The 71,316-nt window shown below is 39.1% G+C and overlaps 12 protein-coding genes across 12 annotated transcripts in view; 6 read left to right on the forward strand and 6 right to left on the reverse strand.

Annotated features, from left to right (window-relative positions):
* The first annotated feature begins 1,687 nt into the window (after positions 1-1,687).
* On the forward strand, positions 1,688-2,546 carry LOC109432445 (adult cuticle protein 1-like). The gene is made up of 2 exons (XM_019708778.3): positions 1,688-1,832; positions 1,893-2,546. The coding sequence occupies exons 1-2, from the start codon at positions 1,827-1,829 to the stop codon at positions 2,202-2,204; spliced, it is 318 nt and encodes a 105-aa protein (XP_019564323.2). The 5' UTR covers positions 1,688-1,826; the 3' UTR covers positions 2,205-2,546.
* A 5,750-nt stretch (positions 2,547-8,296) lies between these two features.
* LOC115265527 (adult cuticle protein 1-like) lies at positions 8,297-9,121 on the reverse strand. Its single transcript, XM_029871069.2, has 2 exons — positions 8,975-9,121; positions 8,297-8,906 (listed from the first exon to the last, which is right to left on the reverse strand). The coding sequence occupies exons 1-2, from the start codon at positions 8,978-8,980 to the stop codon at positions 8,412-8,414; spliced, it is 501 nt and encodes a 166-aa protein (XP_029726929.1). The 5' UTR covers positions 8,981-9,121; the 3' UTR covers positions 8,297-8,411.
* Positions 9,122-9,605: 484 nt separating this feature from the next.
* On the forward strand, positions 9,606-10,379 carry LOC109432478 (adult cuticle protein 1-like). The gene is made up of 2 exons (XM_029871067.2): positions 9,606-9,721; positions 9,790-10,379. The coding sequence occupies exons 1-2, from the start codon at positions 9,716-9,718 to the stop codon at positions 10,303-10,305; spliced, it is 522 nt and encodes a 173-aa protein (XP_029726927.1). The 5' UTR covers positions 9,606-9,715; the 3' UTR covers positions 10,306-10,379.
* A 2,977-nt stretch (positions 10,380-13,356) lies between these two features.
* LOC109432480 (adult cuticle protein 1-like) lies at positions 13,357-14,321 on the reverse strand. The gene is made up of 2 exons (XM_019708812.3): positions 14,175-14,321; positions 13,357-13,856 (listed from the first exon to the last, which is right to left on the reverse strand). Exons 1-2 carry the CDS (start codon positions 14,265-14,267, stop codon positions 13,428-13,430), a joined length of 522 nt encoding a protein of 173 aa, XP_019564357.2. The 5' UTR covers positions 14,268-14,321; the 3' UTR covers positions 13,357-13,427.
* Positions 14,322-14,830: 509 nt separating this feature from the next.
* Positions 14,831-15,654, reverse strand: LOC115253427 (adult cuticle protein 1-like). The gene is made up of 2 exons (XM_019708804.3): positions 15,518-15,654; positions 14,831-15,449 (listed from the first exon to the last, which is right to left on the reverse strand). The coding sequence occupies exons 1-2, from the start codon at positions 15,521-15,523 to the stop codon at positions 14,955-14,957; spliced, it is 501 nt and encodes a 166-aa protein (XP_019564349.2). The 5' UTR covers positions 15,524-15,654; the 3' UTR covers positions 14,831-14,954.
* Positions 15,655-16,054: 400 nt separating this feature from the next.
* Positions 16,055-18,548, forward strand: LOC115253746 (adult cuticle protein 1-like). Its single transcript, XM_029871070.2, has 2 exons — positions 16,055-16,209; positions 17,940-18,548. Exons 1-2 carry the CDS (start codon positions 16,204-16,206, stop codon positions 18,432-18,434), a joined length of 501 nt encoding a protein of 166 aa, XP_029726930.1. The 5' UTR covers positions 16,055-16,203; the 3' UTR covers positions 18,435-18,548.
* Positions 18,549-24,214: 5,666 nt separating this feature from the next.
* On the reverse strand, positions 24,215-25,033 carry LOC115265528 (adult cuticle protein 1-like). Its single transcript, XM_029871071.2, has 2 exons — positions 24,876-25,033; positions 24,215-24,807 (listed from the first exon to the last, which is right to left on the reverse strand). Exons 1-2 carry the CDS (start codon positions 24,879-24,881, stop codon positions 24,313-24,315), a joined length of 501 nt encoding a protein of 166 aa, XP_029726931.1. The 5' UTR covers positions 24,882-25,033; the 3' UTR covers positions 24,215-24,312.
* A 141-nt stretch (positions 25,034-25,174) lies between these two features.
* Positions 25,175-26,414, forward strand: LOC115265526 (adult cuticle protein 1-like). Its single transcript, XM_029871068.2, has 2 exons — positions 25,175-25,591; positions 25,661-26,414. The coding sequence occupies exons 1-2, from the start codon at positions 25,586-25,588 to the stop codon at positions 26,174-26,176; spliced, it is 522 nt and encodes a 173-aa protein (XP_029726928.1). The 5' UTR covers positions 25,175-25,585; the 3' UTR covers positions 26,177-26,414.
* A 1,067-nt stretch (positions 26,415-27,481) lies between these two features.
* Positions 27,482-29,039, forward strand: LOC115259294 (uncharacterized). The gene is made up of 2 exons (XM_062849545.1): positions 27,482-27,661; positions 27,719-29,039. The coding sequence occupies exons 1-2, from the start codon at positions 27,656-27,658 to the stop codon at positions 28,541-28,543; spliced, it is 831 nt and encodes a 276-aa protein (XP_062705529.1). The 5' UTR covers positions 27,482-27,655; the 3' UTR covers positions 28,544-29,039.
* A 30,769-nt stretch (positions 29,040-59,808) lies between these two features.
* LOC109432471 (adult cuticle protein 1-like) lies at positions 59,809-60,277 on the reverse strand. The gene is made up of 2 exons (XM_019708800.2): positions 60,272-60,277; positions 59,809-60,210 (listed from the first exon to the last, which is right to left on the reverse strand). The coding sequence occupies exons 1-2, from the start codon at positions 60,275-60,277 to the stop codon at positions 59,809-59,811; spliced, it is 408 nt and encodes a 135-aa protein (XP_019564345.2).
* A 76-nt stretch (positions 60,278-60,353) lies between these two features.
* Positions 60,354-61,424, forward strand: LOC109432469 (adult cuticle protein 1). The gene is made up of 2 exons (XM_019708798.3): positions 60,354-60,766; positions 60,825-61,424. Exons 1-2 carry the CDS (start codon positions 60,761-60,763, stop codon positions 61,230-61,232), a joined length of 414 nt encoding a protein of 137 aa, XP_019564343.2. The 5' UTR covers positions 60,354-60,760; the 3' UTR covers positions 61,233-61,424.
* A 4,945-nt stretch (positions 61,425-66,369) lies between these two features.
* The window catches only part of LOC109428392 (OTU domain-containing protein 3-like), a 5,218-nt gene continuing 271 nt past the window's right edge, over positions 66,370-71,316 (reverse strand). Inside the window, exons 1-2 of the mRNA XM_019704153.2 lie at positions 70,688-71,316; positions 66,370-66,498 (exon numbers count right to left, since the gene is read on the reverse strand). The exon at positions 70,688-71,316 is cut by the window's right edge and continues 271 nt beyond it. Of these exons, the coding sequence (XP_019559698.2) occupies positions 66,370-66,498; positions 70,688-71,316 (758 nt within the window). The remainder of the gene's footprint in view (positions 66,499-70,687) is intronic.

Genomic DNA, 71,316 nt, shown 5'->3' on the forward strand with positions numbered 1-71,316 from the left:
TCAACCTTGGCCTCAACATCTATAGTGGCACTATTGCGGATAGATTTCAATATCTCTAAGGTGTATGCTATCGCAAGCTTCTTTCCTTTGCCTGTAGGAGGTGATTCTCAACCCCACACTACCTGGGCATCCTGTCCAGGTGTCTGTTAAGCAGATTATCCTCCCATTGTTTAGAGAAGAAAACCAGGAAACCTCCTCCTAGAATTTATTACTCTTCACGACTGATTTTATTCGGTCAGCGTTGTCAGTTCTATACAAACCCGCTACAGACCTGCTTTCACTGCTACGAGGGGACCTCGAAGTGTCTTCAAAATTATTTTGTCTTCGTTTGAAACATTTTCGTGTGATATATTCTCAATTTTAAGTGAAAAGAAAATCTGTTCTTTTTATCATAAATCAATACAGGAACTTAAATCATGTTGTCGAATATGAATTTTAGTAGTACATTGAGATTTGTATCATCATAGCTGAATTTGTGAATTCAAAATAGGGTAATAGTGGAATCAGTAATATCACGCTCCCAAAGCCATCCTATTCGAAAACAAGCGATTATTTTTGACATCATGCGTCCTGACTTCCAAAAAAATACAAAAAATAAGAAATAAAGCAAACAGCCCTTCAATCCCTTGTTTTTAGTAGGATGAACATGGGAACCACATGCTTAATAAAGACACTAATACCCTAGTTTTGATTAAAATGTTATAAACAAGTGAAGTTGCTTAGTTTGGTTGTTTTTTTTTTAAGCAGAAGGTTGTTTAACTCTAGTGAATCGAGCTCCCTGGACGAAATATCAGTTGCTGCTATACTAGCAACCACTACAGCTCATGTTAAATTATTGTTTCAATCCCATAATGCAGAAAGGCAGTGGCGTAGCCAGAAATTGTCTCTGGGAGGGGTTTTCAACGGTCAATGATACCTTTTGTTGATTTGACACTTACATTTTGTAAACAGTAAGGAGTAATTGTATTCGTAGTTTGAAATTATCGGCGCAGCCTTAACCCTACCACCCCCCCGTGGCTACACCAGTGCAGAAAGGCATCGATACATGATTTACATGAATGCCCCTACATATGCGGGTGCTTATTTTGTTGTATTTGGGTAAGATTTATGTCGTATTTGTCATCCAGATTATTCATTTCCAGTCAGGCTCTTGAATATGCCGTGCGTCACAACTTCTGTAGAGAAACAACCCCAGAATACAAGTAGGTACACATTTATGTTTTTTTTTTGCGAAAATAGTCAGTTAAAAAATCTCGAACTTTATACGTGACATTGTAGGATACACGATAGGATTTGTGAGGCTATCTCGATGTAATAGTTTATATACACGGCAAATACCTGTTGATTGGCTTGATAAAATGTTTTAGTCAGTAGGTGTAAAATCTATTTTCCGTCATCTGAAGTAACCGATATGCAATTATACAAAATTAATAATGATAATCAATCCGTAGTAAGCGATTCATTTGAGTGCAAGTCTTCGTTGAAACAAATCGAACTACGAGCGGCCTACAAACAACAAATAACACAAACTGCCTCGAGCAAAACAGGTTACGTCCAATCCAAAACCATATCGGCTTGTTGTGCTCCTCTTCATGTGAATCACTATGAACGAATAACCTGCTAGAGGCTCGGTACAAGTTCTCTAAGTAAGAAGTTCACTGCACTCGTTTCAAGTAGAATGGTTTTTCTGTTCATATGAGCCTTACTCAAATCCATATTCGATTTGCTATAAAAGTTTGATGACTAGGACAATTCCAATCACATTTCGTCTTTACTTTACGCTGCAACAGGGTGTGTAACAAAGTGTTCTGAACTAATCCGCAGCCATGAAGGTAACTAGTTCCAAGCCCCACAGGTATGATCCCTACTGATAGTTTGATATCTTCCTGCAGTGCATCGCTACAGCTGTCCTGATGGCAGTAATCTTGGCCGCCGCCCAAGCGCAGTACTACTACCCATATCCGTATTATGCTCCGGCTGCCGTGGCAACGGCCTACGCCCCTCCAGGTTCCACCGTAGTGCAGGCTTACGCTCCACCAAACTACTACGCCCCAGCAGTGTACGTATCGCCCCCGGTCGTAGTTGCCCCAGGGGGAGCACGGTACACAGCCGTCAACCCAGGTGCCGTCCACGATGCCCCACTGCCAGGACACACGGTATCCCAACAATCGCTGAACACGGCTCCGGCTCCAGGAACTGGTTAGGATCCCAGCGAGGCGATAGTGACTGATGGCTCGAGCAGGTGAAATAGCTCAGGGAAAACACCAAAATGTGATATGGATGTAGTTGTTTGCTGTGATTTGTTCTCCGTTTGATACATTTATTTCACTTCTTGGGTTTACATTACATTTATTTCTAATCGTGAGTTGATTGTTCGTTAACTTGGTTGATTAATAAAATTAGTTTCTGTTTCGCTGACACTATTGACAGCAAATTTGCAATCCACACCTTAGAAACTGCTCGAGATGCGTTTGGCGAACCTATATTTTGCTACAAAATTACGAAAACCAATAAATCCATGAAATTTGTGCTGTTGTTAATTGAAAGGTTAGTTTGTTGTTCACAGTCTATGTTTTTGATTCAAGTAAAGTGGTTTGCTGGAGTGTACTGAAGGGTCGGTTCTGGACACGACAGGCCCACTTTATAGGGAAGCTCCGGGCCCCCGAATACTAAATCCAGCACTGGTCAAGATCTACGTTAACCCTTTGGAGCCGGAGGGTTAATATTAACCCTGGCGATGATACCGAGCATAACAAACGTGTTCGAAGCCAGCTAGGTTGCGACATCAGTGACAAAACTATTCGGCTCCAAAGGGTTTACAAATCATAAAAAAAATATCTATGCAATATGCGTTTTTGGAACGGTCCCGGTATCTTGATATCATTTTGATATTCAAGAAGATGACTTTCTGTTTGTCAGAGGTTCTCAATTTGGTAATCATGGCCTACGTGTGCATATACCAATGTTGATGTGCAACCAAAATCTTATCCTTTATCACAGGCGTTCTCAAACTTTTCTGGCTTGCGACCCACTTTGGATTGTAATAGAATTGGGCAACCCACCAATATCCTCACAAAAAAGTCAACTATTCCGATAAGCTTGCTTCACGTAACATTTACTTTTAAATATTTTAAACTTCTTAAATTTCAGCGTTCTTTTCGTTTTTCGAAAACAGTCAAAATAAGGTTAAAATGTCCAAATGCTTCTGTAAACCTTGTTTCTTAGGAAATTGGGATGCGTTGGTACGCTTCTGATAAAAATTGAACCATTCTGACGCTATGTAATACTGCAGAACTCCACAGATTTTTAGGAATTATGCCACACATTTCAGGAATAATGAAAACATAAAATTACCACGAAGCCTTCGAAGACATGATGACAATTGTATGCCTCTGCATAACTTTAGAAATTTACTTAAAATTTTAGGATTTTTTTTTCAAATGACCAAGAGTTCGATGGATTGTTATCGAACTTCAGTAATTTTATGCCTGTTTTGTGATATCCCGATTTGTTTTTGAAATTCTAACTTCTTTGCATTTTAAAACTAGCTTCAAATTAAAACTGCAAGCACCATTCAATTTTGAACTCATCGTTCAAGAACAGAGTGTTTGGAAAATTTTAAACTTTCAGAATGCTAAACCTTCTGATAATAAACCTAATAGTTCCAAAATTGACTTTAGAATGTAGAATAGCTTCAAGAGTTAGGAAAAATAAAGGAGAAACCTCATTTCCACAAATTTATCTTTCGATTCTTAAATAGAGTTTTTATAAATTTCTTTGACATAAGTTAAGGAAATTACGGAAGATATTTATTACAATAACGCCTAAACCTTCGCGACCCACTAAAAATCAACCCGCGACCCACCAGTGGGTCGCGACCCATAGTTTGAGAAACGCTGCTTTATCAGACGTGCACCGTGACTACCCCAATTTGTCTCACTGCCACTAAATGCCACTCAGAACGCAAAATCTGTAAATCAATGTCTCCACTTCCTCACACTTTCAATATTTGGGTAATCCGCATGACCGTTGCAGTTTTCGAAACCACTGGGATTTCATTGGTTCACCAAATTCTCGAATGCATTATGTTTCATATATTGACCAAAAACTATCACACACACCAAACGCTTTGCTGAATTTTCAGCATTTTCTTTTACTGTGATTCATCACAAGTTTGTGCCCTATCAGCGCAAAGTGCTGGATGTTTCAGATAATTGTACTCAAATTCAGCAATTTGTATTGCTGGATGCATTCAGCATGGCAAAAACCAGCAAAATTTGTCAGTTAGCTGTCAAAACTGTTTAGGGTTTAAAAAAAAAAAGACGCTACACCGTCTTCAACCAGAGGTTGCACAGACTGAACGATCACTAACATCCCAGCCAACCACATGTCGTAAATCATTGTGTGGAAAAAATCGTATATATTCATATATTGAATCAGAATTGTATAATAACATGCATATTTGTTGATGATGATTGCGTAAAATCGCATTTCATGCCAAATTAAATTTCAATTGCGATTTTGTTTCATATAGTCGTCTCCGATCATAAAAGGTGCGAGATACTATCGGTAGAATCGCACAGAATCGGATAGAATCGTGAAAAAAAAATTCATTCTTAGCGTCAAGCTGCATGTTCGCTATATGCTATATGATTTCGTTGAATCGTGGAAATCGTCGTTTCACATCCTATATGAATCTGCTAAATCAAGCTTGCTACCTAAAGGTATGATGAAAATCGGTGAAATCGTATACAACTATAACAATGTTGTATATTGATCGTTTGCCTCATACTTGCATCGTTTACGAAGTGAACGAAATCGTAGAAATCGTATATTCATTTTTACAGTCGCATATGATTGTTACTGCACTTTTAATAGTCGTATCTTAATCTCGGAAATCGTTAATGGTTTTGTTTACATATTTGTATGATGGAGAAAAAGAAAACATGGGAATTTGTATGGTCCACTGCACGAATTTATGCTGGCCTGCTTACTCTCACAGAAAATTTGACGTTTGAGCGGTGCCGACACTTCTCAAACGTCAAATTTCGTGTAAGAGTAAGCAGGCCAGTATGAATTCGTGCAGTAATCCATACTTGTTGTTGTTGTTGACACATTCCAACCATGGTAGCAATAAATTCAACCAAATATATAGGTTTTCATACTATTTATATACAGCAGATGACTTCCAATAAGTGATGCATAGATTCCAACAACAACGTCAATTCCGGTCCTCTTGCACAGCACCAATTTTGGTGCCACTCAATGCACAACAACACCGCTCCCACCATAAGTGTCGCACCGTATCATGCTAATTTTTATTCGTTTCATGCCATTCACTTTGAACTTTCTATTTCCAACTTGGCAATATGTCCAATAGAGATAACGCGCAGTTCTCAATCAAAGGACCTAAGTTCGATTCCCACTGAACACCAATTGTTTTTTTTTTCATTTGAAAATCTTGAGTCGTATATTGGTACACTCAATCGTAATAAGATCATTCATAATCGTATATTTAGACGGATAGAATCGGCGAAATCGTAGAAATTTTTCGAGAAATCGTAAATCATGTTGGATGGAATCGAAGTAATCGTATATATGTTTCGATATGGCCTCCACTTTAGTATGTATATGCCTGTTTCGTGCATTGAATACGATTTCTTTGGTGCTATATATGTGTGACTATTTCAGTTGCAATTTGGATATAGCAACCAAATTGCTGGCTGGGATGAGACAACGGACAACACACGAAACACCCAGTGGTCCAGTGGAGAATTTTTCGTTTGACGAAAAGTTTTCACCGACTGGAGCGGGAATCGAACCCACACTCCGAGGCTTACGAAACGGCCAGACGACTGATGACGCCCCTAACCGTACGGCCACGAAGCCCACAACGGAACGGAATATCAAAATCATAACAGGTTGTGTTATTTTGTTACGATGATTTGAGTAACAATAATGGTTGATATAATCCTGTATCGTCAGTACAACATGGAAACAAATTGTCTTCAAACAATAAGATGCCTGAAGATGCATTAATAAAAAAAAGCATAAAAAGAAGGAACTTTGTGTATAAACTAAGTCAGGGCTTTAAGTTTGCGAGAAAAGTTCTTGCTCCTAAACATTTCAGATGGGGCAAGGGCATTTTCAGGAAGTTCACAGAGAGCTCAAAATATGGGATTCCAAGAGTCTTCCCGAGAAAAGGCGGATAACAAAGTGATATCACTTTGATAATAAACTGTGTTATCGGTGTTACCATTTTGTTATTTTTATTATCATCTTTTTTCAATTGATGATAACAAATTTATTTATCGATAATTTTGGTTCATCGCGATAACATAAAAATACTAAATAATAACAAAATATGTTATCTGTTTCCAAACGCATATTTCAAAGCTTTCCCAAAACTGAGAGTCTGATGAAACTCGAATCTAAAAATAGATTCCGCTTTCCACCTACAATGCGATTGCAGTACGATAGCGTAGCCTTTTATAACTCTCACTCTCAATGAGCCCCGTTGGTATATGGGCTTCGGCTGCGATCGACAATCACTCGATCAGGGTTCGAGGCCCGCCTGGGAGCAAAAGTTGAAAACATTGGATGTAAATTATAAGAAACTTTTTTCAATAGGTGACGATGTCGGTAAAGTTGATTTTTACTATTTTGGTCGATAAAATAGCTCTGAATGATAACAAATTGATAACAAAACCAGTTATCCGCCAGCTGTATTTTTTCATGTTGGTAACTAAATTTAATGTTGAACAAAATATTGTATAACACAATTAGTTATCAACTTGAACTCAATGATAACTTAACTTCTTATCATTTTGGTATTCGAGAAGTAAATATGAGTTATCATTTTTGTTATGTTGGCTCTTAATTCAACCTAAATGATAACAAACTCAATTATCAAACGAATGATAACCAGGTAACAAAACTTGTTATCATTTTGTTATCCGCCTTTGCTCGGGTTCAGGGGCGTTTGAGGAGCCTTTTGAGGACGTATTGACACGTTCCTAGAGGATCCTAGAGGATTTCAAGGGGTACCTAAAGGTCTAAGGGGTGTTTCAACGGGTTTCAGAGGCATTCCAGTAATGTTCCAGTAGTAATTGATGTAGTAATCTGAGTGAGCAAATGCACCTCCTGGATCCCATTTGAAACATCCCTGAGATCTATTAGCGTGCCCCCGAAACCCCTTTGCCTCCCTTGAAACACCCCTGAGAACTTATGGTACCCACTGAAACTACCTGAATCGCCCCTGGACGACTCCGAGACACCCTTGAACAGGGATCTAAAATAGTGAGAATGTTGCTGAGCAGACACAAACGCAAAGCAAATCTACTCGTGAACAACTGAGGCCTGAATATATTCGCACTGATACGCACTCGTCTGTGATTCGCGAACCGCTCTGAGCATTTTTAGGTTTGATGAAATAGTAGTTTACGCAACTCGGTGCAGAACTCGATTTTTTCAGCACTCGTCGTAATTATCCAACTCGGCAAGCCTCGTTGGATAAATGTACGACTCGTGCTGAAAAAATCGAGTTCTGCACCGAGTTGCGTACAACGTTTTTTGCAATTTCATAAATTACCACTTTAGGCTAGTTTTTAACAAAACTTTTCCATCAAACTGCACACTGATGTTCATAGCCTTGTTTGAGAAAATTTGATCATAGCGGATTATACTGTATAGTTGTCACAATTTTTCAATACTGCGTCCAGAAAGCATCAAGAAGTTGATCGAAACTGAAAACAGTGCTGTAATGGTTCATTACGCAACGCAAATCAGTGCTGTAATGAACCATTACAGTACTGTTTATTTGGTGTGGGAAATTAGGCCTTTTCCTGTCAGATTTGCGTGAGGTAAAACAGCCTATTACGATGAGAAATTGCAAAAAACACATTTACATGGCTAACAATTCTGCCCAACGTTTCAACAGTTCCAGTTCCAGTGGCCTGCCTCTCTTCGACTGTTCTTTGAGAACATTCCACGTTAATTGATTCAAGAGCTTTTTTGCCTACCATTATTGCATGAATTTGTATATAGTGATGCAAGCACAATAATCACTATGCCCAGAAAGTCGTGAAAATATTGCCGATCGGAACGGGAACCCAACCCGCCGTCTCCGGATTGGCAATCCAAAGCCTTATCACTAGGCTAACTGGAGAACTATACCTTTCATATCGAAAGCATTGAAAATTACTTCATCCAGTTTATTATATGCTACACCAAGTTTCGTTATGTACGATACTTTAGTCAAGACTTGGAAAAAGCAGATCAATAAAAATAACAACAATTTGAGCAGAACAGTAAATTTTATTTGCAAGTTTTCACCATTGCTAATTTCAATTTGTACAAGACTACGTTTCAAAATACCTGGGCCAAATCGTCAAATTTATTTATCAATCACTTCAAACGGTTCCCGCAGCTGGTTCCAGATTGAGCGATTGCTGCGAAACGGTGTGTCCAGCGAGGGGGGCATCATGCACAGCTCCACGGTTGGCAGCCACATACCGGGCTTCCTTCTGGGCAACAACGGCTACGGCTGGCTGGGCAACGACGGTGGCCACTGGGGCGGCCACATGAGTGGCTTCGACGACTTCCGAATCGACAGAGTTGTAGGCCACGACCGAAGGAGCAGCATAGGCCACTGGGGCAACGTAACGTGGGACAACGTTCTGCTGGACGAACGTGGTGTGAGGAGCGGTGTAGGTTACTGGGGCGGCAGCGTAGGTAACTGGAGAAGCGGCGTAGGAGGTCACTGGAACCGTGGAGATATACCGAGGGGCCACGTTCTGCTGGACAACGGTGGTGTGGGCTGCGGAGTAAGCCAATGGAACGGAGTAGGGCACGAGATTTCCTTCAGCAACAACGGCCAGGGCCATCATGACTACAGCTGCGATGCACTGTTTGGAAGATGCAATGAGATTATGTTAGATTAAACATGCTTCAGAAAGCCATTGGAAAACTTTACCTTCATGATTGTTGATTTCCTCTGGGAATCGCTGAAAGGCGAGAAGATTGTTACAGTTTGGAGTACTGATGTGTTTTGATCCTTTTTCAATTCCTGCTGCGTTTTTATAGGAATCAATTGGTTCTGATTGCTATACCAACCAATCAAAAGGTAAAGAATTGCCGAAAAGGTGCAAAGAACTGGTTCCCGAAATAAATTTCGGGTTTATAATTGATCGCAAAGCCACTGCTACGATGCGGTTGAAAGAAGCAAAAAAAGATTGAATAAGAGCGTACCGGGTGGGTTGGGTAGTCAATAGTTATCACTTGCTCTATTTTGTGCGCTCGTATCGCTTAAAGATGAATTGTGCGGGGTGAGAATTGTTGTCATTCGATCTCTTTTTCCATATGTTCAAGTGATGGATATTGTATGTTAGAGTGGCAATAAATTCAAACAGATCAAGTTTGGCAAGCGAAACTTTTTAGCACTATTTTTTCATTTGATTATCGTTATATGGTTACTTTACATCTAAACATAAACGATGAAAGAATTCTTCCATGTATAATAAAGATTAGTAAAATGATGGTGATGCTCAATGTATGGAACTTATTTAGTCTTCCTGATGCTGATATGGTCTTGTTCATAGATATTTTTCAATATAAAAGGGGTGAATTATTTTTCAACCATCAGAACACATCAGTGCTTCAAACTATATTAATCAATTCGTCCTTCAGCGACTTATACCCTCAGAAATCAACAATCATGAAGGTAATATTTTTCAAAGACATTTTTAGTCAAACAAATGCTTAACCCATTTCTTTTCATTTCACAAACAGTGCATCGCAGCTGTAGTCATGATGGCCCTGGCCGTTGTTGCTGAAGGAAATCTGCTGTCCTACTCGGTTCCATTGGCCTACTCCGCACCCCATACCACTGTTGTCCAGCAGAATTTGGCCCCTCGGTATATCTCCACGGTTCCAGTGACCTCCTATGCCGCTGCTCCAGTTACCTATGCTGCTGCTCCAGTCACTTATGCTGCCGCCCCCGTGGCCTACACCGCTCCTCACACCACCGTTGTCCAGCAGAACGTTGTCCCACGTTATGTTGCCCCAGTAGCCTATGCTGCTCCCTCGGTCGTGGCATACAACTCTGTCGACTCGGAAGTCGTTGAAGCCACCCATGTGGCCGCTCCAGTAGCCACCGTAGTTGCCCAGCCAGCCGTGGCCGTCATTGCCCAGAAGGAAGCTCGGTATGTCGCTGCCAACCGTGGAGCTGTGCATGATGCCCCTCTCGCTGGACATACCGTTTCTCAGCAATCCCTCAATCTGGAACCAGCTGCGGGAACCGTTTGAAGTGATTGAAGTACCTGATCCTCGATAAATGTTTGATTTTTTTAAGCTGAATTTGTCCAATAAATTTTATATCACTCAATCTCATCATGATTTTTTAATTATCGTTTACTTTATGTTGTGTTGCTATAACGTGTAGGTATTTTGATAAAAGATCCAAAGTGCACTAAAAAGTTCAAAGACAACTAGTGTAACAGTGATAGAATTATACGGTTTCGTTGACCTTGTGTCAAATAACGATATATACTAACTGAATGTCTAACGGTTGCAAATGGTATGGAAGAGCCTCAGGAGCTGGCGTTCTGATACCAGGTATCCATTGAAATTCCAGCAGGCCACTTTTGAGCTAGATTGAGGAGGTACGTCCTGAGCTTCTGTTTACCAAGGAGGTGCGGCTCAACTGGCATCCAGCGGCTGAGTATGAAATGCTGCTCCACCGGAAGATATATACAAGGTGCAGCCCCACCACGGTGGATAGATCCTATTCTACATCATGCACGATTTCGTGTTGGCTGGGTACGAGGTGAACACGCTCCTCGCCACCGTGGAGTTGGTTTCCTGCTCAGCGCTCACGCCCACGCTGCGATCATAAAGTGGAAACCTATTAATGAGAGGATAATTGTAGCCAGATTCAGAACACGGGTTCGAAAGCTTACCATGATCCAATGTTACGCGCCAACTGATGCTGCCAATTTGCAAGACAAAGAGAACTTCTACAGTCAACTGAATGCTATCGTGTACAAGATTTCAAAAGGTAATATCAAGATCCTCATGGGCGGCTGACCAGTTGAAACGCTTGTTCGAACGCTTTGAAAACCATTTTCAAGTGACGGCCACGCCACCAACACCTCAGCATGATCCGCCAAGAGTTCGACGCGTTTCCCGTATCAACACCGAAGCTCCATCAATGCAGGAGATAGAACCAGCCATCCGTAGCATGAAATCGAACAGGGCCCCAGGGGTCGTTCGCATATCAGCTGAGATGCTCAAAGCTGACGCCGTAGTATCCGCACAACTACTGCATCAATTATTCTGTAACATATGGAAAACCGCGACATTTCCGGCCGACTGGATGCAAGGCGTCTGCGTAAAGGTACCCAAAAAGGCTGACCTGAATGTATGCATAATTGGCGGGGCATCATGTTACTGTGTATCGTTCTCAAAGTCCTCTGCAAAGTGATTCTTAACCGTATACAGGAGAAGATTGATGCAACTCTCCGACGGCAACAAGCAGGATTCCATGCCGGACGATCATGTGTGAACCATATTGTCATGCCCCGTATCATCCTGGAGCAAATCAATGAATCCCAAGAGTCTTTCTACCTGTTGTTCATTGATTATGAAAAAGCTTTCGACCGTCTCGATCACGAAAACATGTGGGAAGCCCTCAGGCGCAAGGGTCTCCCTGAGAAAATCATTGGCCTTATTGAAGCACAGTACAGGGCGTTTTCGTGCAGAGTACTGCACAACGGTGTCTTGTCCGATCCCATCCGGGTCGTTGCTGGAGTGAGGCAAGTATCTATTCTATCTCCACTACTGTTCCTCATCGTAATCGACGAGATCCTGGTAGGTGCCAATGATCATGAATCAAATCGTAGGTTGTTATGCAGCCCATTAGCATGGAACACCGAATTGGCTTCGAACTGTCTGATGACGTTGCTCTCCTAGCTCAACGGAGCGCTCTGATATGCAGAGTAAACTCGATGATCATGCCGTTCGCTCCTCAACGGCAGGTCTCACCATCAACGTCAACAAGACCAAATCGTTGGATGCAAACACGGTCAACCCTTTCAGCTTCACGGTAGCTGGGCAAGCAGTGCAGAATGTTGAAAGCTTCCAATGTGCAAAACGGCGGCCGATGGTTGCACTCAAGGATCGGTATATTCGTCTCACTCCATTCATATTCACTCCTCTTTGCTGAAGCGAATCGAGAAAGATGCAGCAAACGGATTGTCGTGATCAAACACGCAACCCCATCATCAGTGGGAAGCGAAGCGCAAGCTGCTTGACATGGATATTCATTGCCGATCGTCGCAGTTTGGATCGCAAGCGAATGAATGAATGGCGAATGGTGACGAATGCTGGTGAGCGATCGAAGCGGCTATAATCATAACTAGAAGAGAAGTTCTGCATGTCATACATACATTTTTAGTTTATTGTTGTTGAAATGCTAGATTAGCAAAGAAAATAATATTTTTTTTTGAAAATTTCAAAAATTCGTATGCGCATATCACTCACGAATCGCATCACCGCTCGATCGCTTGCGATGCGAATGTGGACAAATGTTTAAATTCCAAGTGTAGCTCCCCACCGTTCGTCGGAGTTTGCTGTCGTCGCTGACAAGCAAACACACAAACTAAAGCGACAACCGTTCGCTGCTGACTGTATTCGAATGTGGAAGAAGATGAAAAGCAGAAATCAGGAACCCTGGTTGCAATCGACATAGGTGCACGGATCAAGAAGGTGAAGGCAGGCTTTGTGGGTTTGAGAGATGTATGGAAAATAATCAGATTAGGTGACGTACGAAAATCCGAATTTTCAACTCGAACGTGGAATCTGTGATGCTGTACGCCAGTGAAACCTGGTGTGTATCAGCGGAGAACTCTCAACGACTGCAGATCTTCATCAATAGATGGCTGCGGTATATAATTCATGCATGGTGGCCTCAGAATTGGATTTCCAACGTGGAGCTCCATCGTCGATGTCATCAAAAGTCAAAAGCGATAGCAATTCGGGAGCAAAAGTGGAGGTGGGTCGGCCCTACTCTACGCAGGGGCGGAAACGAAATCTGCAAACAAGCATTAGATTGGAGCCCGACAGGACATCGCAGCAGAGGCAGACTCAGAGGGCCATGGTGGCGTAGACTCAACTATGAAATCAAACAAGTTGACTGAAATTTGACCTGGCCACAGGTCAAGGCGATGGCTGGCAATCGTCCAGGATGGAGATCTTTCAATTTGGCCCTCTTCACCACCATTGGTGCTCAGGGCTGAAAGTAAAGTAAGTAAGTATGGCTTAATGTGATCCCAAATGATTAAAGAAAATTAGTTCATGTTATGATCAATCATAAATTATTCTTTATTATAAATATTACCATTCTTGAGTGGAACTCTAAGCAATCAATCCTATAATGTTCCCGGAGCCGGAATCAAATTCAACGACTGCTGCGAAACGGTGTGCCCTGGAAGTGGGCCCTCATGAACGGCGCCCCGGTTAGCGGACCTAAATCGCACTTCTGGCTGTCCATCAACTAGCACCGCAGGAACGCTAGCGACCACAGCTGCTGCGGGAGCAGCAACCACGGTGGCAGCGGAGACGACTGGAGCACCAAAGACTGTCGTTGGAGCTGCAACTACGGCTGCAGGAGCGGCCACAACTGTTGGTGGAACGGCAAAGATTGGGGGAGGAGGAACGTAAACCGTCTGCGGAAGAATGGTTTGAACGGTCGGAACTACGGATGCCACAACAGGAACAGCTGCAGCAACGGGTACAGGGGAGTCCCCGTCTTCTGCAGTAACGATCACTACGGCCATCAGGAGGGATGCAATGATACTCTGAAAGTTTTGCGAATTGTTTGATATTACAATGAATCAAAATAGCGAAGCTTTGATATATTGTTCTCCCATCGATGCAGTACTTGTACTACTAAGTAACTGTGTTGATCTTACATCTTAAATCGATGACTCAATTGTTCTTTTACTGAGTTTCGGCTAAAGGTGAGACAATCCAAAGCCAATGAGTAGTCCCACTTTTAACGGGAAATTGACTAAGAAAGCAAAAGACTTTCATTTCGATTTCTGAGTAAGATCAACTCAATGACTGAGCAGAACACTTTCGAGAGTAATAAATCTTGATTTAATCAATCAGCATACCTTCATGACTGTTGAGTTTTTTTTTGCCGATGTGCTTGTTGCTGCTTGGGATGACAACAAAATGTGATCGTTATTACTATTGTCATTCAGCATTTATACAAATCCCAACCAAAATATTCGAACTTAGAGCGATGAACTCCAATTTGGAACTAGTATTGCCGCCCTAGCACACTATCTTGTGTGTGAGCTTCACATAAAGGGAGTAATGGTCAGCTCTCTGCGGGCATCGTTCGTAACTTGTACTGCCTATGGCAGCTTACGAGATTATCAGTGGTGGGTTATAGGCCATACAGTGTTTGATTCTCTCATGCGGCGTTTTATTATTTGAGAATAGCTCGTACCAATGTTAATTTCATTATTTTTTATTTCCACAACAATATGTACACAAATTATGAAACATGAAAACTCATGTGCATGATAGAGTCAAAAATTGGATGTGAAAGTACTATCACTTCTCCCGTATGTTGCCTATTAGCCACTCAAATCCTCTTAAACAAAAAGTAGTTTCCAGTGAAACGTTTCAAAACATTTCAAGAAAATACTGTGAAGACATTTCTGGTACAATAACGGGGACTAATTTTAGCAACAAATACCGAAGAAAGGATATTAACCAGTAATTTCTGGAGAGTTAGAGGATTGCAGTAAAAGCAGTAAAATGAACTTTTGGAATTATTGTTTCATTTAATAATAAATTTATCAACTCTCTTGGATCTACACAGTTTTGCAATGTCTGGCTTACAAACGTCAATGTCGTTTATGTGGTCAGGTACCTCAATCGCTTCAAACGGTTCCCGCAGCTGGTTCCAGATTAAGCGATTGCTGCGAAACGGTATGTCCAGCGAGAGGAGCATCATGCACGGCTCCACGGTTGGCGGCGACATACCGGGCTTCCTTCTGGGCAACGACGGCCACGGCTGGCTGAGCAACGACGGTGGCAACTGGGGCGGCCACATGGGTGGCTTCAACGACTTCCGAATCGACAGAGTTGTAGGCCACAACCGAGGGAGCAGCATAGGCCACTGGAGCAACGTAACGTGGGACAACGCTCGACTGGACGACGGTGGTGTGAGGTGCGGTGTAGGTAACAGGGGCGCCAGCGTAAGCGACTGGAGCAGCGGCATAGGAGGTCACTGGAACCGTGGAGATATACCGAGGGGCCACGTTCTGCTGGACAACCGTGGTGTGGGCTGCAGAGTAAGCCAATGGGCCAGAGTAGGGCACGAGATTTCCTTCAGCAACAACGGCCAGGGCCATCATGACTACAGCTGCGATGCACTGTTTGGAAAATAAAAAGAATTGAGTTAGGAACCTATTTTACTAAAAACGGTTTTGGGAAGTATTACCTTCATGATTGTTGATTTCTGAGGGTTTAAGTCGCTGAAGGACGAGTAAAATGGTTACAATTCGGAGCACTGATGTGTTCTGATGACTGATCATCCAGACTCGTCTTTTATATTAAGGAGCTTGAACGGCAATGCATCAAGCCGGGAACTATATTTTGATCGGACATTTTTAGATTTCGAGCATAGTTGTCGTCGTAAAGAAACATAGTTATTCTATTATCGTATAATCCTCAAAAAATAAAATTGATAAATTTGAGGAATCTGTTGTAACTGGCTAAACTCGTTTTGGCAAGTTAATGCAACTCTGTCGTTCGTAAGCCCATGAGAAAAAAAAATGCCAAATATCAACAACTTCCACTCGGCGTCTATACGTGATACGAAAGCACAAAGTAGAACAGGCGATAACTACTCGTATCCACCCGACACGCTATACTCAATCACTTTTTTTTTGCTCCTATCCCATCACGTCAATGGATTTGTAATCAATTATAACACCGAATTCTTTTTCGAGAACTAGTTCTTTGCATCGTATGGGCATTATGTTTTGCTTTGACTGATTGTTGGCAAACAGAAAATTGATTTCTATAAAAAGGTGGCCAGATCTAAGAAGACATCAAAACACATCAGTACTTCAAACTGAAGCTATCTTTTCGCCTCTCAGCGACTCCATAAGGAAATCAACAATCATGAAGGTAACATTTTCCGATGGCTTTGCAGCAGGGCCGGATTTAAGGGGGGGCCAGGGGGGCCATGGCCCCGGGCCCCCACATTTTAAGGGCCCCCACAAAATCTAACTTCAAATGGGAAGCGAAAAAAAAGTGCTAGAAACATCATGATTTTATTTTTATCACAAGCACTTCTACTCTCAAGATATGTGTATGAAATATTGTGCTTCAAATAAGAAAGAAGCAGATATCTGCCTTCTTATAAAATTTCAAACTTCTTCTGAAAGTTTTTAAGATGTTTATGGTTCGGAATGATCATCTGAATTCTAGATGAAATCTTGAGCTCTATGGAATAGACAGTCGAAAAGTTTCTGCTGAAAATTCGTGTAATTTTCTGTCGAAAATTATTGGTATTGCTGGCTGCACCCCAAATTGGACTGACACAATAGTGTGCACACATCTTCAAAGTGTGATTGCAGCGCAGGGCCACGTCGGATTGAGGACTTCGGTGCACTTATTCCTTGTAAATGGAGGAATAAGTGCACCGAAGACGTCGAGACGATCCGAGCCAAATGTGCACTTCTGTCACACTTTTCAGGCGTACCAAAAAAAAGTGTGATAGTCCAATTTGGGATGTAGTCTGCAATATTGCTTTTAAACATTTCCTACATAGTTCTTTGAATATTTACAAGTATTTCTATCAGAATAAAGACACATTTTCAGAGTTTTAGAGTTTGATTCCGCTTACCAAACTTATAAATTATTCAAATCGATTCCTAGAATTAGTACTAGCAAGAATTTTTGGCGGATTTTTTTTTTTGCAAAGATCTGGTCCGATTTTCTTTAATATGATTAAATTCATGACGAATTTTTCTTCTTGGCTTGAATGTGTAATTTAAGGCGAACTCTTAACAAGTCCATAGGTTCCTTATGAAAATTGCAGTAGATATTTGGGGAGAAATTCTTGAAAGATCCTGAAAAAATTAAAGTTTTCGTCCGCCAAAGATTATTACGAAATTTTACTTATAATTTTATTCAAAATAAAACAGAAATTCCACCAGGAACTCATTTTGGATTTCGGGTGAAATTTCTTCAGCAGCTTTTAGTAGAATTTCCGCTTAAAATACCACTATGGATTTTTTGCCTCTTGAAGTTTCACAAAGAGTTCTTAACAATTATTTTGCGCGTTCCCCAAAAACTCATCTCGAAGTCGCGTTAGAATTGCTTATGCTTAAGTTCCACAAAAAAAGAAACCTGGTAATTGATTAGCAACTCTATAGATTTCATCAATGATTCCGCAAGAAATTCTATTTAGAGCTTATGCAATTACGGCCCTAAAGATAGTGCTATAATTTTTTTTTGAAATTTATCGAAAATGTCTCCTATAAAATCTATTTATAAATTTCTTAAAGGACTTTCTCATGAATCGACTTGATCAATGGAATCTAATGCTATGAACACTCTCGGATAAAGCGATATTTACTTGATAAAATTTGTTTTACTAACGTCTTCAGACTAAATTTTCATATCTGGATCTCTGTTATGCTTAGATTGCCTTTTTTCTAGTTACTCTAATTAAGCTAGATAATTTTCTCCGATAACGAAGAATTTTTCCAATTTTCTGGAATTTTCTACAATGAAAAAAAAATATGTTGGGGGCCCCCACAACACTGTGGCCCCGGGCCCCCACATTTGTAAATCCGGCACTGCTTTGCAGTAATGTTTATTCTAACTTCTGATTCTCATCTTCCAAACAGTGCATCGCAGCTGTAGTCATGATGGCCCTGGCCGTTGTTGCTGAAGGAGGTGTCGTTTCCTACTCGGTTCCATTGGCCTATTCCGCACCTCACACCACCGTTGTCCAGCAGAACGTGGCCCCTCGATACATCTCCACGGTTCCAGTGACTTCCTATGCCGCTGCTCCAGTCACCTACGCTGCCGCCCCCGTGACCTACACCGCTCCTCACACCACGTTCGTCCAGCAGAACGTTGTCCCACGATACGTTGCTCCAGTGGCCTACGCTGCTCCCTCAGTGGTGGCTTACAACTCTGTCGATTCGGAAGTCGTTGAAGCAACCCATGTGGCCGCCCCAGTTGCCACCGTTGTAGCTCAGCCAGCCGTCGCCGTCGTTACCCAGAAGGAAGCCCGGTATGTCGCTGCCAACCGTGGAGCTGTGCATGATGCCCCTCTTGCTGGACACACCGTTTCGCAGCAATCACTCAATCTGGAACCAGCTGCGGGAACCGTTTGAAGTGTTTGAATTTTGGCTTTGAATAACCTGCTTCGTATCCTAGTCTTGTACAAATTGAATAATATGGAAATAACGAAAAACTGTGAATAAAATGTGCTATCTTGTTCAAACGGATATTACTTGATTTTTGACCTTACATTGTTTCAATGTTTCAACTAAATACCACTAAATACTGTTGCACATCACCTTGATACAGCTTACGCAACTGAAATGCGCGAATATTTGATAAGGCTGTACTACACTCAAACCTCCATTTAGGTCGAATCCATTTTGGTAAAATCTATTTAGGGGCTGTCCATAAACCACGTGGTCATGAGGGGGCGGGGGGGGGGGGGGTCGACCAATGAGCATTAAGTATGGACGAAAAAAAAATTTGTATGGACTGATGACCACGCGGGGGGGGGGGGGGGGGGGTTGAGAAGTCCCAAAAAAATGACCACGTGGTTTATGGACAACCCCTTAGGTCCCTCCATTTAGGTAACGTTACCTAAATGAAATCTGATTGTGTTCAGAGCAGTTGGAGTGTTTAAGATTAGCGATAAGGCTGGTTTAACCTTCACGTACCCGAGCCCCGACAACTCATTTTCAAAATGCTGACATTTCGTCAATTTTCATCCGATTTTTTTGAAGTCGCCCTCAATCGATCATAAATTGGTGCAAGTTTATTATACTTTTTTTTCCTCCCCTGATGGGGAAATTAAGCCACTGCGTCCAATATGCCGGGCTTCCTTATTATATTTAAGTGGCCATGTAATATCCGGAACCATTCCGGAGATATTCCGAATTGTATTGTGGTCAGGGGGTGGGAGAGGGGTTCTGATTTGCCAAATGGCTTAAAGTGGTTATTTCATGTGTTATTGTGCGTGAGAGGGCCCCGCGGAACCTGTTCCAGGTGTTCCGGAGCGGCCACAACAGTTGATACATATTACAGTCATTTTTTCTGCCCCATTCTCTCGACACCATAAAGATTGATACGTCGCACGGCATGTTTTGGTTGCAAACCAGAAATGTCCCCGAGGGCACACGCGTGGAACCTGTGCTAGATGTTCCGGGGTGGCCATATTAGTTGATACAGACTTCAGTCTATCGTTTCTGACTCAGTCATTCGAGATCATGAAGATTAATATGTTGCACGGCATGTTTAGGTTGAAAATCAGAAGTGTCCCCAATGAGGCCCCGCGGAACCTGTCACGGGGATCCGGCTGGGCCAACTAATTCAAATCTGGTTATCGCAGTTGTGTTTCACTGTTTGCAACAAAAATTTCGCTGAAAACCGATGATTTAAACACAATAACATACGAAAAATAATCACTTTCAGCCATTTTGGCAACCCCCTGACCCCAGCAAAATCTGGAATATCCCCGGAATGGTTCCAGATATTGCATGGCCACTTGAGTATAATATACTAGCACTAATTTATGATCGATTGAGGGTGACTTCAAAAAATCGGATGAAAATTGACGAAATGCCAGCATTTTGAAAATTAGTTGTCGGGTGTCGGGTACATGAAGGTTAAGAGAATTAAGTTGCAAGTAAAATTAAGGGAAGTTCGGGGCGTGCTCAAGGAGAACAATGAGGGGGGATGGGGTTAGTTTGGGACGGTTTCGTAAGAACTTCCTGGAGCATAAAGTCATCGAATTTACATGCACAACTTGTGTGCCGAAATGATTGAATAAAAGCCATGCTAACACAGCCTCATGCAACTTTGTGCTGACAAGTGGTAAAGCCTGCGCACTTTAGAATCGGTACACTTTCAACCGGCTTCAGATCAAAAACGATTTGACCTAGAAAAAAATGTTGTGAGAAGCAAATGAAGCTTATTTATTGTATTTTTAGGAAAAATATGAAAAATGCAGTTTTCGTTTCTTTAAGATGAAATTTTGATCTCATTGTGAAATCCGTGCCATTTTTTTCTGCACAAACCAATGATCGTTGACACTTGTAAATTTCACAGTTTACGGGCTGGTATTCCCACATGAAATTCAACTATATTCATCAAATATATGCTCAGAACATGTAACAACATTAAACTCTTAACAAATATGATTCACAAGACCATAATAAACTTATAGCCTTATTGTCCATTCCCGCTATATTCAAAGCATAATTTTACCAAAAGTATTTTTTATGCAAAAATACTTTCTGTCATCTGTCTGATTATTTTTTGAATTATTAACAGGTTTCTCGCACAGTATTTGGAAAATAACAGTCATAAGGCAAACGCCTCCTTATAAACCTAAAATTAGATAGTTTTCATGGATGAAACACTGAAAACCATATAGATTATGGAACTATAGATGTAATTCTATGATCACAAATAAAAAACTTTTGGGTAGATTCAGATTTATTTAAAAAGTTCGTTAGATATTTCACACCATTAAAACACATCCAACGAATTTCGTCAGCAATCGTCCTTACGGCTTTCGAGCCACGATTATTCATATTGTTCTGTGTCAAAACATTGGTATACCACATTCTTGTATACCAATTCTATTCGTATAGTATCCTTCCCGTATGCGTATTTGCCGAACTAAAGTTTATGAGAAAGTAACTTTTTTACCTTAAATATCTATGAAAGCCTTCGATTTTCCATAAAACTCTTCAAAAGCTTACCATAGCTATATTGGCAATTTTGAAACACCCATGGAATATTTGACCTCCCTTAACCAACAATCATAATACCTTAAACGATTCTATACTGCGTAATTGATAGGTTTGACAATTTTATATTCCTACATAAATCTTGAATCTGCCAATGATTCGTTTTTGTTCAATTTGTGCAGAAAAAACTCACACTATTCACAAATTCAGATCAGTATTTCTGCTTTTATGATATTATCAACGCATTCCCAAATTCAGATCAATATTCCATCTAAAAAATATAAAAATAGCAAATTTTATATTTTTACTACAAACAGTCTTGTTAGAGATCACATTCATTTGAACCTTTTCGTCGATATTCGGCCTCCTTTGACTCGGACATTCGCCACACAAGCAATCAAACTACTGTACGACACAAAAATGTCAAACGAATGCACTTCACCACGATAGCGTCTTCGAGAGACGGTTCGGCTTTTGTTATTCCTGTCTTCTTCCATAATGAGAGCTGTGTTGGACAAATGTGTGTCGTATTCAATGCAACATGCAAGAATAAACTAATACTAACATTCATAATCGGAATTGGCTGCAAATCTATGCGAAAAGCTTGAATTAGACAAATGTCATCGATAATGATTTGACGCTTTTTTATGTTTATTGAACTTCGTTCCACCGCTCGTGTTGTGTGTAAGAGATAACGGTAGCGCACGAATGCAACAAAGCAAGCTGACACCCGACTGCGGCAACGAAATGAAGGTAGTGAAAAGTGTCGAATGTTTACAAGACTACAAACTACAACAAGACTTTTTTCCAAGTGAAACCGTTTTTGATCTGCAGCCGGTTGAAAGTGTACCGGTTCTAAAGTGCGCAGGCTTTAAATGTTTGTTTAAGAATCTCTAAGATACTGATAGCCTGATAGCACCTCATACCCTTTGAACTCCCCCCCCCCTTCAAAACGCCTACGTAACGCCTGAGTAACGCCTCTGAAATTCGCCAAAAATTATCTGAAACTGTCTGAAATTCCTCCGAAATTCCCCTAATACCCCCTCGAACCTCACGTACCGCACCTGAGACGCTCAGAAACCACCGAAAACGCTTTTGTAACGCCTGAATAACGCCTCTGAAACTCACCAAAAATCCGCTGAAGCTCTCTAAAATGCCTTCGAAATCCCCCTTAAACCACTCGGACCCAATGTAACGCACCTGAGACCCTAAAAAAACAAAACGCCCACGCAACGCCTGAATAACGCCTCTAAAACTCGCTAAAAATCCTCTGAATCCTCGGACCCCATGTAACGCACCTGAGACCCTCAAAAACCCCCGAAAACACCTACGTAACGCCTCTGAAACTCACCAAAAATCATCTGAAGCTGTCTGGAATGGCATCGAAATCCCTCTAATACCTCTTCGGACCACATGTAACGCACCTGAGACCCTTAGAAATCTCCGAAAACGCATTAGTAACGCCCGAGTAACGCCTCTGAAACTCGCCAAAAATGCTCTGAAGTTTTCTGAAATGCTCTCGAAACTTCCTTAAAACCCTATCGAAACCCAATGTAACGCAACTGAGACCCTTCGAAAATCCCCGAAAGGATTTTTTGGAGAAATCTCAAATAAACACCCAGACAAATTTCCAAAAGAATCCGTTTTGAAAATTCCGTACAAAACCAAAAAGAGTTTATAGAGCTATCCCTGGCAGAATATCTAAAGGAACGTCTGGTCTTGAGATACACCTTGAAGAACTTTTAGGAGTGTCTCTACATAATATTCTAAAGGTATTTCTGAAGATATTTCAAGTATTATATCCTTGAGTAATTTCTAAACGGATAACGGGGATTTCTGAAGGTATGCCTAGAAGATATACGAAGGAGTTCTTAAAAAAAAAAACCATTGGGGGATTCCCGTAAAAAAATTAAAATGAGCTCCTTGAGAAATTTCTGTAAGAATCCGCAATAGATCTAGAAACAGGTCGCAGTGACTTATATACCCAACAAGGAATAATAATAAATAAGAATCCGTTGAAGAATTCCATGATATACCTGATAATATAGATATTATACGAATCAAAATAAAATCTACTTTCGCGACTACTTTTACCCGCAGTCAGAGATACGCGCGAGATAGTCGCCTAAGAAAACAGACCTGTTTTCAAATTTTCCATCATAGCGCTCTTTGATAATTCTTGAAAAAAGGTTGCCACATGGCCGGGTGATATGATTGCTGCGACTGCACGTGGAATTTGAACTGCGATTAAATTTTGTCCATCATTGAAGGCCTTGGAAAGTAATCGCCATAATTGTGTTTTTCTTGAAACGCACAATAATTTCTGAAATAAATCTCTGAAAAAACATTTCTTAAAAGATTCTCCGGAAGATTTTGGAAAGGAGTCCCTGAAACAATGTCTGCGTAAATCGCTGAAAGAATACTTGGTAAAACTCCTCGAAGTATTCCTAGAACAGTCTCTTGGGGAAATCCCAAAGAAAATTCTTTGGGAAATTTCTGAAGGAATCCCTAGCGGAATATGTGGAATAGGCTGTCCCAAAAAAAAAAATCAATGTTCGGTGCTCAACCCTTGAATAAAAGATATGCATATATAAAGCATTTTTATTGACAGTTTCAGTTTTCTAAAAAATCATTTAGAGATTCCTCCAGGCCGACATTTAAAAAATGCATCTTTTCATGAAAATATTAAAAAAAAAAATTACTTTTCAACTTCTGATTTTTTTTCAATATTTTTCTCCAAACCTCTAGGCATTCTTAGGGGGAATCAGTTTTTGAAATATTGTATTCATATTGACGGCAAGACCGTTTTTGTGCTGATAAAAGGACTATTTTTGAGAATTTTTCATCAAAATTTGATAAAAAATACATGCACAGCCTGGCCAAAAAGATTAATATGGATCATATATTGTTTCACTCTGAGTAAGAAAAACCCCGGAAGGCAGCATTGGTTCCCCCAACCCTCACCTATTAAGTCAAATAGTCGGTTAGTATGATGTGAAACTGGTAGATAGTTTTAATTAAACCGTGCGTAGCATACTGTCGAGAGAAGAAATTCTGAAAACCTGGGGGAGCCCAGGCTAAGACTGACGAAGAAGAGCTTCAGAATTCATTAAAGCTCAGTAATGTATTGATTGACCTATTTGATCATACCTTTCAGTATGCAACAGAAAAACAAGGTGTCATTTTTTAAGAAATTGTTATTCATCTTCATCAGATCCACTCATCAATTGGAATTCAATCATCAAAATAGTATATCAAGTCAGGTACCTCAATCGCTTTAAACAGTTCCCGCAGCAGGTTCCAGATTGAGCGATTGCTGAGAAACGGTGTGTCCAGCAAGAGGAGCATCATGCACGGCTCCACGGTTGGCAGCAACATACCGAGCTTCCTTCTGGGCAACGACGGCCACGGCTGGTTGAGCAACGACGGTGGCAACTGGGGCGGCCACATGGGTTGCTTCAACGACTTCCGAATCAACAGAGTTGTAGGCCACGACCGAGGGAGCAGCATAGGCCACTGGAGCGACGTAACGTGGGACAACGTTCTGCTGGACGACGGTGGTGTGAGGAGCGGTGTAGGTCACAGGGGCGGCAGCGTAGGTGACTGGAGCAGCGGCATAGGAGGTCACTGGAACCGTGGAGATGTATCGAGGGGCCACGTTCTGCTGGACAACAGTGGTGTGGGGTGCGGAGTAGGCCAATGGAACAGAGTAGGACAGCAGATTTCCTTCAGCAACAACGGCCAGGGCCATCATGACTACAGCTGCGATGCACTGTTTGGGAAATAAAAAGAATTGAGTTAAGAATTTATTTGACTAAAAACAGTTTTGAAAAATGTTACCTTCATGATTGTTGATTTCTGAGGAGATTAGTCGCTGATTGTTACAGTTTGAAGCACTGATGAGTTCTGCTGGCTGAAAGTTAATTTACCCCTTTTATATTGAAAAATATCAAACAATGAGACAATGGTCTAGACCTTTTTCAGAACCAGGAAGACTAAACAAGTTGCATCTATTGAGTACAATCAACAGTTGACTTATTTATTTAACATGGATGGACATGGATTTCATCGTTTATGTATAGATGCATGGTAACCATATAACAATACCCAAATTCAGGAATAGCTTTAAAAGGTTTCATCTTACCAAACTTGATCTGTTCGCATTTATTGCAGCTCTGTCATACAATATCAATCACCTTATGATGTTGTGGCAAAAAGAGATCGAATACCACCAACTCGCAACACAGACTTGCGGGAGCACAAAATAGAGCAAGTGATAACTACTCCCTGCCCACCCGACGCACTCTTATTCGATTTTTTCCTTCCTTCAACCCCATCATGCGATCAATCATAAACCCGAATTTTATTTCGGGAACCAGTTCTTTGAACCTTTTCGGCAATTCTTCACCTTTTGATTGCATGGTAGTAATCAGAACAAACCAATTTATATAAAAACAAGGCAGGAATTGAAAAAGGATCAAAACACATCAGTTCTTCAAACTGTAACAACCTTCTCGCCGTTCAACAATTTCCAAAGGAAATCAACAATCATGAAGGTAACGTCTTTCAAAGGCTTGCTAAGTCGTGTATAACCTAACATAAATCTCATTGCATCTTCCAAATAGTGCATCGCAGCTGTAGTCATGATGGCCCTGGCCGTTGTTGCTGAAGGAAATCTCGTGCCCTACTCGGTCCCATTGGCTTACTCCGCTGCCCACACCACGGTTGTCCAGCAGAACGTGGCCCCTCGATACATTTCCACGGTTCCAGTGACTTCCTATGCCGCTGCTCCAGTCACCTACGCTGCTGCTCCAGTCACCTATGCGGCCGCCCCTGTGACCTACACCGCTCCTCACACCACTGTCGTCCAGTCGAACGTTGTCCCACGTTATGTAGCCCCAGTGGCCTACGCTGCTCCCTCGGTTGTGGCCTACAACTCTGTCGATTCGGAAGTCGTTGAAGCCACCCATGTGGCCGCTCCAGTAGCCACCGTTGTGGCCCAGCCAGCCGTCGCCGTCGTTGCCCAGAAGGAAGCCCGGTATGTCGCTGCCAACCGTGGAGCTGTGCATGATGCCCCCCTCGCTGGACACACCGTTTCGCAGCAATCCCTCAATCTGGAACCAGCTGCGGGAACCGTTTGAAGTGATTAAATCTTGGCTTTGAGTAACTTGCTTCGTATCCTAGTCTTGTACAAATTGAGTGTAAACGTGGTGAAATACTTGTGAATAAATTGTGCTATCTTGTTCCAAAGGATGTTTGTAGATTATTGAGTTAGAACACTCAGTGAATGGTTTCAACATGAAGGAACAGGTCGAAATTCAATCCGATTGTAAAAGTACCAACAAGAACTAAACTGCTATTTCAAGCTTGCAAAATCAACGCCTCCAATTGTCAAATTATTCAATGAAGGTACTCATTTTCATCAATTCCCCATCAAAGTAAATCAGACATTATCTCCCATCGAAATGCCACAACTTGCCTACCCAATAAATCAAATAAAATGTCTTAATCATCGGTGCCACACCGAGTGGAATCTTCATCAGATAACACGTTCATCTGGACAATGAATCGAGCGCATCTTCTAGTTTCGAGCAATCATCGTTGCACCCGGAGGGGATCCGACTTTTGACGGAGTGATGTTGTAGCAACCACAATTGAATGGAATTGAAATGATCTTCATTTTGAAGATCACAGTCGTTCCACCCACTTTCAATACGCATCGAATGCGCTTTTGGGATGGATCATACCAATCAAGCTGCTATAAGCAGTTCGTTTTGGTATTCAAATTGCACCTTCAAGGTAATGTCAGAAAACAGGGGGAACAGGTGGTTTTGAAGTATTAGAAGAGTTTCTAATCTAAAGAGAGGAGCTCGGCCAAATAAACTTAGGTAACGTATGGTACACGATGTAAAGTTACGAGATTCATCATCATCATCATCATCAAAACATGAATATGAGGTAGGCTCTTGCAGATTCTTGATTCGATCACACAGCGATCGCGCTGTATACGATGAGCGAAGTTTTTTTTTGGTGGTGTTGTAATTTTTACAGCAGCGCGCGTCCTGAAGAGTTCATTAAAAGGTGCAAAGCACAAACTGCCCTCCGTTCTGTGTCCTGATTGTAGGTCCTCGGACTGTTCGCGTACTCATGGCAACAGCTACCGCGTCAGTTGGCGGTGTGGCTGTAATTATAATTGATCTAAGCACTAAGTGACACCGTTGTAACTACCAATCACCGTACAGTGGGGTCCAGTTTCGGTCTTGGATTGCCATAAGTGATCAAGCATGATTCATTCAGAGGGCGCTGCTGCAGTTGAGAACTTTCCTGGTACCTATCAGGTGCAAACTTGATGTCTTACTCATGTGGAGAACGACTTTTTCACGGCGAAGAAATATTATTTAAATCACACCTATGGCACGGGTTGACTTCATTTCTTTACCAACTGGGAACGCCTTTGTCGCTTGGAACCGGGACCGGACGTTGGGTTGTTGATTGCGCAGAACCTGATCTCGATCGGGGGTGCTTGTTTTTTCTATGGGTTCCATATATAAACTCTGGTCGGTGGAACTGGGGCTGTCAATGAGTGATTGTCGGTGAGAAAGTGAAAATATCGTGTCGCCATGAAGGTATTGTGTCTGGTTAATTCGGAAGTGATACGAATCTTTAAGAAATTTTATTTGTAGATCATCTCGGCGATCCTTGTGTTGGTCATAGGATCCTCGCAAGCCTTATATCATCCTTTGTATCATGGCGGCTATAATCCGTTCGCGGCCTTAGCAGCTCTTGGACTGTACAATCCTTACATGTTCCCGACGCCACATGTTCCATATTCTGGAACTTATTCGTATCATGACGGACATAAGCCCACGGTAGTGCAGGCCAACAACGATGGATTCAAGTTTCCAAAGGCAGCCAAAATCGTTCATCCTGTATCATATGCAATCCATGACATACCCAAACCAACTGTTGTTCAAGCCAACGTCGTTCCAAGCGTTGTCCATACTGTGACCTCCGGAGCTTATCACGATGGAAGCAAACCAATTGTGGTTCAAGAAAACCATGGGGTATACTCTCATCCATACGCCCCGAAGATCCCGTACCACGGAACTTACTCATATCACGATGGAGATAAACCAACAGTTGTGCAAGCTAACAACGCTGCTTATGCCTACCCATATGCTGCCAAGAGTTTGTACTCCGGAACTTACGCTTTTCACGACGGCTACAAGCCCACAGTGGTGCAAGTGAATAACGATGGATACAAGCACCGCCCAGTTGTCCCTGTAGTCCACTCGCCCAACCCATGGGCAGTCCCCGGAGTTGCAGCTTATCATTACGGTTATCCCGGGCATCCATACCACTACAGCATTCCTCAGAAGACCGTGGTGCAGGCCAATCTTGGAGGACCGGATCCTTGGAGTTATGGAGCGTTCTACGGGACGGGAATCTACGGACATAAGTTTCACAATTACGGTCCTGCAGCTGTACCGGTGCTGAGAATAGAATAAATGGTTTCGAAAGAATGAGAAACCATCCAACTATATGCCAACCAGTTCATTGTGTAGGGTAAATTACTTGTGCCAAATAATCAACCAAATCATGGAACATCATTAGGACCTGTCCATAAACAACGTAGACTCTAAAGGGGGAGGGAGGGGTCTGGCGAAAGTCTACGGTCCATACAAATTAAAAAAAAATGTTTGGACCAATGTTTACGGTGGGGGAGGGAGGGATCTAAGATGACCAAAAATGAGTCTACGTAGTTTATGGACAGCGCCTTAGTACGTAAGCAACTGCATCCGAATCTCCAAAGCACAAGAACTGTAAAAAATTAATGTAATATTACCATTACATATATAGTGTTAACGATGCTAAAACTGTATTAATGTGATAGTCATCTGGCCACAATCATCAGTTCCAATTTAGAGGGACGTTATGGTGGTCTTTGCGTTTTCATCAATATCTAATGTTCCCAGGTTGCAGGATTAAAGTTTTACTTCTTAACTATGAGTTTTATAAGTAACAACTTTTGCATGTCAAAATGTCAAGATATCAGTTCAGGTCCAATGATAGTGACATGTAGTGCGCATCAGTAGAAGGGCGGTACAAGGGGTTTGAAGGACGTTTTAGGGTATTTCAGAAACATGTTCAGAAAGTTTTATGGGGTTTCAGGAACACTTTGAGGACCTTCCTAGAGGTTTAAGGGGCGTTTGATAACATTTCAGGGGCGTTTCAAGGGGTTTTCAGATGCGTTTCAGGAGGTTTCTGGAGCATATTAAAAGCATCCAAAGGGGGTTTGAAGGTTTTTCAAATTGACTATGATGATTTCAAGGGCGTTTTAATAGGATTTCGGAGATTTAAGTGGCATTTCGATGCATTTTAGGTCAGGCTCGTATCAGGGGGTTTCAAGAATAAATCAAAGAATATTTCTGGAGCAAATCAAAAGATATGAGATGGGGTCTCTGAAAATCATCTGAAACTTCCTGAAATGTCTTCATGACCCCCCTAAAACCCTTCGGATCCCATGTGATGCACCTGAGATGCTCCGAAACTCTCGAAAACTCGTCCGTAAGACTTCCTGACATTCCTCCTCCTTAAAACCCACTCGGACCCCATGTAACGCACGTTAGACCCACGGAAACATCCGAAAACGTACCTGTGACGCTTCCGAAACCCGTCGAAAATCCTCCTCAAATGATTTCCGCTATTAGTTACATATCCAACAATTATCAATGAACCCCTTGGACTACTCAGAATAGCAGAACTTCAGGTCTTCTAAACTCATAACAGTAGTCGAATCCATTTTACAAAGTAACGTTGCATAGTTAACTGTGGCGCGGTGACTACAGACTTGAAGACTAAGGGCTGATTTTTTCACCCTGACTTAAGGCGAAACTGGATGAATTTCCTTATTTTTTGGTTTTTGATTTTTTATTAAATAACGAAGCAATATTTTCAAAATCGGTAGATTTTTTTTTCCTGGTGGAAAATGTTTTTGTAGATACTATTTCTCGTCGTATATATACTCTAAGATATTTCCGTCGCCATAAGCCGAAGTGTTCCTGAATCCTTAAAATACTCAAGAATGGAACAAATATCATTTTCTTCTTTTGTCACAGTGCTCGTTCGTCAATGAGGGGGTGGAGCTGATAAATAATAAATGTATTTGATGAAAAAAAATCTCAAACAATTAAGCAAAACCGCTTAATTCATCGGGTTTGGTAAGAAATTTTCTGGAGGACTCTTCACCTTAAAATTTAAAAATTTATTGGTTTATTTATTTGTGCCCTTCCTCAAAATGTTGAATTCCGACCCAAAATTTCCAAGGGGGCCCCTCTTGACTTATGAGAAAATCTAAATTTGTGTCAGCCTTGATGAGAAAAGCAAGAACCTTATCAAAGCCATAATCGAATTTGGAAACTTTTTGATGGCTCATATTCCTATGTTATGTGTTATGTTAAACGTATAAGCAGAACTGAATAATATTAAACCTCTCAGTTGACTGCTTGACCACCTTCACTAGCACTGGATGCCGAACATTATCAAGACATTTCAGCATTTTTTTCTGCACACTTTAGCCATTACTTTATTATCATTGGTTATACTGCCGTTCTACGCATGATTATCCCATGTTATGTGGGATTCCCATATAACATGGGACAATTGGGCGTGGAACGGCAGTATAAGATTCATGTAAAATTTGACAAAAAAAAGTGCAAGCAAGTAAAATTCCCCATAATAAAACCCATTCAAATTTCAACCGTGTTACAGAGCGCGATGGCTCTGATGTGCGCAGTAATTTAAGTCGCAAAAGGGGATTTGTTTTTTAATCTTAACCACTTAACCTATTTTACAGCTCTTTTGTCCACTAAGCACTACGTGAGCGATTCCAATTGCCGGCTGCACTTACACTTGTGCAGCGCTTAAATGTATTCTATTATGTTTTTATTCCACTATATCGAACTGGTTTGCCTTTGTGCTGCTTTCCATTTTCTACCCTGTCCTTGGATGAGCACGAGGATGAAATGATGTATGGCTGTTGTTTCTTTTCCAGTCCGATTGGGCGTCGTCCATTATGGGTTGCCGTTCACCGATATCCAATTATCCGGGTCCGTTTGAGCTATGAGAGCTCAGAAGAGGGTCAAGTACCAGCCGCTCTCGGGGGGAAGAGCAACTGACGAAGTGCCGGGGCTGGGATCCAACCCATGACCATCAGCTTATGAAGCGAACGTGTAGCCACTGCGCCACGGGCCCCGGCAATCAAAAGGTGATTGAGGCTATTAAATTAAAATTTTCCCATACAACGTTGATCCATCCTACTGTATAATTACGCCTCAGGTAAATGGTGGGATTTGACAAGATTGCTTAAATTTTTATCAAGATTTTGTTCGTTTACGCATATGTATCGCTTGCATCGATTTTGTTTTGTTGTAATTTCAGCGGCTGCATCTAATCCTGATTCTGCAACACTGCCGGTAATCTTAGGTGTGGTCAGAGCTTGGGTCAAAGAATATTTTACTGCTACTCGTTTATCTGGTTATCGAACTTCCGGCGGGACACCTGGAACCGGTTCCAGAACACAACCGGTTCAGATATGGACTGAAACTATCTTACTGCTTACCGTTCATCTGGTTATCGAAAAAGCCGCTCTTTGATGTGTCGCATGAAAAGGTTTGGTTCACTTTTTTAGTTGGCCACTTCCGGCGGGAAACCTGAAACCGGTTCCGGTACACAACCGGTTCAGATATGGTCTGAAGCTGTTTTCCTGCTTATCGTTCATCTTGATACCGAAGATGTGTCGCATGCAAGGGTTTGGTTCGCTTTTTTAGTTAGCCACTTCCGGCGGGATACCTGGAATCGGTTCTAAAACGCTACTGGTTCAAATATAGTCTAACACTACTTCCCTGCTTACCGTTCATCAGGTTATCGCAAAAGCCACAGTTCGATGTGTCGCATGCCTGGGTTTGTTTATTTTTTTAATTGGCTACTGCCAGCGGGATACCTGGAACCGGTTCCGGGACACAACCGGCTTAGATATGGGCTGACTATTTCACTGCTTACCGTTCATTTGGTTATCGAAAAAGCCGCTCTTTCATGTGCCGCATGCATGGGTTTGGTTCACTTTTTTAGTTGGTCACTTCCGGCGGGACACTTGGAACCGGTAATGAAACACTACCGGTTCTAATATAATCTGAAAATACTTTCCTGCTTACCGTTCATCAGGTTATCGCAAAAGCCGCAATTCGATATGTCGCATGCCTGGGTTTGGTTTGGTTTTTTTTTTAAATTGGCTACTTCCAGCGGGACACCTGGAACCGGTTCCGGAACACAACCGGTTCTGATATGGTTTGAAACTATTCTCCTGCTTACCGTTCATCAGGTTTTCGGAAAAGCCGCTGTTTGATGTGTCGCATGCATGGGTTTGGATCACATTTTTAGTTGGCCACTTCCGGCGGGACACTGGGAACCGGTTCTGGCATACTACCGGTTCAAATATTATCTGAAACTACTTTCCTGCTCACCATTCAACTGGTTATCGAAAATGCCGCTATTTGATGAGTCGCATGCATGGGTTATGTTCACTTTTATATTTGGCCACTTCCGGCGGGACACCCGGAACCGGTTCCGAAACACTACCGGTTCAGATATAATCTGAGACTATTTTTCTACTTCCCGTTCATCAGATAATCGAAAATGCAGTGGTTTGATGGGTCGCATGCATGGGTTTGTTGCATTTGCATATCTGGCCCCTTCCTGGGGTACCGGTCCGGAACACCTAAATGGCCATAACTCTGGAACGGCTGGACCGATCTGAACCATATTCAATAGGAAACAATGGGAAAATATACCGCGTCGAATGAACCATCGGTCGTTGAAATCGGTTCATATTTACTATCTAAAAAAGAGGTGACCTTTTTGTACACATACACAGACACACATACATACACACACACATACATACACACAGACATCATCTCAACTCGTCGAGCTGAGTCGATTGGTATATAACACTTGACCCCTCCGGAGGCTCTATGAAGTTTTCGTTTTTGGAGTGAACATATAGCCTTTCGGTACACCTTGGTGTACGAGAAAGGCAAAAATGGTTTCTTCAAAAAAAGAAAATATTTCCACCACGAAAAAAATCAAAAGATACCTTGATTCATACTCTACATGTGAACGAAAATCGATTTTGAAAATATTGCATCATTATTTAATAAAAAATCAAGAACCGAAAAAAAATGAGGAAAAGCTTCCAGTGTCGACTTAAGCAGTGTGGTTTAATACACAGATAAAAATAATGAGATTTACACGTCATGTAAACATCAATTTAGTCATTTAAACTTAGTGTTATGATGGTTTACATGATATATCATGTAAATTTATATTATATGTCATGTAAACACTCAGAGTCATGCTGAATTACATGACATATAATGGAAGTTTACATGATATTGTGTGACTTTTACATGATATGTCATGTATACTTCTGTGATATCCCACGCTCCAATCATGTGCATCATATGTCACAGAATTTTACACCCTTTTTTCGATCTGTGCAGGTTTAACTATTTGGATGGATAAGCCTGGCTTACTGGTTAAGCCGAGGTGTAGAAATCGGTTCTTTTAGATATTATTTAATACTTTTGGGATATAAAAGGTCATCTTACCTGTCCTGAAGTTTATCATTGACATCTACAGCTGCACTGTGATTGTGGGATGTTCCAGATCAACCAAACTACAACGAGAAGCAGAACGTCTGATCTATAGTATACGTATAGTATAGTATACGAGTATACACTCGTAACAGTATCAGAAGGGTGTATCACAATACACAGCTAGTCGCGTTCGGTATTTTTTACCGAAATCTCAACTGTTGAGCGTTCGGTAATGGTTTTTTTACCGAAACTGTAAAAAAATTCCAAATTGCAATAAAAATGTCTAATAATTAGACCCGACGTAAACAAATTTGACATATACATTTCTATTCCATCTTACTGAATTTTACGTTGAACAATTTCTTGCATGGAATGTTGAACGCAAGCTGTAAATTTGCAAACGGATGCAAGAATGTGTGCGATATGACGGGGTCTTTTTGTTACAGGTGATATAATGTGACATTTTTTTTTCACTGTGTATCTTTTATGTGTGAAACTCCAACGAAGTATTGTCGTCGCGGTTGAAACCCGAAGTTTCCCCACACCCGACAGTCGAATTTTCTCAAAATCCATACGTGAAGCCTAACGTTGGACGTAGTGCGCTGGACAGCGGACCCGGCCCTCTATCCAACGCACTGTGCCCGACGTACCTCCGACACACGGTTTAGGAGAAAAATCGATTTTCGCGCGTCAAAAATTCCGATTTTCAACTGCACGAACAATATGGTACAAGTTACTTATTTCCCCAATTTTTTTTCCAGTTCACTAAAACCTCTTTTTATGCACGATATTTTTATGAATTTTTAATTTATGCACCTTTTTTATGCCCTGCATAAAAAGAGGGAAAGCTACTCAGAACCAATATTGTGCATAAGAATATTTAATAATGACGGGAACTATTGTAATGGTGACCAAGGGGTGTTTACAGAGGAGAGCAAAGGAAGGTTACAGGTTCTTTTTTGGGTATTTCCGAAGATCTCATGTGTGTTACATGGCGTGCGAGTGGGTCTTAACGCTTTTTACGGCCTCATCAGCATCGGCAGCCATGTTGGATATGAGCCTCAAAATTTGAAAGTGATAATTCTCTGCCACCAAAGCGAATATTCGTATGAAAAAGTATCATCCTATATGCTCACTCACAGTGATTGCGATGATACTTTTTCTGCTGCGTTGCTGCAGAATTGACAGTTTTTGTCACTTCAAAAATGCGAGGCACACAATTATTGAAAAGCAAAAATTCAATATTTCGTTTGAAAACTTAGTGATGCAGTGAGACGCCTTAAGGGGGTTTCGGAGTCTTTTCAGGAAGTCTAAGAGCATTTAAGGCTAGTTTCAGAGGCGTTACGGAGGCGTTTTTAGGGGTTTTGGTTTGGAAGAATTTTTTAAGGCATTTCAGAATATTTCAGACCATATTCGGCGAGATTCAGAGACGTTACGAAGGAGTTTTCATGGTGTTCGGAGCTTTTCAGGTGCGTTATATGGGTTCCGAGGGGGTTTAAGGGGGATTTTGGAGGCATTTCAAGACGTTTCAGAGCATTTTCGGTGGGATGCGGAGGCGTTACTTAAGCTTTACGAGGAGTTTTCGTGGGGCTCGGAGCCTCTCAAGTGCGTTACTGGGGTCCAAGGGGGTTGAGGGGGATTTTGATGGCATTTCAGGACGTTTCAGAGCATTTTCTGCGAAATTAGGAGGCTCCTGAGATCCCTTGAATTGTCCCTAAAGCCCCTACGAATGCCCTTGAAACCCATTTAATACGATTTAAATACTCCAGAATTCCCCGTAATTTCATGAAAACACCAAAAAATCTTGACAGAACACCCTTAATAGGCTCCTCAAATCCCCAGAAACAACTCCTTAAAACGCCTCTGAAGCCCCTTGGAACCGCCTTTTTGGGCTCTCTGGGAACTTTCTGGAAACCCCCGTAGCCCCACCTCAACTGCCCAGGAGCAAGACCTGTTCCCGCGAAATAGATTCTCTAATTATAGCCCAAACTTAATTTATGCATAAATTTTCCTCTTTTTATGCCTTTTTTAATTTATGCACATTTTTAATTTATGCAGCCCCAGCCATGTGCATAAAAAGTGGTTCCAGTGTATAACAAACATAACGCTTGAGATTTTGGTAAAATATTACCGAAGTCGGTGATTTTTGTTTAAGTGTGTAGATCAAAAAATTTGTTGCAGTTATGGATATACCCGACACGGAATGTGTATAAGAATAATCAGAAAAGTGGCTCCAGAGGCATCAGAACAACGTAACAGTGGTCATATCTGCTATACTGATTAACGTTTCATATTAAACAAAATTCCTTTCGAGATATTTAGACAGCCAAACTGGGAGTTTAGTCGTTGAAATCTACAGCCGTTACAACACTAATTTTCGCGATGATCTATAACATCACATATCCAACTCACATATCGAAAAAAAAATGTGTGAAATTCTGTGACATACGATGTACATAATTGGAGCGTGGAACTACCAACACTGAATGAGGTTAAAAAAGTCCTTAAGGTGAATATGTAACGAAGCCATACTTTGAATTTTCAAAAGCACAAATCTGAAGAACCGATGGTTGGTTTGCGCTGAAAAGTTGATCAATTGGTCATAACCAGCGGGTCACCAATCGATAAATTTTTCAGCGCAATCCGTCTTTTGGTTCCTCAGATTTGTGCTCTTGAAAATTTGAGGTGTGGCTTCGTTATATATTCACCTTAAGGAGCTGAAAAACAGCAAGGCTGCTGGGAAGGACGAGATCCCAGTCGAACTTCTTAAGCACGGAAGCGAGCAGCTACATCAATTAATCCACCAGATTATTATAAAGATTTGGGAGGATGAAGAATAGCCCACCAGCTGGTTGGCCAATCTACAAGAAAGGGCATAGAGTGAAGTGTACCAGTTACAGAGGGATTACCCTTTTAAATTCGGCGTATAAGATACTGTCGCGTGTCCTGTGCAACAGACTGCAACCTCTTGAGGAGTCCTTCGTCGGCGAATACCAGGCTGGTTTTCGTGAGGGTTTACCCTGTGGATGACCCTAGATAAATTTCGGGAATATTACTTGCAGACTTACCACCATCTGTTCATTGATTTTAAAGCAGTGTACGATTCAGTGAAAAGGTATGAGCTTTAGCAGATAATGTCAGAACATGGTTTTCCGACGAAACTAATTAGGCTGATACGCGCAACGGTGGATGGATCAAAATCAAGTATTCGGATCGCGGACGAAGTGTCTACGTCGTTTGTGACTTTGGATGGATTGAAGCAGCGGGATGCTCTTTCGAATTTATTGTTCAACATTGAACTCGAAGGAGCAATTAGGAAATCAGGCGCGCAGAAGAATGGCTCTATCATCACACGGTCGCACATGCTCCTCGGTTTTTGCGGACGACATTGATCTCATCGGCATCGATCGTAGGGCAGTGGAGGAAGCTTATGCTCCTCTGAAGAGAGAGAGACAGCGAGGATAGGCTTGACGAATAACTCTACCAAGACGAGGTACATGATAGCAGGTAGAGACAGAAGCAGGCCTAGTGGTGTTAGTGCTGTGATTGATGGAGATTTGTTTGAAGTTGTTGAAGAATTTGTTTATCTTGGAACACTTGTGACATGTGACAATGACGTTTCCCGTGAAGTGAAAAGGCGTATTGCAGCTGCGAATAGGGCCTTTTTTACGGATTGCGTAGCCAGCTTAGGTCCCATAACTTGTAAACGCAAACAAAAATCGCTCTGTATAAGACGCTGATTCTTCCGGTTGCCCTCTACGGTCACGAAGCGTGGACGTTAAAGGAAATAGACCGAATAGCTTTTGGAGTTTTCGAACGCAAAGTGCTGCGGACTATTCTCGGTGGGAAACAAGAAAATGGAGTGTGGCGCAGACGCATGCATCACGAGTTGTACCAAGTGTACGAAGATGCGAATATTGTGAAACGTATAAAGTACGGCAGACTTCAGTGCGAATGTCGGAAGAAAGAGTAGCGAAAACAATATTCAGTTGGGAACACGGTAAAGGTAAGCGACTACGTTGGCGGCCGCGAACTCGCTGGCTACACGCGGTTGAAGAAGATCTACGATCCCTACACGTTCGGGGAAACTGGAGGAACATCGCCCAAGACCGACGAAGATGGTACTCTATTATACGCTCGGCGTTGGAGTTAAGTTACTTTGTAGCCAACAAGGTATCAAGGTAGTAAATTGGAGCGTGGGATATCACAGAAGTTTACGTGGTGTATCATGTAAAAATCATGGAATTCCTTGCAAACTTCCATTATATGTCATGTAGTTCAGCATGACTCTGAATGTTTACATGACATTTCACACAAATTTTCATAATATATCATGTACCCCATCATAACAGTAAGTTTATATGACTAAAATGAAGTTTATATGACGTGTAAATATCATTATTTTTATCTGAGTATTGTTTTAAATTGAAGTTGCATGAATTATGTCAAACTTCTTTTGGGTTATTCCAATCAAATAAACTATTCCGAATAGCAGAACTTCCCCACATAGATAGAAATTCTGAAAACTACGCGTGACGTAAATATTCGAACGTTTAAATTTCCATTTCATTTCATTCAATTTTGCATAAAACAATTTCTTGCACGTAAAGTTGTAAGCAAGCTCCATACTGTAGATCACCTGTAATTTTAAATTTCGATGGAGAATTGTGTTGAAAGCGATGGAGGTAATTTTGTTGCATCGAACTCGATGTAACAATTTTTAACTGTGCAGTAAACACACGATCGCATATGATGTTGCATAGGATGCAAATGTGGAGGTGATATACGCACACTTTACACTCGATTAAATGGAAAAATGTACGCATATGGCCTCCACTTTAGCATTCTATTCAACATCATATAGGACTTTGTGTTAGCTGGGTCAGTAGTAATACACCACTTTAAAGAGTAACGCTGCATAATTAGTAATCTCCTATAATTATACACACAGATAAAAATAATGAGATTTACACGTCATGTAAACTTCAGTTAAGTCATGTCAACTTAGTGTTATGATGGTTTACATGATATAACATGTAAATTTATGTTCATGTAAACACACAGAGTCATGCTGAATTATATGACATTTACATGATATGTCATCTAAACTTCACAGTTCATAATTGTTACATCGAGTTCGCTGTAACAAAATGACCTCCATCGCTTTCAACACAATTCTCCATCGGATTGAAAATTACAGGTTGTCTGCAGTATGAAGGTTGCTTACAACTTTGCGTACAAGACATTCTTCTATGTAAAATCGAATGGAAAGAAATGGAAACTTAAGTGTTCTAATATTTACGTCACGTGTAGTTTTCATATTTTCTTTCTGTGTTCTGTGATATCCCACGCTCCAATTATGTGCATCATATGTCACAGAATTTTACACCCTTTTTTCGATCTGTGTACATTTAAAACGTTCAGGGTAATCTAATCTAACTATAATATATGGCCCCGTTGGAATTGTAAGGACCACTCTAACATTCTTTTGGGATATTTCAGACCAACTATTCAGAAAAACTCCAAACTGTCCAGAAGTTTGGTCCTTACACTTGACTATCACGCCGAGGACCTGGGATCGAATCCCACTCCCGACAAACTCGCAAACTGTGAGTTCTTCCTTCGGAAGGGAAGTAAAGCGTGGGTCCCGAGATGAACTAGCCTAGGGCTAAAAATCTCGTTAATACAGATAAAAAAAAAGTTTGGTCCTTGATATCTACAGCTCATACAGTAGTTTCGCGCTATAAACTGTAACGTAACATATTGAAATATAATCAATTTTTTTCTTGAAATTTACCAAACTTTACCAAAGTTCTTTTGAGTTAGTCCAGACCACTTAAACTTCTCCGAAAATCAGTTCGTCTGATTTACACATGTGGTGGTATCTTTTACTTTCGAATTCTACAAAACCAACCATGCTCACTTAATCTTTTTATAGAATAAGAGGCGTTGTATAGTATGGGCTATTCTGTGTCATGCATCCCTCTTGTGGAATCACTTGGATTAGGATTGCACCCAGATTAGCAAGCATACATATAAGTAAATACAAAAAAAACACAGACCACGCGCAAACAACCGCGGAAATTCTTGCTAACCCTAGATTCTACGGTGAGTATCACCCACAGTATAAGCCATTAGAATTAGATCACTTTGCCGGTCCCCACTGTAGGGATTGAGAGGGATACAGAGAAAGCGAGAAACAGGGCATATAGCTTTAGCAGCGGTGATGCGCCATCTGAAAAACAAAGCAAACGATCATGATGAAATGAAACGTCAGTCTTGTAAAGTATTTTGCACGAGTAAGTTGGATTACTCGTCGGGTGCATCCCTGGTGATAAGATCCGACCGATTGAACTGGATCGGAATTGCCATGGTGTCCTTCCGGACACGACAATGGCACAGCCGGTAGGTAAGCTCCCAAAGAAAGGTTTTAGTAAGAGTATTTTTTGTGTTGTCGATGTGCAGAAGCAGCTGGGGCAGATAAACCAGTGTGGATTTCGGTTTTGTTTACTGGAAGAGCAAGCGAAGTGCGGCCGTTGCGGGGTTGTTTTTTTATGGAACAAGGAGCAGTCCCATTGCCGGGGCCCGTGGCGTAGTTGGTCACACGTTCGCTTCATATGCGGATGGTCATGGGTTTGATTCCCAGCCCCGGCACTTGCAATTTTTCGTCAGTTGCTTTTCCCCAGAGAGCAACTGACACTGACCCTCTTCAGAGCCCCATGGCTCAAACGAACCCGGATACCTGGACATCGGCGAACTGCTACTCATAATGGACCCCCAATCGGACTAGAAAGGAACAACGGCCATCCATCATCATCCTTGTGCTCATCATTCTACTAGGTACAGTGCCGGATTTACAAATGTGGGGGCCCGGGGCCACAGTGTTGTGGGGGCCCCCAACATATTTTTTTTTCATTGTAGAAAATTCCAGAAAATTGGAAAAATTCTTCGTTATCGGAGAAAATTATCTAGCTTAATTAGAGTAACTAGAAAAAAGGCAATCTAAGCATAACAGAGATCCAGATATGAAAATTTAGTCTGAAGACGTTAGTAAAACAAATTTTATCAAGTAAATATCGCTTTATCCGAGAGTGTTCATAGCATTAGATTCCATTGATCAAGTCGATTCATGAGAAAGTCCTTTAAGAAATTTATAAATAGATTTTATAGGAGACATTTTCGATAAATTTCAAAAAAAAATTATAGCACTATCTTTAGGGCCGTAATTGCATAAGCTCTAAATAGAATTTCTTGCGGAATCATTGATGAAATCTATAGAGTTGCTAATCAATTACCAGGTTTCTTTTTTTGTGGAACTTAAGCATAAGCAATTCTAACGCGACTTCGAGATGAGTTTTTGGGGAACGCGCAAAATAATTGTTAAGAACTCTTTGTGAAACTTCAAGAGGCAAAAAATCCATAGTGGTATTTTAAGCGGAAATTCTACTAAAAGCTGCTGAAGAAATTTCACCCGAAATCCAAAATGAGTTCCTGGTGGAATTTCTGTTTTATTTTGAATAAAATTATAAGTAAAATTTCGTAATAATCTTTGGCGGACGAAAACTTTAATTTTTTCAGGATCTTTCAAGAATTTCTCCCCAAATATCTACTGCAATTTTCATAAGGAACCTATGGACTTGTTAAGAGTTCGCCTTAAATTACACATTCAAGCCAAGAAGAAAAATTCGTCATGAATTTAATCATATTAAAGAAAATCGGACCAGATCTTTGCAAAAAAAAAAATCCGCCAAAAATTCTTGCTAGTACTAATTCTAGGAATCGATTTGAATAATTTATAAGTTTGGTAAGCGGAATCAAACTCTAAAACTCTGAAAATGTGTCTTTATTCTGATAGAAATACTTGTAAATATTCAAAGAACTATGTAGGAAATGTTTAAAAGCAATATTGCAGACTACATCCCAAATTGGACTATCACACTTTTTTTTGGTACGCCTGAAAAGTGTGACAGAAGTGCACATTTGGCTCGGATCGTCTCGACGTCTTCGGTGCACTTATTCCTCCATTTACAAGGAATAAGTGCACCGAAGTCCTCAATCCGACGTGGCCCTGCGCTGCAATCACACTTTGAAGATGTGTGCACACTATTGTGTCAGTCCAATTTGGGGTGCAGCCAGCAATACCAATAATTTTCGACAGAAAATTACACGAATTTTCAGCAGAAACTTTTCGACTGTCTATTCCATAGAGCTCAAGATTTCATCTAGAATTCAGATGATCATTCCGAACCATAAACATCTTAAAAACTTTCAGAAGAAGTTTGAAATTTTATAAGAAGGCAGATATCTGCTTCTTTCTTATTTGAAGCACAATATTTCATACACATATCTTGAGAGTAGAAGTGCTTGTGATAAAAATAAAATCATGATGTTTCTAGCACTTTTTTTTCGCTTCCCATTTGAAGTTAGATTTTGTGGGGGCCCTTAAAATGTGGGGGCCCGGGGCCATGGCCCCCCTGGCCCCCCCTTAAATCCGGCCCTGACTAGGTATAAAGTAGAAAAAGTGAAAGCAGCAGAAAGGCAACCAGTTCGATAAAGTAGAATAGAATCTAGGCGCTGTACAAAAATGTAAGTGCAGCTGTCAATTGAAATTGCTCACGTAATGCCCCAGTGGACAATAGAGCTGTACATTAGGTTAAGTGATTAAGAATAAAAAAAAAAAGAGGTTTTAGAATATTATTAAATACCCAGTCTCGTTGGCTTTTGGACCTTGGATGTGCAAAAATTAAAGAGTCGTGTTTTGATGTTATTTGCAGCTGCGTTGAGCTACTTCATATGCAGGGGCGGATTGTATACATTGATTCAGTTGCAGGTTGAGAAAATGTGAGTTTTTTAAGTTTTTTTTGTTTCTCTGCTGAGATGAGTGCAATTTTTGCTTCCCGCTCGGAAATTTCAACTAGATATCTAACAGATATCTGCTGGACAAAATAAAATATCTAGTAGCCATATGGGCATCTAATACAAGTCTCTTAAATTTTAATTTAGATATGGTGAATGTGCGGATATCAGAAGTGAAATTACATATATTATTCTGGCCCTGTAATTCTTTTGAGAAGTCAATACTAATTTCATTGGATTAGGCCCATTTATCAGCGATATGATTGAAAGGGTTGATGAAAGGAAAAGTGCAAAAAGGGTCAACAGTAAACTGCAATGAGAACAGGTAAAGTAGAAAGTGTTTACATGGCAAAGTAAGGCACAATGAAAAGCGAATTCCCCCGAGAGGGTAAGCTAGGCAAATTCCCCCGAGAGGGTAAGCCGAAACAAAAAGCGAATTCCCCCGAGAGGATGATGATGATGAAGGATGATGATGATGATGATGATGATGATGATGATGGTGATGAAGGATGAAGGATGATGATGATGAAGGATGATGATGATGATGATGATGAAGGATGATGATGATGATGATGATGATGAAGGATGATGATGATGATGATGATGATGATGATGATGATGAAGGATGATGATGATGATGATGAAGGATGATGATGATGATGAAGGATGATGATGATGATGATGATGATGATGATGATGATGATGAAGGATGATGATGATGATGATGAAGGATGATGATGATGAAGATGATGATGATGATGAAGGATGATGATGGTGATAATGATGATGATGATGATGATGATGATGAAGGATGATGATGATGATGATGAAGGATGGTGATGATGATGATGATGACGATGATGATGATGGTGATGATGATGATGAACGATGATGATGATGATGATGATGATGATGATGATGATGATGATGAAGGATGATGATGATGATGATGAAGGATGATGATGATGATGATGATGATGATGATGATGAATGATGATGATGATGATGATGATGATGAAGGATGATGATGATGATGATGATGAAGGATGATGATGATGATGATGATGGTGATGATGATGATGAACGATGATGATGATGATGATGATGATGATGATGATGATGATGATGATGATGATGATGGTGATGATGATGATGAACGATGATGATGATGATGATGATAATGATGATGATGATGATGATGATGAAGGATGATGATGATGATGATGAAGGATGATGATGATGATGATGATGTTGATGATGATGATGATGATGAAGGATGATGATGATGATGATGATGAAGGATGATGATGATGATGATGATGATGGTGATGATGATGATGAACGATGATGATGATGATGATGATGATGAAGGATGATGATGATGATGATGATGAAGGATGATAATGAAGGATGATGATGATGAAGATGATGATGATGATGAAGGATGATGATGATGATGAAGGATGATGATGATGATGATGATGATGAAGGATGATGAAGGATGATGATGATGATGATGATGATGATGATGATAATGATGATGATGAAGGATGATGATGATGATGATGGTGATGATGATTATGATGATGATGATGATGATGATGATGATGATGATGATGATGATGAAGGATGATGATGATGATGATGATGATGATGATGATGATGATGATGATGAAGGATAATTATTAAGGATGATGATGATAAAGAATGAGGATGATAAGAAAGGTTGATGATGAAGGATGATGAAGGATGACGATGAAGGATGATGATGGAGGATAATGATGAAGCATGATGATGATGGTTGTTAATGATGAATGATGATGAAGGATGAAGATGGTAGATGGAGCATAATAATGACGGAAGATGATAAAGGTTGATGATGAAGGATGACGATGATGATGATGATGATGAAGGATGATTACGAGGGACGATGATGAAAAATAACGATGAAGGATTATGTTGAAGCATGATAATGAAGAGTAATGCTGATGAAAGAGGGTATTGAAAGATTATGAAGTGTGATGGTGAAGGTTGGTGATGAAAAATAATGATGAAGGAAGATGATGAAGGATTATGATAAAGGATGATGATGAAAGACTATAATGAATGTTGATAAAGGATTTTAATGAAGGGTGTTAATGAAGGGTTTAAGATTGAATTCAAATCACAAATAGAAAATTTGCATAATGCATGTCAATGTGGTAAAGACCGAAAAAAATATTAAGATGAAATATAGGTGATGCTTCTTGGTTGCAAGGGAAAAGGATTATGATAGTAATGATCGATTATTATGTTTTTTAACGAATACAATTGTTAACTAAGCTACAGTTAAGGTAATGCAAATCGGGTGAATATTTAGATAGAAGTTAAAATAAAAGAGAAGTTTAAATTAAATAATAATTTGAATTTTAAAAACAATGACAGAGTAGAACACGAGGAGAATGTAGGGATTGAGAGGGATACAGAGAAAGCGAGAAACAGGGCATATAGCTTTAGCAGCGGTGATGCGCCATCTGAAAAACAAAGCAAACGATCATGATGAAATGAAACGTCAGTCTTGTAAAGTATTTTGCACGAGTAAGTTGGATTACTCGTCGGGTGCATCCCTGGTGATAAGATCCGACCGATTGAACTGGATCGGAATTGCCATGGTGTCCTTCCGGACACGACACCCACCTGCACTATCAATTTAGAACTAGCAGTGTGCATTAGAAACACACAGTCTGATCGGGCGTGCGCACAACTATCATGCACACCGTCACACGACTGACAACCAAGCCAAAGGTACTCAGCCAGCCACGCGAAAGTGAAAACAGAACCGGTAACGAACGATACTCGCACCACGAACAACAATATAGAACTCATTAATTATTCAGTCCGTAAAGGGTGGGGATAGGGCGGTTCACAGGTATGGGGAAGGAGGTCAATTTTTATTCCAGAGTTGGTGTTGCACGAACAGACCCAATCAAATGCAAGCAGATACGCGTCATTTTGCGGCCACTAGAGCAAAATGCACCGTTTATCCAGAACGATATTGGAACTAAGATCAATATTAAGGGAAGAATTAATCATGCGCGTTTTGGTCACACGATGCAGAGTTAGCACTAAGTTTACTTTCCTTAAGGCCCATATAGCCGCAGCGATAATCGCGCTGGTATTTAGCATGAGGATGCTAATGGTGGGGAGTTGAATTCCCGGTCGGTCCAGGAACTTTTCGTCACGGAAATTTCTTTGCCTTCCTTGGGCGCATAGAGTACATTTATCTCGTTTCCGCCACACGATTTAATATATACATGCAAAATGCTCATTGGCAGAGAAGACTCTCAATTAATACCATAGTTATTAACTGAGATGCCCAAAGAAATCAAGTAAATAATTGGAAGATGCCTGACCTAGTTCATTTTACCCAGCTCTTCACCTTCAATAGAAAAGAACATCTATTGTAGTATGATCCGCATTGATCCTAAGGGAGGCTGACATCGAATCACGCCTTCACAAAATGTAGAACATTGAATCCAATATTCCCCCTATTGTGGTGATCCCATTTAGTGGGGATTATCCGGAGCATGGCCATATGGAAGCCGGCTACGACTCACCTTGACAATTACCAAGGCTTAAACATCCGATCGATCGTTTTGCAGAGTGACAACGCAGCGGGTGTTTGTTATATGCAAATTGATAGGTACCTATCTACCTACCAACCGATCAACGAACGAACGAACGAACGTGGACGGACATTGTCGCGGTGAATGTCATTCTGCAGCTACGTACTTTACCTACGCCTAATATGTACGCGGTTTGCTCGGTAGGTGAGTGAGTTGGTTCCTTGTGCAGTGCAGCGGTGAATTGTAATTATAATATGGAATAATGAATAAAATTTGTCCTTCCGTGGCTGGTTGACGCGCGGACGAGGGGTTAAATAACATATCGTTAGGTTATTTAAACAATCGAGGAAAACTGATGACTGATTTGCTAGGTGTAAGTACAAGTGCAAGAAGTTGATTGGTTTGAACTGGGTAATTGGCGTACAAATCAGTATGATTTGGAGGTATGAGCTTTAACAAGTGTTCGAAGGAGGTTACTGAGCGTTCACAGTACGCCTATAATCCAGGAAATCAAGGGTTGGCAAACTTCCACTCAAGAGTGTCGTACATAATATCTTAAGTCGTAAATATATATATTTGAATATATAAACCATAGTTGAAAATAGATGTTGTCTCAAGCATCAACTGATTTCTGTAGCTAACAGAAGGTTGCAAATAAGGAGTCATTTCAGGAGTTATCTACCGTTCTTTGAAGTTATGGCATGACTTCAATCAGGTCATCAAATTTGCCGTGTAAAACCTAATTGTCCTATGTTAATTTCTCAAATTTCCCATAAAGTATGGGAAAACTATGTTCATTGACACATGATACATTATTAATTCGGGCAGCTTACAGAAGTGAAACGCAAGTAAAAATGTGTGTTTTTGTTAGTTTTCAGCTCACTGAATTCAAGGACTGACTTCAACCAGGCCATCCCGGGTACCCAGTTATCTGGCAGAATAACTAAAGTATACTGTTTGATGTGAAATTGTTTTCTGATGATTTAGGAGTATCGGCTGTATTCTGTACAATCAAAGTATCAAGAACCTAAGTGTTTACGCAAAAAAAAAATAGCCAGTGTTGCTAAAACCAAAGTTATGAAGGTAAACTTGTACCACAACGTCAAAACCACATACAGGGGGTGGCCAAAGTGTTTGGAATAGGCAACTTTTTTATCTCTCACAAAAAAGTTCAAAATGCTGTAACTTTCCATAGAGTGCATCAAAAATTCTCAAATTTTGATAAACGTTAAAAATTTCATTTAATTCGGTTCACTGGTTTCCGAGATATGACAGTTCAAAAATTAATTGTCTAAAAAATAGTGTTTTACCAGAACGATTCTAACTTCGCGAAAGATTAACCAATCGAGCTCAAGTTTGTACTAATCATACACATAAAATAGGTGAACAAACAGTCAAAAATTGAGAATTTTTTATGCACTCTATGAAAACTTACAGCATGTTCAACATTTTTGTGAGAGAAAAAAAAAGTAACCTATCCCAAACATTTTGGCCATCCCCTGTAGAATAAAAATGAATTATGAGATTTTAAGGGTTCCTCAAGTCATTTTCTTAAGGATTTCGTAACAAACTTATTGAATAATTCATCAAAAGTTACAAAATTGCCCACATTCAAAATTTTCTACCTTTAGCTAGTAGAGTTAGATGGCACAGGGCTTTAGTTTAAGAGAATTATTCACAAATTTCGACAAATGCCTCTTCCGATTTTTGTGTGGAATCTGATTTTTCATTAAAATCTTTTAGATATCAATTCTGTTAGAATATTTTAAAGATTTTCGTCACGTTTACTCTGCAAGAATACATTCAGTTTTCATCCCAAAAATTTTTGGTTTAATCATCATTCCCAGCAGAAATGTGATTAAATATTATAAAAAGAATTTTCTGAATACGGAAGCTTATACATTTTTAGAAGCATGAAAAGCAACTGCTGAATCAAGTATAAATTTGCTTGAAAATTTTGATGAAAATTCATGAATTACTTCGAAAGGCAAATCAATATGAAGATGTAATGCATAAAAAATCTTCCATGGCAACTCGTAGAAAAAAAAATTGGAAAAGTTTCTGGGAAAAATATCTGTAAGTGTTTCTTGAAAAAAAAAAAAATGCCGGTATAAATCATTGAACAAATTGCAATTTCAACTAATGGTAGAGGTTGGTTATTGATTTTTTTAGAGCGTCATCTGTTTCATTACTATATTTCCAATCATATACTCGAGATATTTGTAGGTACAGTGATTGCTTCAAGAACACCTTCAGATGATTTCCAATCGGCATTGATTATAAATTTATTCGTTAGAGATTTTTTTTCGGCTCAATGCCGAGCTTGCCTTTTTAGATATGAATCCACGAACTCCTTCAATAACTGGTTTATTGATTCACTCAAAGATTTTCCTATGAATTTCTTCTAGGGACTTTTGTCAGAATTTTTTGCGTTATTTTATTGAAATACTTTTCAACTCAAATTATTTTCAGAAGCTTCACGACAACTATTTTTTAGTTTTTACTGGAAAGTTTCTATTTACAAACCGTTTAACATATTTCTCTAGAACTGTTATCTACTTTTTTTACGCAGGTAAATTGTCTAGAATTACTTTCGAAACTTCCTCCTGAAATAACTCTACAGATTTTAAATAATAATAAAAATCGCTCAAAAAAGTTTGTCTGTAATTTTTGTTAGAATTTTAAAATATTTTTAGTTTTTTATCTTTATAAATCCCTTCAATTCGCATTGATCTGGTATCAACAGAACAAGAAGAGCATTCTCCAGCAAATTCTTTTGGATTTTTTGAAGTTACTTGAAAAGGCTGATGAAATATCGTGCTGACATTATTTCAGTAAATTTCTACTGTTTTTTAGGAATTCCTCACGTATTTCTATCTCGAGAGAATTTCTTTATTTTGTTCTTTTCAAGGAGTTTTTCAAGGAACTACTGGCAGGAGTTCAAGGGCATTTTCTGAAATCGAATCTCCGAAATAATTGCAGGAAGAAGTTCTTGGGTATTCCTAAAAAATCTTCAAATTCATGGAGACAATGCTGGTAAGGCTTTTCCTGAAAAATTCATGGGGCAGCTACAAAAAAAAAAAGAAAAAATCAAGCCTAACTTTACCAAACATCGTATCCAACAAAATCCGCGAACAGAGAAAATCGCTGTTCCCATAGCAACTCATACATTGAGCATTGCAGAAACGTGAAAAATCCGGGTATTTTTTTTTTACAAATCATCCCCAAAGGTGGTAAGTGATACAAGTAGTCCTTAAAGAAACTCAGCGCCTCATGTGAAAATCTATTTTTTGTTTACATATGTTACATACGGTGTTTGGTAAAGTTAGGCTTGAATCGGGAAGATTTCAGAATAAGTTTAGATTTTTGGGGGTGTCGAATAAAAGATGAGGCATTTTTGAGTAAAATTCTTGAAAATAATTGATAGAGGAAGAACTGAAGTACCCAAATAACAATTCAGGATCATTGATAAGCATGACACTTTAACAGAAATTCTACAAAAAACATCGGCAGTTGAACAAGAGTATGTGTCAAATAAAGTGGCGAATAAGTTTTTTATATAGTAAAAATAGCGCTTTTGATATTTCCAGTATGCCTTTCGATACTGGCTGTGGAAGAACATGAATAGAATAGTAAAAAAAGCGCTTTTGTTTAACATATTACTTTAAAATGAACAACTAATCTACCAAAAGTTTAAAGAAAGTTGTTTAAATTCTTCCATCAGTTGCCTAACAGTGTTTTGATAATCATAGAAGCTAGGGGCTGTTCATAAACAACGTGGACCGAATTTTGGCCTTTTCAGATCCTTCCTCCCCCCTTATAGACTTTTGTCCATACAAAAAAAAATGTATGGAGCGTAGGCTTTGGCCAAACCCCCCCCTTCCCCTAAAAAGTCTATGTGGTTCAAGAGCGCCCCTGTTGTCAGCAATTTAGATGCCATTACTCCATTTTAATAACAATTAACAACACCCTACACATTTTATTCAGCTGCAATAAATAATCGAACAAAATATCCGAATGAACTTTCTTTAAATTTATAAACTTTAATCGAACAATGTTGATAAACAGTGTAAAAGTTCCTCCAGCGGTTCGTCATGCTGGGGCCGATGAGTAATCTTCTCACTGGATTCTTCATTGATCTCGTGCACTAATCTAACCAGCTTCAATATTGCGAATCTTTTCTGAAATCCTCATACTGGCCAACAACTTGTGCGCCGACAGCCCATGCGCCGGGTTGTGCGCCATACAAAACGTAAACAAGTGTCAACATGGTTCGCGCCAAGAGCTCTATCTCTCTTAGGGTTCGGATCCATTTTTTGTCTAAAACATTGAACTTTCTTATGTCTGGAAATATTGTAAGGCATTGTCCAGTTAGAATCCGGACGCAGATAATCACATATATCTTAGAGGTGGAAGAACAAACTGAAAAGGTTAAGCCCTCAAAACAAAGATAATTTACTGTAGTTTCATGGAAAAATATCATTGAAATTATTTTATTTAATTTTTAAAACATTTTCTCATTTTTTCCGTGATAACTTCCTTAAAAATCTGCACAATGGTAGTAAATTTTAACATCAACCCCTTCGGTGTATTTGTTTAACAATCGGGTCATCTCTGTAGTGTCCTGAGACCCTCTACCAGTCTGATTAGGATTCCAAAGAAACTTTGCCAAATATTTCTCTTCTTGCGAAATTAAGGGCTATTCAGTGAATTCCAAAGATGCGAAATTTGAGTGTTTTTTTTGTTACTAAACACTATCCAACAGTGATGACAGGCTTTTCCCTCTTTCAAAATCAATAGTTAAAAAAATAAACATAATAATAATGATAATAAACAGTGATGACACCACTGCACATCTCAGGCTGTCGTGATAGCTCACCAATGTAGCTCAAACCTCTACAGATCCCTTGTGTGCATTTTTGAAAAGCAGCACGCGATTCTTGAAATTGTCATCTTTGTACACATTTGGTATCAAAATCGTGATGTGAGAAAACGATGTCCAGAGTTCGAACTTCCTGGCAAATCTTGAAATTCCAAGCAGATTTATCCATGAACATAAACTTCAACCTTCCTTGGACACTTCCTCATGGCATGGTTAACAACATCTGAGCACATCACACATAATGGTTTTGGAGATATTAACATTTTTCGCGACTGTCGTACCTGACCACCCTAAATTTTTAGCGTGTTTGTGCAAGATTTTTTTCCTTCGCATGTCTTCAATCTGAAATAATTTTTCACTCGTAGCAAGAAAATTGATGAAATTTTCACCAGAGGACTTGTTTATGATCAGACTGCAGTGAAAAAAATATGATTATGATCATTTAGAGCGTCACAATAAATTATCCTTTGCGTCCGGATTCTAACTGGACAATGCTTTACAACAAAGATATTATTAATGGTAACAACGCTTTTACTTCATTAAACCACTGATTAATAGTTATTTGACTAGTGAAAAACTTGGCGCATAGGCAATCGGCGCGTAAATTGTGTGTGATTTGAGTTAATCGTCGCAAAGTGCCGAACACACATTATACCCTGGCGCGCAACCTAGAGGTCGAAGAGAAACTTGTCAAAATGCTAAAAAATCTCGAGAAGCTCAATACTAACCGAGCACTTGATCTACCTATTTGTTGGCTATTGTTTACGTGAAAATATCGCATGCGCATAATTTAATCTCCCAACACAAAATGAGAACGGCACAAACCGTTTCTATGTTTGTTTTTAAATTTGCATTGATTTTTGGCTTAGGCCCTTCTCAAAAGTGAAGCTAGAATTAAAATGGTCAAGCAAGTTGTCTGTTTGGGTCATAATAAATGCTTATGCAATTGAAACACAACTAGTTCGAATTGTAAATCTTTTCGAGGAGTCACTAATTTCAACTGACAACACTATTGGTTTAACTGAGGGATTGCTCAGCTATTCATAAGCTCCAGTATAGCTGATGTTTACCAAGCTATTGAAAAGTTGAAGAAAACGATGCAATTACTATTGTTTAATCATTGATCAGCTTCATTGCTGACAGAGATGGATAATTGAATATTTAAGCGATGTTTAGGCAACGCATGTGCAGGACCGTTATCGACTAAGGTTAAATATTTATATACTGTCCAAAATCTGTTTTATACCCTGATTGGAACAGATCAGATGCAGATGACTGAAAATCGGCAGATCCTGAGTACGAATCTTGCCTATGTAGTGAGTTAGTTAACAAGTATTTCATATGAAAAATATCAATTAAATTCGTAGCAATAGGTATAAAGGGAAAATTAAGTTTGAATGCATATGAAAAAATAAACAAAGTTCATTGAATTTTCTTATTTACTGATATAATTTTGTTGAAAAAACGTTTGAGAAACTTGTTTATACTTGTTTACCTGTTCAAACAAATCTATTTTTAGAAATGAAATCCGTATGCGGTGTATGAAACATCAGGAAGCACATTGTTCTACATCTTTTGAATGATTAATGGTGTAATAATTGTCGTGGATAGCTTGTTATTACGATCATGGACTTCTACTCTTTAACCCTCGAGCGAACCCGCTGTTGTATTTTGAACAACACGTTGAGAAAAATCTCGATTTTTGTCCTCAGCCTTAGCGTGATGCTGGCGGTGGTGGCCAACTGCCTGGCCTGGCCTACGAATTTAATTCAAGAATTTCCACATTACTTTTTCAAAAGATTTTCTCCAGAAATTAGTCTACTTTTTCCTGGAATTTTCTTATTAGAGAAATATACGTAGAAAACTCGTCAGATATAACTTCCAAAATCCCCTATATGATTTTTTTTATATATTTCCTCCAGGAATGTTCCTCAGGAATAGTTTTCTACAAAATTTCCATTAAACAATTTTATCACCTAATCACAAAAACCGTCTGTGGGTTTCACGCAAGAAATACTACATTAATTACGCCCCAAAATTCCTTCGGATATCATTTTTCATTGTTTATTTTTACAATTTCCACTATTAATTTAACAAGGAATCATCTCAAATTGTTATTTGTTCTCGTATTAAAACAAAATTAAGTTCATTATCTCCACAAGTTTCCAAGCATTTTTTTCTGAAATACACTCTCAGATTTCAAGCCATAATTTAAGATCGGACACCAATAGTTTTCTTTTGGAATTCATTTTAATGCTCTGCTAAAAATTTCGATGAGTAACAATTCCAAAATTTACCTTAGATATCTTAAAAAACTACTTTTAACCCTAAAAGGGATACCTTCATAGCCTCAGTTTCGTCACCTCGCTGAGTGTGTTCCATCAAAGACGAGCTCTGAAAGGCGCCTGGGGTCCAATGGACCCCAGGTATCCCTTTTAGGGTTAAAGCAGCTCCCTCCAGAAACTGGAGGATATTTTTACCAGAAAATTATTTTCCTAGTAAAGTTTCCATCAGATACAGTGGTAGACATTCGTTTAGCCGATTCATATTTTTTCTATTTTTTTCGTAACTGTAATAATTTTATGTTCGTTTTTTTTTTAATTTTTGAAGGATCTTCTAGAGGTAATTTGCATTAGTCAATGAGACGAAACAAAATATTATTTATTTTATAGCCGTAAAATACAAGAAAAATAGAAAATTTGCCTAGACATTCGTTTAGCCGATTTGTACATTTGTACATTTGTAGAATTCCAACACAATAACTTTGCATGGTAACCTGCATTATGGATGGACTTGTAAATCATGAATTTGATAGTTTTCAGAAGTGTTGCATAATAATTATACATGTATCTCATATAAGTAAATTATAATATTGAAAATGTTTCCAAATTGAGATTTCTTGTAGTTATTTTCATCGGAAGTGTTTTAAAAGATTCCAATAAAATTATTACGACGAGTTCAGGTTGAAAAATCTACAAAAAAAACAAAGTTATTAACAGAAAAAAATTGCCGGAAACCATAAAAAAATCACGTGTTTAAGTATTGTTTTGATGAAATATGATGTTTCTTGCATAAATCACAGAGTTTACCACTATTACGTCTTCTTACAGCTCCCAATATCTGCTAGACTGTATTCTGGCTGAAATAACATATATTGATCGCCTCACGTTTTGAGAAATGGCACCCAAAGTATTCAAATTTCTAGCATGAACTACTTTTTTCATAATTTAGACGTTCTTTCCAAATAAATCATGTTAAAAATGTATGTGAATGAAATAGCCAATGTTTTGACCATGTCATGCATTTTTGTATGAGCATCGGCTTTAAAATAAATAGGGTTCAACAATTCCGACTCTTCTTGCAGTTCTTTCGCTTGGCAGTCTTCCAATTCATTTAGTAATGCTAGTATTATACAGTTATTCTTCAGAGGCATTAGGATACGTCTTTATCACTGCACAGAACTATATATTTTAGGTAATATCAATCAAATAAAGTATATAGATTTTCGGCTGGGTGAGCATCAAACCCAGCCGAAAATCTATATACTTTATTTTCTCACGACATTTTATGCAATAATTTAAACATTTCCAACAATAATTCTGTGCCGTGTTTTAAAGACAACTAATTTAGCTAACATTAGAGTGTGTACAGAAAGCATTTTCCAGAATAAAAATGAACAAGTTTATCATCGTTTCTCCTTATCGGGACAAATTTTTGTAATATTTCTTTGAATTTCACAAATAAATAAACTTTTAGGGTCAATTATCTTGCTAACACGTCATAAACTGAATGCCTTGGGGTATATACACGAAATACAGTCACGAAATAACAAAAATTATATTGAAAACCTATTTTTCATTCACCTCGGCTAAACGAATATCTAGACAAAAAATAACATTTGAAGGGTTTTTTACCCTCCTTTTTGTTTCAGTGTACATCCCAAGTAACATTTTTAGTTTTCTCATTGCTTACAAGCTGTTGTTACAATCAAACAGTTAAAACTCATTTTAAAGCTTAGAAATCCTAACAGCTCTAATAAACCCGCAATAAAACCCATTAAAACCCAAAAGGGCCCACCCTACAGGAGGTTGTTAAAACCAACTCTTAAAACGTTATGTATGCTTCTTGGTTTTGTGGCATATTCTTGTAGTATACTATACAGCTTAGATAAGATTTGCGATGTAGGTCGCAAGAAGAACAACATGCCGTTTTGGAGTTCGTACAACATCCTAAAAGAACGATTAAAACCAAAGAATCAAACTGAATCTGAAAATAAAATCATCACATAAATTGGCAGTAAATTGCAAATGATTAATAATGCAAGAACGAAAATTATATCAATCATCCATGGCCATAATGTTTATTTGCAAATTTTCACGAGGAAAGCCCTGTTACTGTGGCAAAAAATCTATGCCAAAAAAAGTTTACCGTGAAATGCAATGAACTGCTTCTAAAAAGGCGGTGTGCCACGTCATTTTGAGGTTTTTGGCATATAAATAATAATCATTTTATTTCCTCGTGCAAAACCATGAATTCGATTTACAGTCCAAACATCAACATGGCGTACACACTTGGCAAGCCGAAATTGATCATCGTAATGAAAAATATGGATGCCGTCAAGTTAAATCCTCCTGGTTTTGTTTAAGATGGTTTAAGATCAGTTAGTATAAAAGGAACATGCTCTAGAGTTGTTGTTCTTTATGAATACTATGCAATGACTAGCAAACACCTACTTATTCTTAACGCATAATTATGTGCACTACACAAACACTGTTAAGTTTTAGGGAAGTGTGGGCTCGGACTGATTGCTCTTAAGAACACTTCGCTTGACCGACATCCGTCAAAAATGTAAATAAACCAAAAACATTGATATTGTCGTGCATTTTTTGGTGGTGTCCCATGTTTTTGAGGCTGTTCGAGTGCTTGGTGAGTGAGTATATTGTATTATTTGATAAGCCGACTGCGGCTGGGCGCGATAGAGTAATTATTTATGCACAATTGTAGTGCCAGACCCAGAACAAACGATGCAATACCCACCCATCAGTTGCTTCGGAAACCCCGATTGCAATCGAACTCTAGTGAAGGAAGCTGGTTTGATCACCTAGCCAGAAAAATTATGCCTACCAGAGGTTTTCCTATCACGTAAGTTTCAATCATAATGACCCCAAATTGTGCTTAATCGATTATCTTTTCATTTGTGTAGCGTATAAAATTTATTGTGCAGGAGAAGAAGTTTTAAGATGAAGTTTTAATACGTACTTAACAGTTCGTTTACAATGACATTATTGCTTATCAAAAAAGCAAGCAAATAGGTTTTATTCCTAGGACTTCTAGATATCTTCAAGCTATTTTAAAGTTGCTTTTGTTGTTAAAGCTGTTAACTACATGAACGGCTTCATTAAATCTAAAAGGGCTTACCAAATCCATGACAAAACCTTAATAAATAATGTCTAAGAGCAAAAGGCATAGAAATTGTTACTTGGGATGTAAGTTTGATGTATCACTTTTTCATAAAACAGTACTAGATATACTATCACTGCCATAAAAAAAATTATCATAAAATCTTTTGTATGAGTTTCCTGACACATTTTTTGAACATTGTTGGGCCTCGGCTATACGAATGTCCAGCACTGTATTTATTAAGAAGGGCTTAAGCAAAGCTCATTGAAATTTTTCAATGATCAGCTTCGGCAATATATCAGACAATTCAAGGAACTATGACACATTCCACGCACTTCTACATCGCGGTTTTTTTCAAAATTCGTCATTTTTTACGATGGTGTCCCGTTACGCTGTATTTCTGGATTTCTTTCGAAGTATAAAGGTCCGATTCTCAATTAGAAAGCATAAAATGAATCTTCTATTCAAATCTGATCGTTTGATATGCTGGTTAGCATGTATTTAGAAAAAGCAAAAGTTTGATTCTCGCGCAAAACATAATGCGTGGAATGTGTCCTATATGGAGCATGTACGCACTGTATAAAAATAGTTATTTATGTGACGAGTTGCCAAAAGTTGATTTTTTCAGCACGAGTCGTACATTTATCCAACGAGGCTTGCCGAGTTGGATAAATACGAAGAGTGCTGAAAAAATCGAGTTTTGCAATGAGTTCCATACAAAATTTTATGCAATGATTTTTTCATAATGCAACTCATTTGAGTTGCATAATGTTCATAATGCAACTCAAATGAGTTGCATTATGAACATTATGCAACTATTTTTCATTATGCAACTCATTTCAGTTGCCTTATGAATCGGTACGAAAAAGTTAGCCATTATGATACTGAAATGAGTCGTATAAAATAAAAATTATGACACTGAACTGCATAAAGTGTTTTTCATTTTATTTGAAAAATAAAGTTTAAAAATCAATTATCTCGAAAGATGTATTTTCGATTTTTTTTTGATAACATAACAAGCTCACACTTCTGATGACTTCGCTCATCAACTGGACAGACCGTTTCCAATTGTTTTTTATTTTTATTTTCATTGATTTTTTGGCTTGGGCCCTTCTCAAAAGTGAGGCTAGAATAAAAATGGCCAAGCAAGTTGTTTGTTTAGGTCAAGATAAATCACGGTGTGCCTAAAACCGAAATTAACAAATAAAAATGTCCACCCAAATTGCACCCGGCATTGGAACATATACTATTCTAGTATTTCCTCTGAAAATTTGAAAATGTTACAAAGAGGGAAACTAAAGTTTTTGTGATTTGAAGATTTTGGGTCATTTCTATGGGATTTTCTTATAGGAGTAAACATGCGCGCGCGGTGTGCCTGAAACCGCTATTAACACATAATAATTCACATGCGCCATTCCAAAGATTCGATATTCAAATAACTTCTCTCTGAAAATTGGATAACATTTCATTGAACAATCGCAGTGGTTAGAAAATATAAGATATATGATAAAGTATATTGGAAAAGTAGTAACTTCATAGAATATTATTTCAATTTCACATGTTAATCATTCTTCAAGGGTCTCCAGTTAGCCTAGTGGTTAAGGCTTTGGATCGCCAATTCGGAGACGGCGGGTTCGATTACCGTTCCGGTTGGGCAAATTTTCTCGACTCCCTGGGCATAGTGTATCATTGTACTTGCCTCACAATATACTAATTCATGCAATGGCAGGTAAAGAAAGCCCTTCAATTAATAACTGTGGAAGTGTTCAAAGAACACTAAGTTGGAGAGAGGCAGGCCATGTTCCAGTGGAAACGTAGAGCCATACAGAAGAAGAAGAAGAAGAAGAAGGTGTTAATCATTCCTCGCAATAAATAAATATTTTGTAACTCATCTAAAACATTGATTATATATCCCATTTTTGCGATACTATTACAAAACTAAATAAGGTACACCGGGGCAAGTTGAAACGGGTGGGGCAAGATGAAACGCAAAGTTTTGAAATAGTTTTCAATACAATTTGCAATTTTTTTTTCGACAAAAGATTGTTTGAATTCTCAGGTTTGATTCATAAACTATGTATGTGCTATGGTGTTTTAGCTGTTAGCGATCATTGGAATACACCATGTTAATCCTCTGTTTCATCTTGCCCCACCCGTTTCAACTTGCCCCGGTGTACCTTAGGTGTTTTCAACATGTCTATAGACAAAGCGATAGTATGTATATCCCCAATGAAATTGGAATCAAAGATTAAAATTGTTGTTACTGATGATCATTCAAGTGAAATATTTCCAAATTAACGGAAAAAACGTTGGTAGCATGACGCATAAAAGCTTGAAAGAAAAATGATAAGCATTTAGGTTTACTTAAAGAGCTTCAATATCTACCCTAGAAACCCTGAAACCCTTATGCATATATCAATTGAACACCCAAGTTCTCAATTCAAACTTTGGTCATAAACTGTGAAATCCCGTTCCAATATGTTTCGAAAATTCTTTCACTATGGCACTTCTAGGGTTCCAAAACGCTGTTCTTTTTTTTTCTCTTCCCATAATACGAACTTTTTTAAAATTTTGTCGATCAGTGTTATTATTTGTTTTTGTTATGAAAGCACCGATTGACAATATTCCCATATATGAGCTACAGTCAGGATTCGTTATACACGGTTGGTGGTACTTTACGCCCACCGCGATTTTTCGGCTGCCTTATATCCAGTTGAGCTCATTTCTTAGGGAGTAGTTGCGGCATCTTCCAAAAATTAACGGAATTGGTTGAAAGACAACAGAGAAATTGCGGTGGGCGTAAAGTGGGTGGTACCGTGTATAACGAAGCCTGACTGTAATTTTATGAAAATAGCTTCAAACAGTCAAAACTTTGGTTTCCCTCGATAAAACATTTTCAAATTTTCGGAGGTGATGCTATAAGATATACTATCGAATGCCAGGTGTCAGTTTGGTGTACATTTATATTTGTTAATAGCGGTTTCAGGTACACCGTGCGTGCATTTTTACTCATATACGAAAATCCTATAGAAATAGATAGAAATGGCTCAAAATCTTTAAATCACAAAAACTTTAGTTTCCCTCGATGAAATATTTTCAAATTTTCAGAATAGCATATCTTCCAAATGCCGGGTGCCATTTTGGTGGACATTTTTATTTGTTAATAACGGTTTTTGGCACACCGTGAAATGCTGATGCAAAATTTGAGATAAACAAATAAAAAATATGCAAGCAAAAATCGATCATCGAATTTAAAAAGGAAATACTTATGTAATAAATGTAATAGATCACTTGTTGAAGTAAAACTACAATTGAAGCTAATGATTTGCGTCAATTTGTATTTCAAGTTGCTTGCTCGAAAAATCTAAAGGTCCTTACCAAAGCCCCGAAGCTGGAGCCAAATTCAGAGACTTCTGGTTGACAATATGTCCAGGAAGTGGAGCCTTGTGCACCGCTCCAGGATTGACGGCTACGTACGTAGCAGTGTGGTGATTAGGCAACACCGGAGCAGCATGAGCGTGGCGGTGATGATCCCAATGTCCTAGGGCTGGTGGAGCATGGTGCACATGCGAGTGATAAGTAGCAGCTGGCCAATAATCGTGATGGGCCCAAGCTTGATGATCATCGTTCGATTGGATGATGGTTGAACCGTGATGGGCAGCATAAACTCCATAGGGAGAGGCGACATAACCATGTCCATGGTGGGCGTAGATTTGGGTGGCGTAGGATGCTTCAGCGGCAACAGCAAGAGCCATCAAAATTACAGTTGCGATACACTGAAAATAAGAAAATTCTATGAATAAAATTGAATACCAAGCAAATGAAACTTGGAACTACCTTCATTCTAAAATTTTAAAATTGTTTCTCGATGGTTTAAACAGATTGAATGCTGGGAGCGCTGTGATTTGCTAAACCCACCCGCAAGATTGTTTTATAACCACTCATGTCAATTTCACGCATCGACATTTTAAATTTGAAGTCATACATAATTCTTCAACGGGACGCACTGTTTAATGAGATAAATGACCGCAAAAGTAGACAACAATAAATTTTGCGCACACCTTCACCGTGCTTCACGCATCGAAGAGAATTCTTAATTCATCATTTTTTGAGCAACCGAAAAAGACTATCGCATCGCTGTGTAGATTGAAAATAATTAACTATCGCGAATTGGATCTTATCTTTTTTGGGTTAATTCGCACGTTTCCGCGTCTACTATCGTTCAACGTTTTCGTATATAACGATCAATTTTTGCCAAATCAGTTCATACAGAGTTCAGTTCTTCACTTGTTCACTTATCTCTAGCTCATCGAAGAGTATCACAAAATGAAGGTAGGTTATTGTGAAATTTTCTGGAGCTACAATATTTCATAACACATTTATCTTACAGTGCGTTGCAGCAGTAGTCATCATGGTCATTTCCGCTGTCGCGGATGCTTCTTACGTCCCATCGATTTACGCCCATCATGGACATGGTTATGCTGGAACTCCCGTAGTGTCCTACGCCAATTATCATGATCTATCCTACATCCAGCCAAATCATCATCACGCCTGGGCTCATCACGGCTATGCGCCCGTCTCTGTTCACAGCTCGTATGTCCACCATGCCCCAGCTTCCGTCGCAGTCTACGATAGCCACTGGGATCATCGCCATGTTCACGCTGCTCCAGTTGTTCCTCACCACGGTGGTGCTACGTACGTCGCTGCCAATCCCGGAGCTGTGCACAAGGCCCCTCTCCCAGGACATGTCGTTAACCAAAAATCCCTGAACTTGGCTCCAGCTGCCGGCACTTGGTGATCATTGGAAATGACGGCTTCCACTTAGAACATAATGTGATAAATTCTTCCAACCGCTTGTAAAGTTCCAAAAGTGATCAATATATAAATTTTAAATTGCATTAACCGTGTTAAATCCACATCTCTGAAGATAATTGACCTCAATGAAGAACATTTCATATATGATATGAATTACAATAAATCAAATGGATGCCAAGGGGCTGTTGATTAACCGCGAGGTAATTTTTCGGGATATTCCAACCCCCCCCCCCCTGCGTAATGATTTTTTTTAAATTTGTGTGGTAAGTCCCGGGGTTTATGGACGGCTTCTAACTCTATTGGAACAAGTGAGTGGGTCACAAGATGAACCAGCCCAAGTTACAATGAATGCTGAACAGTGACAGTATGAGCTGAACAGTAGCTGGTCTGTGGCTAAATACAATGACTGCTGAATATTGGTCTGAAGTATGGCTTGTTCAACTTCTTTAATCAGCAATACATATAAGGCTGAATATCAAGTTGAATAGAATAGATGTAGATGTTTAGGAGCTGAATAAAGGATTCGACCTTTTGTGCTCAGCTTTTGTTCAAATGAAAGCTGATTTACAGATGTTTTACTGTTGCAGAAACGTTTGTACAGCATCAAATTGTTACCTGGGAGGTTAGGTACCAGGAGGTAATGTAAACCAGTGTCAAACTGATCAACCGAGGATTGCATTGTAATTCCATACAAGGAACTTTTTAGGGGCTGACCATAAACTACGTGTTCTGAATACTCTAGAAAAAATCTCTTGAAATCTCTTTACCAGTTGCTGGTGTAAGTTGCTATATGACCATATGGAGAAACCCTAACTAGTAAGTATGTGAATCGTTCGACAATGTCGTTCAGCTTCTGCGGCGACCGGCCACTGCTTATCTACAGGATGCGGCAGGAAAAAATGCGAAAACTTCAAGGCACTATTACACACTAAATATGGGATACATATGAATATTTTTTCATTGCAGTGTATCAGTCAATGTCTATATTCTAGCACTTAAAAATAAAAATGAACATATTTGATGTTTAACATGTGATAATGTAAGCCTATTAAGCGGGTATCAATAAACGGCGCGCCCAATGGTCATTAAGCAAAATGCATATAGCAGTATAAAAATTAGCTTAAATTCGATGAACAACCAGACCACACTGATCCAGAGCCATGTAGTTTCACATACTAGATGAAATAAGTACATATATTTGATGATATTGTAGAGAAAATTAAAAATTTTGTTTTATCAGTTACGAAATTTAGCGACCTGTGAACTTTTCTGCGGTTTGACAATTCTGATTGTCTTCAGCTTCAGGCGCCGCCCTCTAAAGGTTAGTGACCAAAATCTGAAAATTTTTAATTAACTTTTCAGAAAACTAGCCAATTAGAGACCATGGAACGTTGAAAAATTGATTGGTTAACGTCAAATGGACGAAAACGAGGTTTTAAGTTGAAAAACACTTTCGCATTTTTTCCTGCCGCATACTGTATTCCAATGAAACAACAATCCATCCGTGGGATGGAGTGGAGGAGGTACTTAGATTTCCATCAGTAAGTGGACTTTAATGACTGGATGGTTTTGCAAATTGACTTAATCGTGCGTTGCCGTTAATGTGCTATTCTAATTGAAATTTATATCCCACGCTCCTCTTGTTGTCGACTTAGATCCAACCAGCCACCGGGATCTGGAGCAAACTACTATCACCATGCGGCGATATGTAGTAGTTTGCTCCAGATCCCGGTTTAAATATGTTTTTGTGCGTGCTTGGGAACATGATTGGCGACAAGCCTTGTTACAAAATGGGTTATGAAATGGGAGCGTCGCAGCCGGTGCAGTGTGGTGCTTAGAACCGACGTTGGTAATTGTTCCTAGCAGGTGAGCTGCTTGAGCGTTTCAGTCCAAGTCCAGTCAGTTCACTTACAGTTGTGTGGGGCGGTATTTGGAAAGGGTCTGTGGAAGTTAATTACCGAAGGAGTGCCACCCACAGGTACATTTATCTCACCTGTCAATAAGTAATTAAGAGCCATTGAAAGGGGCTTTTCACTTTCGCCAGGTGATCACAGGGCAGGTGATTGCAGCTCCAGGCTCATAATTGACTGGATAAAGATGGCTGCCCTAATACAAAGTTGTTAACGAGCCTTCTTTCTATCCATATCATTTCTAGTTCCTAATTGCTTTGCCTTGCTTTTTGTCTGTCTTCACATCTATATGTATGTATTTTGCTCTCCATGACTTGTCAGTTTTCTACAAAATATTGTTTCATTACAATCTTCTTTAACTAGTAAACATTTTTGTCATTTTACCTTTGTCCTTTCATCTGATCCATCATTTTTTCATTCCTGTTTACTCTGTCTTTTCAAGCAATATGCATATTCTTTCTTCTTTATCATATCGGTCATCTTTTTTTTATATTTCACTTCTCTGCCTTCTCAATGTCTCTAGATTTGAGTATTTACTTCGACTTTCCATTTTCTTTGCATTTCCAGTCTTCTTTGCATTTTCTTCTTTCTCGGTCTTCCAATCTATTATTGTTTTCTCTATCTTCTTCGTGTATCTTTGGTTTTCTGTCTATTCTATTTTCTAGTCTTTTCTGTCTACTGACTTTTGCATTCTATGTTTTCTCGATATTTCTGTATTTTTTTCCATCTGTGTGATTTTATCTGTCTCTCTATTATTTTTATCTTCTCTGTCTGTTCAGTATCTTCTGCTTTCCTATTTTTTCACTTTCCACGTTTGCTATTTTTCCTTTTTCTTTAATTTCCTTTTTCGCAATTTGCTGTCTTTTATTTGTTTGTTTATTTTTTTTCTTTCTAGCTTATCTGTTTTATCCTTCTCAGGCCTATTAAATATCAGTGTCAGTGCCTGTTTTTCAGTCGAACATGAATGACTGCGGGTGTCGTTTTCAGTTCCTCGATGTGCGAACTGACAGAGTCCGACAGCACCATTCGTGAGCGACCAACCAAGTTCAATTCCCAATCATCCACACTACTCATGCTGTCAGGCAATTCGTCTCAAGCTATGGCTTGTGAGAGTGAGTGCCCTATACGCTACCACGGGTGAAAACACTCTACTACAGAAAATTGAATGGAAATTTAGCCCTGTCAGCTCTCGATTTCAGCACGCTGCGTGCGAGTGTGAGTTCCTATTTCATTTCGCTCCCGTGTTGCTTATCGGAAAGCAACATTGACAGGAAAACCAAAACGGAGAAAATGAAAAAAAGCTAAATATCGCTATTAGAAGGGCCTGTCGAAAAATTGCAGCACTGATCTGTCTTATCCCTGCATCTTTTCTGACTTTTCTGTTTCGATTGCTTTACCTATTTTAATATCTTTCTTTAGATTTTTGTCTTTTTGCCTCCTTACTTTTCAATGAGTTTTTCATTTAAATTTTTGCATGTTAATATGTAATTATATTACTTTATTTTCTCTGAGTTTTATGTTTCTCTACCAGAAACGGTCTTCTCAGCAATATTTGTTCATTTTCCTGTTATTTATTTTATCTGTATTTGCTACTTGAACTGTCATCTCTTATTTTCTGTCTCTTTATCTTTTTTGTCTCCTATATATTCTACATGTTTTATTTATTGCCTTCTCTGCATGTTATGCATTTTCTGCATTGATCATTTTTTCGTTTTTTTATCCATATCTCACGCCCGGCTTAGTCGTGGCGAACTCACCAAGGGCGAGAAGCCACGTTAGTAAAGACAAAAAAATGCACAACTGATTTTTTGATCTTTAATGTTTACTCTAGAAGATCCGATAGAAAATGCTCTTTTTTTCTCTGCATTCCTTGTCTTCCCTTGTTTTGTACTCCAAATTTGCTAAATCTCAGCTGTCATCTCTATTTTATTTGTCTCCTCAGTGTTTCTGTTTTCTATGTCTTCCTTTCTAGTATTATCTGCTCATTATTTCCTGCTTTTCCGTCCTCTTTGTCTTCTCTACTTTTCTATCTTAATTATGTGATCAGTATTGAAAGTTTTCTTCATCTTCTGTTTTCTTTTTGTCCTCTTGATCTTCACTTCTTCTATCGTGTATGTAGTTTATATGTCCACAATTTTCTCACGCATTCGATACCTATTCTTTCTTCGTTAATATTTAGCAGTCTTTTCGTTTTGCCTTTCTCGTACACCAAGGTGTACCGAAAGGCTATATGTTCACTCCAAAAACGAAAATTTGATAGAGCCTCCGGAGGGGTCAAGTCTTATATACCAATCGACTCAGCTCGACGAATTGAGGTGATGTCTGTGTGTGTGTATGTGTGTGTGTGTGTATGTGTGTGTGTGTATGTGTGTGTACAAAAAAACTCACATCACTTTTTGGCAGTAAACCTCAACCGATTTTAATGACCGACGGTTCATTCGACGCGGAATCTGGTCCCATTGTTTCCTATTGAAAATGGCTCACATCGGTCCAGCCGTTCCGGAGTTATGGCCATTTAGGTGTTCCGGACCGGTACCCCAGGAAGGGGCCAGATATGAAAACGCTACAAACCCATCCATGCGGCACATCAAACTACGGCATTTTCGATAACTTGATGAATGGTACGCAGAAAAATAGTCTCACACCATATCTGAACCGGTAGTGTCCCGGAACCGGTTCCGGGTGTCCCGTCGGAAGTGTGTGTGTGTGTGTGTGTGGTCCTTCTAACCCCCACTGTCCGGCAGTGGTATTATGGAAATTAGCTTTTTGCAACGCTTTTGTTTATGCTGATTGCAATTAGCTTAAGTCCGGGAGCTAGAGGGTGATAGCTCTATTGCAGATCCAGTGACCCATTTCAGAATGGCTGGAGAGACACGTCCATTCAGAAGTCACTTTCATATACAATAAGCCCCGCATGTCTGTATTACCGTTATCAAATGGATAATGATATTACATACACACTTCCGGGTTTGAAGTTGTTTTCTTCAAACCTAGCGCGTATTTAATTTATTGGAGGTAATATAATAAGTGAAGTGAATAATTGTTTCGATCTCACCATTTTCGATGTTCTGCTCCTTGTATTATCCATTCCATCATTATCCTTGTTTGCATTTGTTTTCTCCAGCAATGATTGGTTCTCCAATTTGTCCTCGTTCCTGATTCTCGGGATATTTAGCAGTTCCTATGCTCATATATTGACCTTTCGCTTAGTCATTGTCCTCTATTGGCTCCTGTTCGCATTACTTCGAATTGTAATCTTGCTTCGTTGTTCCCGCTTCCTTCTATCAGCTTATTGTTCTTTGTTGATTCTTTTTCTTTTTCCTTTAATTGATTCCCCACCTATTGATTGTAATAAAGATATAAATAAGTAAATAAAATAAATATCAAGTTATTTTTTTATTTTGAGGCGAGACAATAAAAGAAGGAATTTCTCTTTAGATTGGTTCCAGTATTTTTCCCGCTTTTGTTTTTATTTATTTTTATTAATTAATTGTACAATCTTGGTTATATGTAGTTTTGTTATATAGAAAGGCTGCATCCTTTGTTTCCAGTACGTGTCCAGAGCTGTCAGTATAGGCTTGGATAGGTTTGACTACTGGCTGGGTAATAATCGCCACCGTATTACGGATCATCCATATGCGTATGACTTCGAATGCATCAGATGAAGAGACGTAATTTACTTGTCAGGCCCTACGGCTTATCGTGTGTTGGTCATATTACATATGAGCAACTTTAGTATCGTATGAAAGATCTATAAAGAAAAGGAATAAATAAGTATAACAGTAGTAATAATGTCCGTCCAAATTTCTTTCTTGTGGACATATAGGAACTATCTCGATGGGGTACCTATTTTGGGCACCATCCCGCTACAACACAGTCAATTCCAACCCAATCGACTCGATCCCCCGTACGCAGTAAGATACGTATAATAACTAGACGTGTACAAAAATACGAGTCAACTGATCTGAAACCGATTGAGCTACAGCGGAAAACTATCCAAAACACCAGCCCAAGTTGTTCGCCACCCTACTACATAAACCCTGTATAACATTTTTACTATTGCTATACACAGCACAACATAATAGTAATTATAATTACAATAATTTTACTCTTCATCTACGCCTGACTCTGATTCTTCTTCACTACCTATTGTTTTATATATCTCTTCTGCTTGCTTTTTCAGTTCATTTTTATCTTTCGCTATTCTATTCCAATCTTCGTCTGTTATATTAGGTAACTTATTCTTATCTTCTCTTATTGCTGTCTTCCATGTTTTGGCTGGTCTTCCTATTTTTCTCTTTCTGCATTTTATTTTTTCTGCTATTTTCAGCGGATGTCCTTCTAATCTTCTCTGTATGTGTCCCCAATAATTTATTCTCATGACTCTTATTTTTTTAACTGCTGTCTTTCCATCGAGTAACTTTGAAGCTGTTATCCTTCCTTTTGGTTTTTCTCTACAATACTTAACCATTTCTCTTAATATCTGCATTTCATATCTAGTAATTGACTTCCTATTGCTTTTAACTAAGGTGGCTGTTTTTAATCCGTAAGTGATTGCTGGAGATATAACTGTTTTATACATTAGCTTAGCCAGATTCCAATTAGGTTTGTATTTTCTCAGGAATTCAATCATTATTTTACTACTACCTATTGCCAATTTACATCTTTTCCTTGAAGTTTGAGGTCTATCCAATGTTTCCGATAAATATGTTCCTAAGTATCTCATGGTATTTACAACTTCATAAGTCTCTCCATTTATTAGAACCTCTTTTGGTATATTTCGGTCTGACATTGGTTCTCTTATCATTATTTGACTCTTATTATTGTTTATCTCTAAACCTATTTTTTCTAACTCTATTTTTAAGATTTTGACAATATCCTCCACCTCTTCTAAAGTTTTAGCTATAATTAGAATGTCGTCAGCAAATACTAGAATTATTGGTAATTTATCATTATTCAGTTCCAAAAGGTTAACTCTAGGATATTTTCTTTTTACCTCCCTTAGAACATCTTGTAGAATAAGTGTAAATATATACGGTGATAACGGGCACCCTTGTTTAATCCCCTTAACTTTCATTTTTTCTTCTGTACTAACTCCATTCCACAGAATACAAGTTTTTTCTACATTCAGTGCTTGCATAACTCTACTTATAATGTGTTCAGGTACTAATAATTTACGGACAACCCTCGGTATTTCTGCTATCTTAACATTGTCAAATGCTTTTCTTATGTCTATTGATGCTACAATTGTTGTTTCTCCTCCGTTCCATCTTTCCTCTAAAAATCGCCTAGCATAAAACATCTGATCATCTGTAGATCTATTGTTGGTGAATGCTGCTTGATGATAGTCTGGATCTCCTGCATATTCCTTGAGTCTTTGCATTAGCCATTTAGCATAAATTTTATATCCTAGGTTACACAAACTTATTCTTCTATAGTCTTTTGTTTCTTTTGGTTTTTTGCATTTTGGTATTGGTATTTGAACAGATTGTTTCCACTGCTCTGGTATACTATTAGTTTCCCATACTTTTTTGATTATGTTATATAATTCATCCACTGTTTCTTCGTTAGCATATTTAATAAATTCATTTTTAATTCCATCCTGTCCTGCCGCTTTCCCATTTGCTAAACCCCTTATAATGTCTCTTATCTCTTCTTTACTGGGTCCTTCCGTCAAACTTTCTTTATCAGGTTCTATTTCTATTGGAGTACCTTCGGTAAGTTCTAATTCTTCTGCCCATCTTTTGATTGAAATATTTGGTTTTTTAGGTTCTTTACTTCTCATAAAATTCCTCAAAAACCTATACGACCGTTTTATTCTTTCACCTATCTCATAGTCTTGTAACTCATTGTAAAATTTACAAACTTCTTTTTCGTTGTGTTCTTTTACCTTGCTAGCATATTCTTGTCTTCTAATACTGATATTTTGCCTAAACCAATCTGTGCCCATTCCTCTTTCCTTGGCTAACCTCATCTGCTTCCTGGCTTTCATAAGCTTCGTCATAGCTCTTTTCCTATTTGGAGTCAATGGCGTTTTCTTCCCTTCTAAAACCTTTTTTGCACTTTTAGTAACTTTCCTAGTAAATTCTGTATAAGCCTTGGTTGTATCAACTTTGTCTAATTCGATTCCATTATGTTTGTTTAATTCCTCAACAAATTCTTTATTCTTCTCCTTTTCCTTTAGAGCGCTTGGTTGTAACATTTTATTTAAAATTTTCTGTTTTCTCTCTTCTTTCTTTTGATCTGTGTATATTCCTACTTTGACTAGTTTGTGATCGCTTTGAATTGTTGTCCAAACTGCTCTTACAAATTTTGTCTTTACTACCGATTCCTGAGCTACAACTACATGGTCAATTTGTGATTGTTTATTTCCATTGGTCCAAGTGATTAATACAGATTCGTCAAATCTCATTGATATAATGTTCATTTTATGTATCTTTAGAAAATTTTTCATATATTCTCCATTCTCGTTTGTGTGTGTATGCCCTATAAATTTTCCTAGCCTATCCATGTCGTCCTCATCTGAGTCCTCTATACCTATCTGAGAATTGAAATCTCCTAGAATAATTGATCTATTTTTTCTTGGATGCCCATTTATAAACGTTCCTAGTTGCGCGAAAAATGAATTAGCATTTGCATTTGGTGCATGTACATTAACTATCAACCAGTCTTCTGATTGTCCTTCATATTCCATAATGGCTGTCATCACATTCTTACTTGTATCCCTTACGTCCCTAAGTCCTACTTTTCCTCCTTTTTTGATTAGAAAAGCTAACCCTCGCATATTATTCCCGTGTGTTCTATCTGACATAATCCAATTATAGTGCGGAGTACTTGCTCTACTTCCTTGTATATTCGCCTCTTGGAGAACTGCTATATCTATATTAGCTTGATATAGCTCCTCGTCAATTTCTGTTCTTTTCGATAGTTGGCAACATCCTCTAACGTTCAATGAACCAATAGATATTTCCTCTTTACGTTCCTTATATTTACCTTTCTTATGATCCTTTTTTTGGTTGTTAGTATGTGGATTTTCATTATTCTCATTAATATGTGCTTCTTTGACTCTTCCCTTTGAAGTTACCATTTCTACGCTATCAGTTTGTATTCTATTATTTTTAATGCTACAAAATAGTTTTACTTTTTCTATTACCTCGCTATCTGGCATTCCAATTGGTCTGTATTTAACTACCTCATTTCCTTCGTTAAAAATTATAATCTCTTTTTTCCAAAAATCTGCTATAAATTGCCATGTTTCCTTTCCTGGTCTTTTTTGGTTTTCCTTTACTGTTTCATTTGCAAATTTCCTAATATCTTCTAATAATGCTTTTGGTAAATCTTCAAAACATTTCAAGTCGGGAGATAATCCACTCATTTGATGACTCACAGCCCATAAATAACTTTCTTCACCCTCTATGACTTCTTTTATTTTTAATCTATATTTACCAGAATTTATCCATTTTGTCTTGTTTATGATATTAACTACCCCGTTATTATCTGTTTGAGTATTTTGAACGCGTTGGCTTACTTCTGTACACGTTCGCCTTTCCTCCGTACTTCTTTCCTGCTCGTGTTCATTCATTGTCTGACTCATTAGTTTATTATCTGGTTGCTCGATATTTTCCATCTCAACATATTCCTTATCCTTTCTTGATTGTTCTTCAATTATTCTAGCTGTGTCCTTTCCTTGGTCCTGTTTATTTATTTCTGATCTGATATGAATACTACCTTCTTGATTATCCATTATTTCATTAGTATTTGCTCTTTCTTTCCTCAGTGGACTATCATTACCCAACCCAGTTTGTTCAATGTTCGTTTCATTCCGTGTTTCTGTCTCTTTCTTTTCTTGTTCTTGCTCAACTATCACCTGGTTCTTTCCAACATTCTCCGGTTGTGTCATTCCCCTTTGCTCAATAACTTTCCTCTGCTCATTCAAAAGTTCCTTATTTCCTTCCATTACTCCTTGCTCTACGCTATCATAGTGATTAACCCCGTTGTAATAGACCTCAATCGTTCTGCCCTCTCCATTACCGTACGTCAGCTCCAACGGCTGATAATGAGGGTTGTAAACCCTAATGTTCACTCCCAACATCTCTTTCATAGCCAGCAATGCTTCAGCTCCAGCCCAAGTTCCACTTTTCTGTAGATTTATCAAGT

The sequence above is a fragment of the Aedes albopictus genome, chromosome 2 (assembly GCF_035046485.1).
Source record: "Aedes albopictus strain Foshan chromosome 2, AalbF5, whole genome shotgun sequence".
Lineage (NCBI taxonomy): Eukaryota > Metazoa > Arthropoda > Insecta > Diptera > Culicidae > Aedes > Aedes albopictus.

Excerpts from the sequence above, each read along its gene's own strand:
- LOC109432480 (XM_019708812.3), bottom strand. The coding sequence starts at position 14,267 with ATGCTGAATGACAATAGTAATAACGATCACATTTTGTTGTCATCCCAA. Across the intron at positions 13,857-14,174 it reads AAAACTCAACAGTCATGAAG|AGTATCATTGCATCCCTCCT; the intron begins GTATGCTGATTG and ends CAAAACTTTCAG.